This window comes from Perca flavescens, chromosome 7, assembly GCF_004354835.1.
Source record: "Perca flavescens isolate YP-PL-M2 chromosome 7, PFLA_1.0, whole genome shotgun sequence".
NCBI lineage: Eukaryota > Metazoa > Chordata > Actinopteri > Perciformes > Percidae > Perca > Perca flavescens.
The window spans coordinates 5,416,269-5,488,357 of NC_041337.1; the positions used below are offsets into that span (position 1 = coordinate 5,416,269).

Consider the following 72,089-nt stretch of genomic DNA (forward strand, 5'->3'; position numbering starts at 1 on the left):
ACAATATTTAAAAAATAATAAAAAACAAATAGAGAGAGAGAGAAAACAGGTAAGTAATTTAAATGCACTCTTTATTTATTTTGATTTGAAACAATATTATACACTAATAATACCAGTATTTTGTATAGGCCTTGTATTCTTGTATTCTACCATTTATGGTCAGTATATTTACATTTTTGTAAACTACAGCGTGATGGGACTGGCTTTACACGTCATTGCGTATTCCCGTGTGGGCCAATGAGAGCCGAGGAGAGCGTAAAGCGGTCTCGCGCCGGGTAAAAGGATTTGACAGTTGCTGGTCTCGAGCTCAGAGCTGAGCTGATTTCCTCAGTGGGAAAGAGACCATGGCGGCGGCTGCTACCTGCGGCCAGCACAGCGCTGCAATAACGGCCGCCGTTAGCGGCAAAAAGACGCATAGTAACAGGGAACACAGTCGGAGGAACCGGGAGAACTCTCGCCGGAGACAAGCCGCTCTTTTGTTTCTTAGTAACATCTCCCTGGACGGACGACCAGTCCAGAGTAGTTCAGCCGTGCATGTAGGAAGTCGCCAACACAAAGAGACCGACTTGGAGGGAGCCGACCCCGGCAATGCCAGCTACGGGACATTCTCCGGTTTGGCAGCGACCGCGAACACCGGGAATGTCAACCCCTCCCCAGCACCGAGGACAGGACTCCTCAACATACCGCCTATCCTCGTCCTGCCGTCGGACACAGAGTTCAACGATGTGGGGAGCGCGGAGGTGCTGCTCGAGTGCTGCAGAGGCTCGTTCCCTTCGCCGGGGAACAGTAACCTGCTCTCGTCGTCCCCATCCAGCACCAGCCTGCTACCGTCGCCGCTGGGACCGCGGAAGTCTTCCACACTGCTGTCAGTTCACAGCTGCAACTCCGTGTCCTCGTCAGAGCCGCGACAAAGGTGAGGGACACACGGCTGTGTTTGTGTTTTTGTGCATTCCTCTGTGGCCGCATTCCCCTTGAAACAGCGCACGGCTAGCTGAAAGTTTGAGGGAGGAGATTGTTGTCATCGGCTCACACAGAACTAGACTGTGGCTGGTCCTGGTCCGTCTCGCTAAGAGACGGTTCGACACTGGTTTTGACGCAGGGTTCAACATTGGCACCAATCGCCTGCCAAAAATGCTGGTAGATGTAGATTTGCTTCACTAACAAGCCCAAAACAAACAAACAACGGTAGCCTAATCTATTGAGTGGCTGGTAAAATTGAAACATTCATTAGCCATGGTGGACGAAAAGTTCATTTTGAACCCTGCTTTGATGCCTTTAAGTCCTTGGTTCCAGTGAAATTATGACACTTACAACCAAGGGCATAACTTTGGGTTTAACATTTGAGATATTTTGAGCAAAATTTAAATTTTGAGCACATCAAACACTTAATTTCCTGCATTGTGGTGAATTTTTTATATATATATATATATATATATATATATATATATATATATATATATATATATATATATTTTCTTTTTTTTTTTTTTTTTTTTTTTTTGGGGGTCCTCTGTAAGTGAATTTGCATCCATAACCCCGCAAAAGGCCAAAATAGCCAATTTGGCTCTCTTTCTCTTCATTCTTCTCCTCCTCAGCACCTGCTCATTAATGTTACAGCTGCCATTACGCAAACATTTTGAAATAAAAGCAAAAATGCTTACTTCCTCCATAACCTCCCCAACGTTAGTGCAACAGCGTGCTGCGTCTGATGTCATTGGTATTGTTCTTTTGTGCATGCGGGTCAGTTCGAAACCGCGAACAGTTCACACTGGAATCTGATATAGGCCACATTTTTAAAAGGTAATGTGAACAGCCAAACAAAAAAATCGCATCTGAGCAAAAAAAATCCAAATTAAGAGTTAAAGGTGCCCTGCCACACGTATTTCATTACTTTGTGGTGATGTCTGAAGTTCTACCATGGACTCTGTAACATTTTTTGTTTTTGTAAAATGCCTTGGTTACCTTGTTTCAAGCCATTCTAGGGTGGTATAGAAAGTCTGCAGGAAGACTCAGCTCGATTTCTGCCAGTTCTCATTAATATTCAACAAGCAAAGCTGTTTGAATCTGATTGGCTAACAGCTAGCCAGTGAGAGCTTGGACTACAAGACTGACCAGCTTTTGTAATTGGCCTGATTTCTTTTCAGTGGCTAGAGCTGACAAAGGAGGTAGCAGTTCATTTTCACATTCACAACATAACACAAACACATATGGACCTAACATATTTCAAAAAATGCAAGTAAAACGGTGTTGTATGGCAGGGCACCTTTTAAGACTAGCCAACGTAGCTAGTGAACGTAGCCAAACTGAACTCAGATCATTCACTGTAGGCTATGTAAATGTACTGAGTCATGTCCTGAGTCACAGCCCGCATGCTCAGGTGATGACTCGTGAGAAAATGTCTTATGAATTACATGACTAATGCCTGTTGACTTTGGGAGGTGGTAGTAGTGGTGGTGGTGGTGGTGGTGGTGTGGACTATTATATCTTTAGGCTATAGCTACAAGAAATTGTTGACGTCAACCTTTGTGAAATATGACTAATGTTGGCCTGTGCTCACTGTTGCTGTCATAATTGAAATGAGAGAGTAACTGTTAAACCACTGGGTAGGAACCTCCTTTACATAAAGACCAAACTGTGTCCATAACATTGGGTGCTGGAAACCTGTTGAGTGCTGGGTCAGATCCCTTTGGTCCTGTTTACTTACTCAGATCAGATGTTGTCTCGTTTAAATCATGATTTTTTGTTTTGTTTAAGTCAAACCAACATTTTCTTTCATTTTACAATAATAGTAAACTAGTCATTATTTTTTTGATCAATCCTTAATTCCTCAAAATAAGAAAAAAAAATTGCTTTTGTATTAACTAACAGTCTCCTTTAGGTGTTGATCAATCACTTTATTTGTCACATGAAATCGTACAATTACAATTTCAGTCAAATGTTATCCGTCAGCTCCTTCAATTTATGCATTAAGAAGAGGTATAGTAAAATAGTGTATTTCATTTATGCAAAATCCTTCTTAGTCTTTAATAAGACCTGATTTTAAATAGTATTGCATTTGAGAACTTAGGAATATTTTGTCCATTTGTCATAATATGCTTGTATGATAAAATGTTTATACTCTTACTTGGTTTACTTTAAATTAGTGTTTTCCTTTAGAGCTCTAAAACTCTGAGTCGTTTTTTTCAAGACGTAAATTTGCTTTTTGCACTACTCATACTATTCACATGAGTAGTTATAAGAAAGTTGGACTGAAAAGTATCTGCAGGTAGAGAGTTTGAATGCCGCGACCCTCCACTTCCCCCTTTTGCAAAAGCACAAACCCAGACATGCCTTTTTGAACTTGCATATTTTTTGTATATCTCTCAGAAACAGTGTAAGAAATACCAATCATAGGTTTATTCTCAGCCTTGTTAATAAATTTGAGCTTGGTTGTGTATAGTCTGATAGGAAAAGTAATAGCCTGCTGGAGTAGCTTGGTGGCTTTTTAGAGAGGAAGTGAACGGAGGACGGTTTAAAACCACTAACCGACAACATGAAGTCAAGATGTTTCTGTGGCACAGTAGTCTCTCATTGCCAGCACATCCTCCACAGCGCAGCGGAGGAAGGTCTGGCTAGTCCACGCAGCATTCCTGGACGGGAGAAAAAGGTGCTCTGGTTTATTGGCACTTCTTTAAACCAATCACAATCGCCTTGGCCGGCGCTAAGTAGGGCGGCACCATATGACCTAAAATTGATTAATTGTACATTTTACCTCTAATGATAAATTAATGATAATTGATTAATTTGATTATTTAGAACAATGGGATTTCATTGTTCTAAATAATCTTTTCTGAAGCCAAAATGTTCCTGGACGACGGACACTGCAGTTTTTTTGGGCACAAGTTGCTTAGTTCAGTTCAATATCACCATAAGACATGGTCTCAAAACACTGTACAACAGGGAATTCAGTAGAAGTTAGGATTAAAAATACATTAGAATCATTTGCGGATATATAGGTACATAAAAGTGAAATGAAAAGTGGTACAAGGGTAAAAACAAAAGAGGAAGTCCATAATGTTTGGAAAGAAGAAATGTTTTGAGTTTTGATTTAAAAGTGGTGATGGAGCTGGCTTCTCTGATGTACAACGGAAGGTTATTCCAGAGATGCGGTGCTCGATTAAAAAAAGGCACGGGGGCCTGCCGATATCTTTTTGACCCTAGGAATTTCTAAAAGATTGGTACCCAGGGAGCTGAGTGGTTGTGCGGGGGGTATAGGGGTTAATCAGTTCAGCTAGGTATGTATTTAGTGATTTTTTTTTTTTGTAGGTTAAAAGGAGGATTTTAAAATCTGCTCTCTGCTGTATGGGCAGCCAGTGGAGTGAGGTTAAGACAGGAGTTATGTGGTCATATCTCTTGGCCCTTGTCAGTACCCTGGCTGCTGCTGCATTTTGGATGAGCTGCAGGCTTCTAAGTGAACATGCAGGGAGGCTGGAACACATTGGGTATTGCAGTAGTCTAGCCTAGAAGACACAAAGGCTAGTTGCCTTGCACTCTGTGTTTGAGTTATCCTCCGTTATGCTTTCCATGCGGCCGACTGGTCCCGAAGTCACGTGACGACACATGCAGTAGAATGTTTTTAAGGAGAAAGTAGGCCTATCAACAGGAATACATTATCGAAATTATCGTCATGGGAATTATACGTTGATAACAGCTTCAGAATTTCGATGTCCATTCATTTTCGATTAATCGTCCAGGAGTAGCGCTAAGCGCCAGACTGTGCAACAGCGCCTCTGTAAAATAGCCTCGGGAAGGAACTTGTTTTGGTTGAACATGTGTATGTTCAAAAGTAGTTTTAGTCGTGCAACAGAAAAATCTGATTGGACAGATAATTTAGCTAGCTGTCTGGATTTACCCTGCAGAGATCTGAGGAGCAGTTAACCACAGTCCTCAGAAATCCACCGGAGGTTAGAGCGCCAACACCAAAAAAGAGGAAGGTAACGGACATCCGGCCAAAATAAGGCTCGACGGTGTTTTAAGCCCCCAACGTCTCCTTCCAGGTGGTGCTGCGACCGTTGACTTCAAGGCACCTAACCCTAACCTTGACTCTAACCATAACCATTGCCTAATCCTAGTGCCTTCCAGGCAGCCCTTCCTGGAAGGAGACGTTGGGGGCTTAAAACACCGATAAACCAAAATGAGGGACATCCTGTGGAATTTACCTGAACAATCCCGTAAATGAAAATTGATCGATATATAGACTAGTGGCCCAGTAACCCAGAATCATTGTCATTTGGGTGTTTACTGCAGTAACTCGGTATTAGTTTGGATTTTCTCCCCGGAGAAATTCCGACAGAGGCAGATATGTGCTGACTGAGAACAGGAGGATGCAACAGGAAAAGAGTAAGAGATCCATTTCATAAATATTAATCGTGTGAATAAATTTCAGTGACAGAGTGTTTGGACGAAGCGTACTCATCTGGCGGCGGGTTCACACTTACAGCACTTGTGCGAGTGCTGATGGACAGACGAGCTTAGTCACCACGTTGGCAGCGTGTCAAACCCTGAGAATGTCAGCCCCGCTGAGATAAACACTGCTTAACCTATTTACCGCCAACAACAGGCCGGGAAATTAGCGGCAGATAACAGCTCATCAGTCAGACTGCTGCACCGCCCGTCGGATACAGCTCCTGCTCTGGGACTTGATTTAGTTTTACTGTCTGTGTGATGCTGCATGTATACAGTATTTCATTGGGTATTTTCTTTTTATGCCAAGATAGTTGTTGTCAGTGTTACTAACAAGCAATGCGAGGTTTAAAAAAAATAAATACAAAATTGTTAATTTGCAAAGGACGGAAACTTACTATTATTGATTTGATCTAGTGATTTTCTTTAAACAAATTGATTGTCAAGTTTATAAAAGGTCAGAAAATACAGAAATACAGTTTTCAAATTGCTTGTTCTCCAATAGTCCAAAACCACATAATATCTAAGATATTCAATTTAAAGTGAAAAGAGAGAATCAGGATATTAGTACCTAGTAGTATATTAGTACCTAGTAGTAATAGGCGGCAGCCATAATTTATTTTAATAACATTATAGACAAGCAACTCGAACCAGTATATTAAGGCAATTTTTGGCTAAAACATGACTCAATTCACTCAATTCAATTCATTGATTATCGAAAGAAGTTGCAATTTAATTTTCTGTTGACTAATCAATTAACAGAAAAATTATTATTATTAAGGATTAGCCTATATCAGCAGATATTCTTTTTTTAAATAAACTAGGGCTGCAGCTATTGATTATTTAAGTAGTAGTAGTAGTATCCTACAGATTATTTTGATTAATCCAATAAGAAATATATTTTGTTTTATTAAAGAACAAATCTAAATGTACAAAAGAGAACATAAAACGGGTGTCCTAAAGAGAACAACTAACCCAATCAGCTAACCAGCTCTGTGTGACCGCACTCACCAGCCGGTGGGTCCCCGCGCTTTCTATCATCCAGTGGACTTTTGCAGGCAGGTGAGCGGTTTTCATTCGTTATCATACTTATGTTAACGTTATTGGGGTTGGGCATCGAGAACCAGTTCCAACTTGGAACCAGTTCAGAAAATAACTATTTCAATGGAATTGTTTGAAAATTTGGTTTTAGAATCCCATCATCGGTCCCAAATTGAACATGCGCAAGTTTTGGGATTAAAAACGTATACATTATTATTATTATTATTATTATTATTATTATTATGTGATCCATTTCAACTCCACCTCTCAAAGATTTGAGAATCATAAGAACCGGAATCAAAAGGATGAATCGAAAGCGGAATCCGAATAGTTCAAATCCAAACGATGCCCAACCCTGAACGTTGCCTTGTGTTGGCTCTGCTCCGTGGGCTGGGTAGTGGGTGCCTAACCCTTAGACTGGATGCTGGAGCACTGACGTTGCACTACTGTGCTAAGCTAGTTGGGTTTTCCAATGGAAACGCTGTACGGAGTTTCGGTTTTTATTTCAGCTCGAAATGATCCCAAACTTTGTTTCCTCTGGTCTGTCTCTTCTCTTCGCCCCTTGCTCCTCCTATTTCTGAAGTGCAATTTCTTGTCTCTTATGGCAGACATTTATGCACGTACCAATAGATTTGTAATTGGCTAATTAGGCCCTTAACATTGGCTGACCGATTGATTGGTTCGACTGGTAGTTCACAACCCGGAGGTTGATGTAAACTGTATTTCGATTACAAAGACATAAATATGTTAACTTCCATATGTCATATGGTATCAGGGCTAGATGTTTCTCATAATTACATTCAAACGGCGTCTCTGCTGCATTACTTATGTATTGATGTTGAAATACTGTTACATTTGGACAGTAGCACCATGTGCTGCTGCTGAACCTAGTTCCCTGTGTTAGTCATTAATCAGGATTGCTAAAGATCTAGCCAGCTGGTTAAAGAGTAGTCTGGATCAATGGAAGCGCATGTCCAGGTTAAAGCCTGACAGCCGGCACGTGACGTCAGGCGTTTGTCCCTCACTTTTCTGCTCTCTGTGTGTTTGTCGTTCTCAAACTCTTGTTCGCTTCGGGAAACGACAACTAACTTTGGATTGTGGATCAAGGAAGGCCTGCTTGGTTCTTTCAGGGAATGATTGTAAAGATTTACAAAGAATATGTTTAGGGCATTTCCTCTCTAACTGGGACGTTTTGGGACCGATTGGTGGGATTGTTGTGGACGAAGTGCACACGGTTTAACCATGTATCCAGCTAATTTAAATAGCTCAAGTTACTGTATTGTGTGAACAGTCAACTTCATTTAATATTGTATGTGGTGCAAACGTTCCACCAAAACCAATTCCTTCCTGAGACTATTTTTAGCAGAGCCACCATCGCTGTGTCCGGAGCTTAACACCGCCCAGGACGATTGTGATTGGTTTAAAGAAATGCAAACAACGCTTAAAGCGTTTTTTTTTTTTCTCCTATCCCAGGATGCATCTGTGGTGTAGCCAGACTTTCCTCCACCGCGCTGTGAAGATGGCAATGCGAGACTAGTTAAAGAGGGAAAGTGTTTAGAGATGTTGCTGCTAAAGATCCTGCTGTGGCCGGTGTTTTCCTCAAGTTTCCTGTTCGCTGGGACGGAAGCAGCTGAATTTAAAAGCGGCCTTTCTCCGCACCTGTAAACACTTCCTGGTGTGATGAATTTGGCTGTGGTCAGATACGATCATCAGTCACGCTCTGTTTAGTCTCTCGGTCTGTAACGAGGCTCAGAGTGTGTGAAGTTGTGCCAGCCAGCGGCTTCATTAGCCTAAACACACACACACACACACACACACACACACACACACACACACACACACACACACACACACACACACACACACACACACACACACACACAAACACAATCACAAACACTCACAAACACAAACACACACAATCACAAACACACACAAACACAAACAGTTTAGCTGTTTAACAGATGCTCTTACTGTACAGTGAGTAAGCACACCTGGCTTGTAGTGTACACACTTTGGCTGCAGGTTTTTAAAATAATGTATAGGATTATTATTATTATTATTATTGTATATTATTATTGTATATTATTCCAGCATTTATCTTATGAAATAACCGTAGAAAGGCCAGAAGTCTTTTTAAACCAAACATTCCACTAAATATTGCACATTCGATTAATCGCGGTCTTCAGGATTAACTAATCGCATTCTTTCAAATTGCGATGTTGATTTTGAAAACGATTCATCATTCAGCCCTAAAACGGAACAAAAAACCAGCTGCAGAAGTGTTTGAACTTGCGACCTTCGACAAGCTTTGGCACCTTCGCCTCAGTCAGTTGAGTGAATCCTCTTCTTTTATTGTGTTATTGTATTTCCCTTGCAAAACCAATGGTGCTTTCATATAGGCCTCTAGCTATAAACAATAAATGATAAATAAAAATGAGCTCGATCATTTTGAAATGGAAATTATCGTGGCCAGAACAATTTCCGTTTAATTCAATTAAATTTTATTTATTCTATATTAGTCAATTCATAATTTTTGATTGTGTTTGGTTTTTATTCCAGTGCATTTTTTGTTAACAGAGACTGAGAGTTCATTTTTTTTTTAATTGTTTTTGGTTGTTTTGTTCATTTATTGTGGATATTTAAAATGTCTTCCAGTTCCAGTGTTAAAATATTCTTTAGAAATAAAAGTTTATTGATCTTCGAAAAGCCTGCATTATTATGCCATTATCATTATATTAGATGAAAACGGTCTCCAAACGACAATATTAACGTTAATCGCAATAATTTCTGGGACAATTTATCGTCCAGCAATATTTGTTATCGTGACAGGCCTACTTTCATATGAAATAATTGTACAAGGTTCCCTCTAACCTGCCGCACTATTCAAAGTATCAATGTTTACATTATAAATTGACCGCAACGGTTACATTGATGTCATTTTATTTCCCATGAACACACAATACAGTGCAGCTCTACAGACTCTACGGTCCGTAAGTCTGAAGTGACCGTTCATTCCGATATCTTGAAGTCAGAGGTCAAGGGACCTATTTTAAAATAGCCATGCCAGTTTTTCCCTCGCCAAAATGTAGCCTAGCTTTGGAGCGTTATTTAACGCTCCTTCCCGACAAGCCAGGACATGGTCGGTACCAATGGATGCTCTAGGTCTTCTCGTTTAAGAAGCTCCATTCTGGATCTTATGAATCGATATTGGATAGGGCTGTGTATTGGCAAGAATCTGGTGGTACGATACCTATCATGATACATTGGTCACTTCAATATATTGGAATATATTTCGATACTGTGAATAAGGCGATATATTGAGAATTTTTTTTTAAGTATAATTTTAGAAAAAACAAATATTAAAAAAAAAGATATGATGTTCATAAAAGTCAAAGATTACTTTAGGTAAACAATTCAGTACACTGAAAATCCATCTGCCAGTTTGGGATTGTGGTTCCCAGGCTCTTAGTGAGCTAATGTTGATATGCTAAAGTAGGCCAAAGTTCAGCCATAGCTAGATTGTTAGCTTCTAGCAAAAAGTCAGACACTGTAAAGCCTGTTTTACACTGGACACAGCCCAGCTGGCGCGTGCAAATGTGACATCATGGGATCGCCGTGACTATTTATACCCGCGCTGGTGGTCGCGACTAGCCTGACATGGTCATACTCACATTCTAGTCAGAATGTGACTTCCCGACCTCGAATATTGTGGGTGGGGCTAAGTTTGGCTGGCATCCAGGCTAGGTCGCAACACTAGTTGCAGTCTTCTCCTGAACAGCAGTGGTGCTAATGAGCAAAGGCTACCGACGTTGCTCTTTCTACGGACTAGAAGAAGAAAAAGATAAACAAAGGCAGACATGGCAGCAGCATTGCCAAAAGATATTTCCTTTTTGAAAATCGTACAGTATTGCAAAATAAAATATCGCAATATTCAAACCCAGCCCTATTGCTGATATTGTGCAATGGGTTCATGTGTGAGAGAAGTGCTAGAAAAAGAACTCCCAGTTCAGGGGGCCCGCAGGATGTTTTTTTTTTCCGCTGTTGTACTGTGTCTGCTTTCAGAATTTGGAACAATGAGATTTCTCTACTAAAGTGGACATTAAACATTCATGAGTTTCATGAAAACTACAACAGCCTCCAACACTTCAGGGGACAAAGGCGGGGATAATACGTGTACACATCTGTACTGCATTTAAAGTGAGGACATGATGATGTAACCTCGACAGCCAGACAACTCCATGCCTACAACCCTTGCTCTAACTGTGGTCTAAACCTAAGTCTAACCATAACCCTTGAACTGCAATTTTGATGTGCATTTATAATAATCTGTGTGCACATAACCGATTATTATTTTTTTCCTTTAGTACTGATACTACAGTGTACATGTGTGGCATGATGGTAAGCAAGCACAGACTGTGTGCGTGCATGTGTGTGAACGTGATGGAGAGAACGTGATTAGAAGTTTACAAAACTGCAATAACATCTGTATTTTCGTGTGTGTGTGTGTGTGTGTGTGTGTGTGTGTGTGTGTGTGTGTGTGTGTGTGTGTGTGTGTGTGTGTGTGTGTGTGTGTGTGTGTGTGTGTGTGTGTGTGTGTGTGTGTGTGTGTGTGTGTGTGTGTGTGTGTGTGTGTGTGTGTGTGTGAGAATAGGAAAACATGATAAGTGTATGTTGTGCTCCATGTTTATCTCTACGTGAGTCCAGGCCTAAGTGTTTATCTGTGGGGACGTTTTTGTGTGATTACGTCAGAGTGTGTGTGTGTGTGTGTGTTTTCGTGTTTGTGTGCAAATGTGATGCACATTTTTACCCCTTTATCGAATTTTAGACACTTCTCTTTACCCAGGAGCATTTATTTTTGAACAGGTGCTTAAAATGTTCTGTAGCTCATGAATTGATTGATTTCCAAGTGTAGCCACTATACTTAAACAAATAAATAAAAAATACCCAGTCCAGTTTAGTTGGATATTGGAGGGGGTGTTATGCTAGTAGGGACTAATATAGCCTCCAGCTGCTAGCCTCAATCAGAGATGAGGAGTGGGCTACAGAAGGTCTTTCTAACTCCAACCACCCAGAACTTGTAGTCTTCAGAGTAATCAAAACTACACAGACCGGCCACTAAATTAATAAAAATGTAACCACGTAATGTTTCATTCACATGCTCTTGTCATAGCGGAGGAATGCACAGTGCTCTTGCCAGATGACTGACAACTTGTTCGGCTTAATATCTAACAAGTGTCGCTAGCTAACTAACTAGCGTTAGCCGCAGCGGGGGCTGCTCGGTCCCTCCACTCTTTTGCCGAGACGCAGCGTTGACAGCCCCGGAGATGGACAGTCTGTTTCGCTATCTCCCGGTTTTCTGCTGCCGCATCGGTGGGGAGTAAAACAGATGGCCGCTGATTCAGGCATCGCTGTGTGTTGTATGGTATCTACGGTTCACAGCGCTGGCGGATCATTTCTGGTTTAAAAACCACTCCATGCGGAGTGGGGAGGGGCAGTCGGAGCACACGCTTAACCTGATCTTACCCCGGTTAAGGTGTATACATACAGGGGTTATCTAGGTCTGTAAACCGGGTTATGAGAACTTTTAACCGGCCTTAACCAGAACATAATGCTTTTTAAGCTGCATGTAAACACAGTAACTGACACTCTGCTGACCTCGTCTGACGTAGACTGTCACAGACTCGAGATGTAATGAGGGTTGTTCCTGGTTTAAATTAGGATTTGGCTTTTCCCCTGATGACATCAGGCCCACAAGACTCTCTGAGCTAAGTTGCTTATTTGAAACAGTTGCTGGATGAGCTTCAGGCTCTCGGCATCATTGTTCATCTAAGGTTCTTCTATTGCCAGGAGGAAATGAAACCAAACGGCAGTTAAAGACTGATAAGCCTAAAACAGAAAGAAAAGAAAGAGGAAGCGTGGATCAGCATGACTGAGCTTCTCCGTAAATAACCAGTGTTACCAATTTAGCGACTTTGTCGCTAGATTTAGCGACTTTTCAGACCCCCTTAACGAGTTTTTTTTTTTTTTTCATAAAAGTGACTAGCGACAAATCTGGCGACTTTGTGTAGAAAAGAGTGTTCTCCAGCGAGCATGCAAAGGTATTGCTCTCTTATGGCCGCCAAAACGGTCTCCTCTCTCTTCTGTGCTGTGACTGAGGAGCAGCCCCTCCACTCGCTGCTCTCTCCTCATGAGCAGCAGCACTGAGCAGGCAGGTAGAAGGGGAGGGCGGGGACAGGGTGCGCGGGGGCCTGTGTAGGTAGGAGAGACAGCGGGACGCGACGGGAAATAGACGCCCCTGGCCCCGGCCCTGGCCCCGGCCCCGGCCCCCGGCCCCTGGGCAAGCCAGCCTTCTTTGAGAATTCTTTATTGATCATTTTCCCTCCCTTTTGTAGAATTTCTTTTGTTTTACTTCAAATATAGGCAAATAAGTATATTTAATATATGTGTGTGTGTTTTTAAAAAGACTGGTATGTATAGTGGGCTTTATGACCAAAAATGTATCACAGTATTTTTTAAGATTCTGGCAGTTTTACGGTATATCATGGTCCTTTTGCTCGACTGGGCCTTTATTTAGGTTTATAATGGCTTATTCTACTGTTAGTACATAGAACATGGACATTTTTTTTTCATGTCATCATGTTTATTAAAAGCTTTGATTACTAAATGGTTTGCTTGGCTCCACAACATTATACAATACGAAGGAGAATGCATGAAACAGTTACAGAATCTAAACTATTTTTATCGTGCAAAAGTAGTAAATACACTTAAATTAAATAAATACACATACCAACAACTTTAAAATTGCTTCCTTTTCAAAACATAATAGTTGGAAGTAGGGCTGCGGCTATCGATCATTTTTGTAATTGAGTATTCTACCGATTATTTCATTGATTAAAGGTGCAGTAGGTAAGCCTTATAAAACTAACTTTCTGTCATATTTGCTGAAACTGACCCTATGGTCCAGTACAACTACATGAAGCAGATCATTTAAAAACCTAGATATTATAGAAAAGAGAGATGATAAAGACTGTAGCGTTTGTGTTTACATTCGGGCGCCATCTTAGAAAACAGTCATGGGCAGTCGAACCACGAACGCCGTGCAACCAGTAACCAGTAACATTTTCTATAATCTAACCTAGGGGTTAATAACATATGTGTACCGAGTCGACCGTTCTCTGGGACCTGTTTTCATGCTAATCAAATGTGTCTCTAGCTTTAAACACGCTACCGCAAACTGTTGGTTAGCTGCTTTCGGGGCACTTGGTGAATCACTATTTCTACACCACTAACAAGGCTTAAAATAGCACCACACTTAAACAGTAGCATAATAAGGGTCCCTACATGCAAACCGAAGCATTGAGAACTTTGTACGTGTTTACGATGGTTTATTAAAAAGATAGATTATAAAGACCGTAGCGTTCGTATTTACATTCGGGCGCCATCTTAGAAAACAGTCAGGAGCAGTCCAACCAATGCTTCGGTTTACATGTAGGGACCCTCATTATGCTACTGTGGTGCTATTTTGAGCCTTGTTAGTAGTGTAGAAATAGTGATTTACCAAGTGCCCCGAATGCTAGCGTTAGCAGCTAACCAACGGTTTGCGGTAGCGTGTTTAAAGCTAGACACACATTTGATTAGCATGAAAACAGGTCCCAGAGAACGGTCGACTCGGTACACATATGTTATTAACCCCTAGGTTCATTTTGCGCCGGAACTGTCCTTTTTAAAGGGGGTCTTTGACCGCCAGATAAATGTGTTGCATCTCGCTCTCTCTCTCTGCCCCATTTCCTGTCATCTGTCTGTAATAAAACCATAACAAGTTATATTTACAGCTAGCTTATCTGTAAAGTATTTTGCTCTTTGAGCCTGCTCTGTTTCTCATGGTGTCCCTCTCTTATTTTCTCCCAGCAGTGTAAACAGCGCTTTAAGGTTTGGTTTTTCAAACTTGACTCAACCTTTCTTTCATTCTCTCTCTCTGTCTCTCTCTCTCTCTCTGTCTCCCTCTCTTTTGTTTCTATCACTCTACCTTTCTTGTTCACTTGACAGCTTTGGAGTCCTTTTTGGAGTTCATTTTCCTTCTCCCTAATCTTTCTCTTTTCTTTATCTCGCTACCTCACATATGGGTTGAAGCAACACAGTCTCACTCCCTACTCGTCAAATGTATGACGCGTGGTCAAGAACCCTGGCGTCAAGTTTCAACGAAAGAGGGGTACCCTTGACGTTATTTTTCGACGAGGGGGTCCGTCAGATAGACATTCATGTTATACCCTCACCGTCAAATACCAACGAAAGAAAAAACGAAATCTGTGACAGTTATTATTGGTATTTTTAGCCCAATAACCGCTGTTTTAATCAACATTATTCACGAGATATTATCATGGTTTATATGTATTTCTTTTAATGTTATTATTTCGGTCTATTTCGGCCAGGGAAGCTGGGTTGCTTTTTTGTTTTATTTATATTTTTTAAACTGTAACGCTACATCTATCAACATTTATTTAGCTGTTATCATGGTATGCATTTCTTTATAATAATAATATGAATAATAATTTTAATAATATTACTTCGGTCGTATTACCAGTGAAATATTACAGTATATGCTGTAATACAGAACATTACGATTTGACCCGAGCTGGATGCATTCAAAGCCGATAGGCTAAGCCCCGAATGCAATGCGGCCATTCATTTCAAAAAATCGGGCAGCGATCAGCTGGTCTTTAACGCCAGGATCGCTTCAATATACATATATACAGTCAGTGGTTGTGTCACCAGCAACAACACGATGCTCAGTTTTGTTCCAGTAAGTTATGAACCATAATAACGTTTAAACGAATCCGCGGAAAACTCCGGAAGTGACGTAGTACGTCCCGCTCAGCGGATAAGATGATAAAAATATATAATATTCGTAATATTGATGTTTTTTTGTAACGTTGCATTTGAGGAGTTACACAATAAAGACAGCAATAATAATAAAATACAGTTTCATGTATTTGTCTCATATATTGTGTGCTCGGCTTGACTGAAGCTCCTGAAAGTTTTTGTGCTAATATTCATCAGCGTTTCACCATTTCCAGGCGAAGACTACCTTGAAATGTCTGCAGTGTTTTGTCTACTGAAATAGCAATATCAGAGTGGTTGATCAGTCTCAACACTCACGTACAAGCAGATATCGTACATTTTGTCTGGATTCTGGCCCTACATGTTTTGTCAAACTCTGTCCCCTGTCTCATTCTTTCTCACACACACACACACACACACACACACACACACACACACACACACACACACACACACACACACACACACACACACACACACATCAACACACATCAACACACATCAACACACATCAACATTGACTGAAAGTAAGTTGGAGTTGTGAGCTGCTCCGTTCCCAAAAGGTTGTGCTGAACTTGTTGCCTGAAGCAGAAAATGTATCAAATTCGTCACATAACGCTGATTTGACACACCCTCTGTACACACACACACACACACACACACACACACACACACACACACACACACACACACACACACACACACACACACAAGATGGAATCTGACTGACATCATCTGTATTTCTTGGTTGTGTGCATGTCTAAACCTGCATGCCTCTCCAGAGTGAAAACAGAGCTGAAGCCCACTCCCTTCCACACCCTGAACACACACAAGATTCATCTCTTTCTTTGATTCTGTACAATTTTCCTTCAGACCATGTCCTCACGAATATGGCTAAATCATGAAACGTCCTTCACCTTCACCTGCGGTCCTGTCTGCACACAAACCTTTTCATCAGGGCCGGGCAATATATCGATATTATATTGATAGATATATATTGTGATATGAGACTAGATACCGTCCTAGATTTGGGATATCGGAATACATATAGTGATATGACACAAGTGTTGTCTTTCCTGGTTTTACAGGTGCATTACAGTGAAGTGATGTCATTTTCTGAATTTACCAGTAGCTGTTCTATTATTTGCCTTTACCCAACTTAGTAATTGTACCCCCATTATTGTTGATTATTTATCCAAAATCCCATTGTGTTAATATTTCCTGAAACACGAATAGTCAACCCTACAATATATTTGCAATATCGAGGTATCTGGTCCAAAATATTGTGACATTTGGTTTTCTTCGTATTGCCCAGCTCTAACTTCTCTGGTTGTTTTCTCTCTGTCCGCACTGAAAAGGCACTGTTGAACCTTCTGTTGGTTGGAAAATGGTTCGGAAGGAGTGCGACCGGCGGGGTAGTTGTTTTAGACAGGTAACGGCTGGGGGGTGGGGACTTTTCTTCAGGTAAAGGTCCAGTCTGATTCTCTGTGCCCTTGTTCTATTCTAGGCAGCCAGTCACACAATCCAGATGCTGTCATGACTCTGTGTTTTTGCTGTCAGACTTCCAGCTAACCAAGGCTTACCGTAAGCATGGCTGCTGCACTGAGACCCTCCATCTTTATTTACATTTTTTTTGTGAAACAAAAAGTTTGCCATTTGACATTAAGGCTTTATGGAGAAAGTTTCCTAATATATCGACATTGCGACGATATCGTAGACTGGTGAGACTTGGTGCTTTTTACTAAATATTTACACAACTTGATTTTAGATAAATAATCATTAGTAATGTGGATATAATGACTAAGTGGGTAAAGGCAAACATTAGAACGGTTAGAACAGTCTAAGTTCAAAAAATTATATCATTTCACTGTATTGCAGCCTTAAAAACATGGCAAAGACAACACGTAGATATGACGATATCCAAAATCTAGGACGATGTCTAGTCTGATACCACGATGTCGATATAATATCGATATATTGCCCAGCCCTTGTTGACATACTAAGTGTAAAGACCTCACTCTCTTACAACATGAGCATGATAGTTCATTGTGGATTATACTTTAGAAAACCATCAGAGAACTTTTGACCGATTTTTAATACGGTTTAAATGTACGGCCATCAGTGTAACCACCACAGTCTTCCTGTGACCCGTGTGGTCTGGTTAGAGAACGGATGCTCATCACTGTACCACACACACACACACACACACACACACACACACACACACACACACACACACACACACACACACACACACACACACACACACAGTCTTCACACATCCAGTTCTCTGAGAACATTTTAATGTCCCAACAGGCTGATGAAGGGACATTTCCTCGGATTGAAGATTCACATCATTATCATTATTTATAAGAAGGCATTTCGTTCTCCAAAGACAGTGCTTCATATTCATACAGCGTGTTTGCATGCACTAACAAATAACTTATAACCAGATATAATTAATTAATCTGGTCTGTCACATAAACACCTTACCCAGGTAATGTCACATTCGGATTATAATCAAAAGTGTGTGTTTGTGTTCTTACAAATCGGCACCTGCACATACCGTGTGGCCCTGCTTCTCACCCACTCTCATTTCTGACCCTTATATTGTGTTATTGTGTGTTTGTGTGTGTTTGTGTGTGTCTGTGTGTGTACACTCAAATAACTTCCATTATAACCAGATTTAATTAATTAATCTGGTCTGTCACATAAAACCTTAGCCAGGTAATGTCACATTAGGATTATTGTGTGTGTGTGTGTGTGTGTGTGTGTGTGTGTGTGTGTGTGTGTGTGTGTGTGTGTGTGTGTGTGTGTGTGTGTGTGTGTGTGTGTGTGTGTGTGTGTGTGTGTGTGTGTGTGTGTTTCATATAAACTCTATCCTCATCATTGGATTACAGCTCTGTAAGCTCTGCAATCATCCACCACTTCCCTAAAACCCTATATGTGGAGCCCTTTGAAGCTGAAGCAGAAGTTTTAATCAATCTTGTGTGTGTGTGTGTGTGTGTGTGTGTGTGTTTTTTTTGTTTTTGTTTTTTTAACACACTACACATTTTAATCCTCCTTTCTGTACAGCCAGAACTTGCGACTTTTGTGCTCACACTGTACGGATGAGTTGACCGGCCAGTGCCATCAACAATCTTGACAAAAAGAGAGAAATGCAGCACCACTTTCTGCAATTCTTCTATCAGCTGAACGTAAGCTGTTCTGCAGCGAATATCCCAGGAACCTCAGTAGCCACAACATCAAATATACTACTCCAGTTATATCAGAACAAGCTCCCTACAGTTCAGAACGGCTCTTGACTGCAGCCATGTGAAAAATTGGTCTGTGGAACTGCTGAAACGGCAAGGTAAGCCAACTCCAATTTCAGACATGTCAAAAGTCCAACTGAAAAACATGTTATTAACAAAGCGTTAAATCACGTCATGATGACGTGATTTATTTCACTATAAAACAAGTTATTGATTTTAATATCATTGCTGTGTGTGTGCAGAATGATACTTTAATGTCATTTAAAACATGTGTGGTTGAAGAAATGTGAAGTTGGGCTGTTTCAAAAACTGCCTTGCCTATGATAATGACAAGAGGAAGAAATATAGCCAGAGACAGAAAATGCAGCAAGTGACGAGAGGGGGAAAAAAAGGAACCAATGGTAAAAAAACCAGAGAGAACAGGCCAAAAAAAGGTCCAATAAATGCTTTTATACTATTTTAAGCATTCTGACAGTTCTGACAGTGTGTTTGCACTGGTTTATTTTAAGCTGAAACAACAGCAGCTATTACAAGTGTGACTCTGATGCTGTTCACGACTCAAACTGAATAAAAATGACTCTGCGTCCTAGAAAAATCCATCACTGCAGTCCCCCAAAACCATGCAGGCCTGCAACTGGTTCTTGGCCCTGACCTGCAGAGTCCCGCTCTCCTCTGTGATTTATTGGAGCTGCTGTCAGTGCTGGAAGGTCATGTCTGTCTGAATCACATCTCACTGCCAACAGTGCTGCAGGGATGAGTCCGAAAACCTGCAAATGAGTTTGCATTTTTGCACTTCCGGTTCCCTCGTCCTTGTATGTGCAAAAAACATACTTGGCAATAAAGCCCTTTCTGATTCTGATTGAAGGCAATGGGTTTTTTGAATAGATTAACGCATAGATTTTCACTTTTTATCCTGCGGCATAAATTACGCCTGTAAATACGGCAATAAAGACGCTAGTAAATATGCCAGTAAATATGCTACTTAACAAAATTCTAGAGAAATCTAGACTCACCCTAGCGGCAGCAAATGTAATTTGCAGCCAGGGGGTCTAGCAACTCTCTGTTGGCTCTGCCTGGTTGGAGCGCTATCCTTTTGCGTGCAGAGGGAATTTGAAAGACAACCGTTTATCCCGCCACTCGGATTGAGCCCTGTCAATGGTGAGTTCCCAGACCCAACATCTTGATGTGGGTCTGGCTTGTCAGTCTAAACAAGTGACTAAATTAGAATACAAACGTCATCATGGCGAACACGCAAAATCTGTTGGAAGTGTTTGGAAGCTAGCGGTGGTGACATAGTCATGCGACCGTGGTGTAGTTTGATTTTGGCTTAATGTTAGCTTTTTACTTCCGGCGATTGCATTTACGCTTAAAAAAAAATATGAAAGTGGTGTTCATTTGTGAAGATTATCTTGCTGAACAAAATATGTAGGTACCATACACTTTTGTTTGCCTCAGAGTTTATTTTACATAATAATCCAATGGCCAAAAGCCAATGGGAAAAATCCCATTTGTTTATACGTTTAGGCAGCACGGGCGATGTTAATTTTTGGTTCGGCCTACAGAAATACGTCCTCTCTGCAACATTCTATTGTGAAACTTGTAGAAGTTACTCTAATATTTTAATCAAGTACTATTAATTACTATTAATCAGAAGTGGAAGAAGTGTTCAGATCATTTACTTCAGTTGAAGTAGCAATGCCAAAGCGTAGAAAGTCCTGCATTCAAAATGTTAGGTAAGTACACAAGTATTAGCATCACAACATACACAAAGAACTAAAAGTACTCATTATGCAGTATGGCCCATTTCAGTATAATATATATCATATCATATATTATAACCATGGTTATTGTTTTCTATGACAAAAATTGAGATATTTAGTTGAGGTATTTAGTTTGAAAATGTTTTTTTTAATTATTTTAATTAACCGATGAATCAAATTCATTGTCGGTATTTTGTACTGATCAGATAATGATAAACTCAATAGTCAGTCACTAGATTTATCCACCAAAAACAAAAGTTTCAGCTGTATAACCTGCTGTTTTCTTTCATTAATGCTATTTAAATATTCATGTATAGTTCTTCCATAGTTCTTGCATTTGTTGTTAGATAGCAACAGAAATGATTTCAGAAAGTCTGAAGCTACTACCTGCTTAAACATTGTGAGCTTTTGTGGAGAAGGGGCATCATCCAAACCGAATGTCTCTGCAACGTAAAAAAGCTTGTTGGCCTTTTTTAGTTCATAGCACAGAGATGAAGATATTTACAGAATAATGTCACATATTTCAGAAAATCCTTCCAAGTCTAAAAGTAGGTTATCTCATCCTCCTCATCATCATACTGTGCAGCACGGCAGACTGGATTTTTCTGTTCCCACAAAAACAGAAACTTTCCACAACATCCCAGAGAGATGTTGCCGGCTGGTTCTCATGGAAATGTGCCGCTGGTCAGACTTTTTTTTTTTTCTTTTTTGTAATGAGGCTGCAGATCCACAGCTCAGATACTGGGACAGATTTAGAAAGACTGGGAGAGCACTGGCGCCAGCTATCACGCTTTTATCCAGATATTGTTGATGCTTATGACAACAGCGTTTTCCCAACAGAAGCATCCCAAGCTGAGAAAATAATTTAAAGAGAACAGCTATTTGTGGCAGTCTATCTAGTGGAATTCACTATCATAAACCTATCCTGGTCACTGTTGCTAATCTGACGTTTTGGTCTTAGTCGACTAAGATTTCTTTAGTCGATTAGTCATTTTTTATGCTTATTCATGCTTAATTACTTATTTCCAAGAAACTTCTGAGTACATTTATGGTAAACACAAGATTTAAAGTGGTGCTTTTGCAGGATTAATTGTGGAGAAACTCAGTTTTACAGATGGTTAATTAACTACATTTATATTGTGCTTTTCTAGTCTTAACCACCTCTCAAAGCGCACAGCTCTGTCAATTAAATGAACTAATCGATTAGTCGACAAAATCGTATAAGTGTTAGTCGACTAAGAATTTCTTTAGTCGAGGACAGCCCTAGTAGCTGCCAATCATGAGATGAGTTAACTACTGATTACTGCAGCACTAAAAGACACTGGTCATTATTCAGCTATGTAACCTCGGGAGTGGGGCTGGGTTATGGTACAAGCACCTAAAGTCTGCATTGGATGTCTTGTTGGATTTCTAGTGTTTACTTATTCTTGTATCATATAGTTCCTAATTTTATAGGGGTTTCCCGGTTTTGAAAATCGATTTGAAATGAGCTTTCAATTTCAGCTATCAAAAGCAGGATTCGTGATTCCTTCATTATGTGTTCATGTGCACCTCGTTAAACTAATGGAGCATTCAATTGCACTTTGTTGAACTTTGAGAAACTGAAAGTGCCCTTCTTCCATCGAGTGGCTCATTGCAGTCACTGCTGAAAAGAAAATGTTTAAATCGAAAATTGAATAGATTTGTGACCTCAAAATCTAAAGTTTAATTGAAACGTAGACTTGGAGAATTGTGACACCCCTATCGGATAAAATGATAATTTTGCCAACACGAGGCAATTTAATGTTGGCAAAGGTGTTGTGTGGCTGCTTTTGTTTAGACAACGTTCAGCATATGCGACGGAAGTCTATGTTTGTTTAATAAAAACCATAGACTGTAAATTAGTGGACAGAGCATGTGTGACGTCACCCGTTGGTTTGTGGAGATCTGCTACGAGTCGTGGAGTTTGCCGTTACGGGCGCAGCCATCCTGGTCGCGGATGTGACTATTTTAGACGAGAGGGAGTAGTGAGAGAGGAGCTGCTTACACTCTACGTTACGTTACACACTGTGTCCCTGTGAAACGTCATCTCGTGTTGCCAAAGTACTGTCCCAATACACAAGTTACCATTTCGCCAAGAACAGTTAAAATTCCCGGATGTATTCTTGACACGCCCATTTACCGAGGATACATCGGTTGGTAACTTGTATGAACTTCGCAGCAGCTGTATCCCAACATTCATTTCGGCATTCAATGATGGTTGGATTTCCAATACATAGACAGACCAACAACGGGACAATTTTAACAATTTTCTCCATCTTATTCATCACTAAATTCACTTCTGAGAACATTTTGTGCGAGAAAACGGTTTAGATTTTGAATATAGGCAGTCTTGCAAAAATCTTTGCCGAATTGACAATTTGCTCCAAAGTTTTCGGAGTGCATTGTCTTAAACTGTTAACGTTTTCTGTGCTTGTGAACTTGCGAGTTTATTCTTCCAAGAACAACCAGCAAGAACGTTCTCCCCACGAACACAAGTCCGTACTTTGCATTCTTGGTATTGAGAAACGCCCACTGTCACTGGCAATCACATCATAGCCACGCCCAAAAACACCCCCTGCTTTATCGCCAATTTTAAAATCAATGATACCATAATTCAAAAAATGTACATCATTTTGTGTTGCAGAAGACTTCAAACGATTGAGACCATAAACTCATTATGAAAATGTTTACTGAGGTAGTAAATCCAGTGAGAAGTGGGTCACTTTCTCATAGACGTGTCTCCCCCTGCTGGAATTCAGATAGAATGCAGGTTTAAGGCACTTCCGCATTTGCAGCACTTCGCCGAACCGGATGCTTTGTCCATTAATATTATACAGTCTATGGTAAAAACAGATGTCTGTAGAGAAACCTGCTCATATTTCTCAAAGCAAAAATTATGGTATCAAAACATTTTAAACAAAAACCAGCCCTACTTGTTACTACTTGCCTATGTTAGCATGGTTGCACAAACTGAGGGTCAGGTTGCATATAGAGGGTCAGGTTGTACCAGGCTAGGCACTGCAGCAGAGACCACTGTGTTGGCTGTGATAACGATTTAAACATTGGACCCTAAATGGCTCCCTGTGTGGACCTGGGTCGCCCTACTTGTTTTTATTATCTTAAACACCAGGCACTATCATCATAATGCTCACCACCACTATCATAAACTGCCACGGGCATTGCCCAATGGGCTCTTTCCATTCCCACACAATGGGAACATTCCACAACATTCCAGAATGCTGCCGAATGACGGTTCCCATTGGAAATATGAAGGCTGAGAAGATTCCATCATGTGACTCTGGTTACAGTAGATACTAAAGATAGAATCATTCAAAAATAGACTCTTTGGTTTTAAAATACTGCAGAGGTGACAGCTGAGACTGGGGAGGCTGACTGATCCACATCTTCACTGGAACAGTTCAAAATCTACATTCCAATACTGTGACACCGTTGACATCATCTTTGTGGTGTCGTGGGGTTCATTACCAGATCTGAATGTGGTGCTTTAATTTGACGCTGTGCTCCATTTCCATCAGAACATCTAGGCCCTAATTCAATCTTGCATATTTTCCCCAGCACTGACAATGACTCACAGAATCAAGATTCTTGTTACTCTGTGTTTCGGAAACGAGCACGAGTTTTTCAGTTGATTGATGAAACGATCAGTGCAATGGTGACTCGCCACATTATTCAAATTATAAATAAACCCTTGATGGCAGTGTCCGCGCAAAACGGTGGCTCCAGAAAGAAGCCCTCACTTTCCAGAGGGACACAAACCAGCTTGACTCAAACCAGCTGATGGCATGGCTGCGACTCAGCTGGTTGAGTCTCCAGAGGCTGATTTTAGGACGTAAGAGACATCACCGGTTTCAACAGCCAATAGAAATGTCAGCTTATAAAGTCAGCTACAATAAAATGATTAGGGCTGTCCTAGACTAAAGAAATTCTTAGTCGACTAACACTTATACAATTTTGTCAACTAATCGATTAGTTGATTTAATTGACAGAGCTGTGCGCTTTGAGAGGTGGTTAGGACTAGAAAAGCACAATATAAATGTAGTTAATTAACCATCTGTAAAACTGAGTTTCTCCACAATTAATCCTGCAAAAGCACCACTTTAAATCTTGTGTTTACCATAAATGTACTCAGAAGTTTCTTGGAAATAAGTAATTAAGCATGAATAAGCATAAAAAATGACTAATCGACTAAAGAAATCTTAGTCGACTAAGACCAAAACGACCGATTAGTCGACTAATCGACTAAGAGGTGGCAGCCCTAAAAATGATCCATAATCCATTTTATTTTCTATTACAAACTGTTAACGGGGGCTCAACGTGCGCCTGCAGGAACGTACGGTCGAGGCGAGCTAGAGAGTGACTGAAGAGAGGGAGCGCCTAGGACAAAGCCGTGAATGAGAGAAATAAAACGTGTTTTTGCCGATTCATCACTAGAAATGGAACTGTAGCGAGCATCTCACAATCACTTCCCTTATCCACATTAATATTGAACGATATATTTAGCTGCCAAAAAGCCTGTAAGTCGGAAGTTAAGACGTAACTTCGCTCTGAACTGGGCTTCACAGAGCATGACCTTAGTCAGCTTTTGATGCAAAACGGAACTCAGATTCAAGTGTTTGCACAAAGTCCTCACAGTCCAGCAGACTTCTGTATTCTGCACTAACAGCTCTCTGATCACGTCTTCCCGCTGGTTGTACCACACGCAGGCTTGTCACAGTGATGGTACCACTGGTGGCGTAGAGTGCATGAGCCTAAACTGCCACGTGCCGATGGGAATCGCTGCCAATCGAGTCATGACACCACTGTAGTCTCTGACGTATCATCATGTGAATTTCAGTGAAATGTTACACTAATTTAAAGAACTCTATGACTATATATGATAACTGTTTGGCTTTTTTAAAGAAATAAATACTGTACGTTTAGGGTGGAATTTCCTTGAGAAATACGGTCAGCGAGAATTGTGTGTATTGTCGTTTCGGGGTGGAATGTTAAAGGACCAGCAGACGGCAGAACTTCCTGTTAAGTCAATGTGACTGAATGAGGAGGCTCATCTAACTACCCAGATGTCACTACTGAGTCTCATGCACGCACACACACACACACACACACACATACAGCTCCCTCAAACATCGGCTTCACTACTTTCCATGTGTGGTGTGGAATCACCAGGTCAGCCATTAAAAACAGTAACAGATGCTGCGTGCGTGCGTGGAGTACAGTGATGAGCAGAAGGTTTGGGTTCCAATCTGCTTTTGGTGTGTGTGGATTTAAATTGTTCAGTTTAAAACTGTATGTGTCGTCATGTTGTCCTTCACACATCCCAGGGAATGGTGCACGGCTTCTTGCCTGCTGGTAACAAAGTAACGCCATTCTTGTTTCGATTATTGAAAGAAAAAACAGACAAAACATGAAGAAAAAAATGTGTTTGTGTGTGTGTGTGTGTGTGTGTGTGTGTGTGTGTGTGTGTGTGTGTGTGTCTCTCTCTCTGCTGGTGTTTTTATGTTATGTAACTGCTGTGATGTCACTGAGCTCAGCTTCTTAGCCTGCTTTCACTGCTGTTGTCTAAATCCACAAGGTCGACACAACCGGGCTCATAATCTGACCTTCGACACACACACACACACACACACACACACACACACACACACACACACACACACACACACACACACACACACACTTTATCAGTGGGTGTTTGGTACAGCTTGGAAACAAAGAAAATGTTTCTTTTTAATCACATGAAGAAATAAATTCCATAAAAATACTACTCTGTCATTTTTTTTTAACATTACCATATCATTTGTAACAGTCCCTCATTGAGAGGTTTGTGTGTGTGTGTTAATGTTAAAGAAGAGGTGTATGCTCTTTTTTTTATTTCTTTTTTTTTACTCAAATGTGTCTGATGCTGCAATCGATTAATCTTGCGATAATTTCCTGGATGAATGGATTAGTTGTTGTCAGAACATGGTGAAAAATGTGGATCAGTGTTTCCCAAAGCCCAATATGACGTCCTGAAATGTCTTTGTTTTGTCCACAATTCAAAGATATTCGGTTTACTGTCACAGGAGTGAAGAAACTAGAAAATATTCGCATTTAACAAGCTGCAAATGGAGAGATTTTCTCAAACCGAAGGAATCGATTGCCAAAATAGTAATTGGTCATTTAATAGTTGACAACTAATCGATTCATCAATACATTTTTGCAGTTTCAAATGTGTCCTCTGGAATCCTAATTTATGATATTCTGAACTGAGAGCGATGCTCTTCATTAATCCCTTTTCTCTACCTGTCTCTTTCTCTTTCTCTCTCTGTGTAGGACTCGTAACCTGTCCGGCTCTCCCAGACCTCGACACACCAAGAAGATCCACTTCATCAAAAACATGAAACAGTACGACACGAGAGGCAGCAGGTAGGACACGTTCATCTGTAGTTACAGGTTTACACACAACACACAACAGTGTTGATACAGTGGCACTCCTAAGTTTATGAACCCATACTAAAGTTGACTAAAAAGAAGAATAAAAAAAAATCATCTTTTGGAAACTGATCCTAAAAAAAAAAAAAAAAAAAAAGGAAAAAGAGGAAAAATCCAACATTTAAGGACATACATTTTCTTTGTGAATGAATAATGTATCGTTAATAAATAAATGTTCTTCCTTAAAATACAGGGGGCATAAGTCAGTACACCCCTATGTTAAATTCCCATAGAGGCAGGCAGATGTTTATTTTTAAAGGCCAGTTATTTCATGTATCCAGGATACTATGCATCCTGATAAAGTTCCCTTGGCCTTTGGAATTAAAATAGCCCCCCCACCTCATTAAATACCCTTCACCATACCCTGAGATTGGCATGGGGTACTTTCAATAAAGTAAAGACCTGCTTCATGTAGTTCTACTCAAACATAGGGTCAGTTTCAGCACATATGACAGAAAGTTAGTTTTGTAAGTAGGGTTGGGCGATGTCCCCTTAATTGGAAGTTGACGAGGTTTATAGTAGAACCATAGACATTATATAAAAATGGACCAACAGATCCCGTTGCTCTGGACGGAGACCAGTGAAGGATATTAGAAGTCACTTTTCCGGTGCTGGCTGAGCGTTACTGAGCAGCCTCCAACTGAGAGAGACAACGTAGATGTGACGTGAGCAACGTGTCTGAAAGTTGTAAGTCTTCTGGTAGCTGTGCCAAGAGAAATCTCAATCATTCCCAATCTTACAGAGACGGAGAGTGTAGGTATATGTAAGGAGATAACATGGGCACATGCTAATTATTGCTAACTCAAATGATAGTTAACATTAGTAATTAAACCTAAACAGCTAACGTAAGTCAAAACTGCCTGCAAGCTTCTCCTGTACTATACGGTAATTCCTCTACTATGCGACAGTAAGTCGCGTGGTTATGACACAAATTTTTACAAAAACGTCTGCTACGGAGACATAACGTGAGGTACAAGGTAAGTTATTCGCTGTCAATGTGATGTCAAAATGAATGGCAGTCAATGGGATGCTAACAGGAGGTGATCGCTTTGTAGCATCAAAATGGCGCCATATGAGGTTCAAGTTCTGAAGCGAAGCTTACCCTCTTGAGTAGAACATGGCGATGGACAGTGATATTGTCATCGCCGGGGGGGTTGGGGGTAAGCACTTTCTATTGTACTATATCTCTCGCTATGCTGCCCTGCTGGTAGGGGCAGTTTTTTACAACTTGACCTACTTTCACTTAACTACGGTGCAGTAAAGTCAATGAGATGTCCGTAATCTGCATGATGACGGTACAGCACTATTAACCTAATATACCATCATTACCGAGATTAATCTACATTCTCCGTTATGTTTGCACTGAATAACGCATTCAATAAACAGAAACTGAACTCTTGCAGCGCACGCGAACAGATTCGCAATATTAGCTCATACTTAAAATAGCACCCTTGTACATCGTCCCGTACCTACAGGACCTCAGAATTACTTATTGATGCACGCGCACAGTAGTGTCCACTAACTTTGTCCAATGAGGGGAGAAAGGAAAGTGTGATAGCGTTCCACGTTAACACGTTTTTTTTCTCTCTCTCTCTCGCTCAAGACCACTGTGTCCTACGTTACTAGCAGGTAGAGCGAGCTGCAACTGACAGGGAGGGAGAGAGAGTGTATCCCTGCAGCCAATCAAGTCTGCTCAAAGCGATTGTCTTTGTCACAAATAGGTTGCACGTAAGGGGCGACAAAGTAGCTTCCACTCAAGGCACCCTGCGCAGCACAGCGCAAAGCCCGACGCAAGTGTCTTGGCCACTTTAAGACCGACGCACTTGTCAATTTCCCGTCAGCGTGTGTCAGACAGGGTGGGGGGGGCTTGGCATCGCAATGATGCCAAGCCCCCCCCCCCACCCTGTCTCCATCGTGATGTCGGCCAGCCATCACGATGGACGATTGGTATCAGCTGTTTTCACTGTTGATTTGTTTACCTGTTTTTTTAAGGTTAATAAATGCAACATCTTTCCAATAGTCAATGAGTAATCGTGTTAAATAGTCTGGATTTCAATATTGACCAAAATAATCATGATTATGATGTTTTCCATTATCGGTTAGCCCTAATCCAACTGGAGAAAAAAAAAATAACAAAAATGTTTTAAATTAGGACCACAAACTGTATTCCCATGACCTGAAATATTATATCATCTTTTCATAGTCCTTTTTAATGTCTTTTTTTTTTTTTTTTTTTTTTCTTAAATGTCATAGGGGTCCTAACTCAGATGTTTGCATTATGGCTGCAGCGTGCAGAAGTGTGGAGCCTTTCCTCTAGCGGAGGAGGACAGCACAGTGTGGACAGCTCTTCCTCTGTAGTATTCTATTCTTGTCCTTCCTCGCAGGGTGTTCAAATCAGACCTGTGGGTCAGAGGAGCAAAAGCATACTCCGATCAGATAATAATAGACTGAGGGCTGATTATTTTAGAATAGATCCAGCTAAGAGCGGTTGTTTTGTCCAAGTCACCACGGAGAAGAGACCACAGATTCCTGCCTCACACTCTGGGGTCCTAATTTAATTCAATTTTATTCATAGCGTCGAATCAAAACAGGAGTTATCTCAGGACACTTTACAGATAGAGTATGTCTAGACCACAGTCAGCTGTTAAACAAACTGCTGGGCAGTTCAGTGCTTGTGTTTTTTACATTACATGTGATTTAGCTGACGCTTTTATCCAAAGCAACTTACAATTGCTCTATAGAAGTCAGAGGTCACACACCTCTGGAGCAACTATGGGTTAAGTGTCCCTTGCTCAGGGACACATTGGTTGATGTATCACAGTGGGAATCAAACCCAAGTCTCCCACACCAAAGGCGTGTGTCATATCCACTGCGCCATCACCACCCCCAATTTTAAACTTTCTCGGGGCAGCTATCGAGGCAGTGATGTTTGCGGCTTCCTGTGCGGGACTCCAAACACACTGACAGCTGTCACCAATCACCAGCTACATGATTGGCCACCGCAGCACGACGTGGGGTTGCGTCTCTCCAAAAGTTGAATTGGTCTCATCTGTTCGACGCGGGCTGCTGTTGTTTATTTTAGGACCCCCCCCGCGACACCCCCGCTTCAACAATAATTCCAAAAATAGACATTTGGGGTTGTGACCGTGCCATAAGCCTGTAAATAAAGGGAGTTAGAGTTGAACAAAAACAGCCTACGGTTAAAAAAAAAACACTGCTCCGGAGCATGTGTGATAATGAACTTCCAAGATAAATAAAAGTTAAAAACATAAAGTCACTGGTCACTGGATTCTCTCACCCTTACGTAAAACACGTAAGGGTGAGAGAATCCAGTGACCAGTGCATCAATGTAGAGTTTATTTAAAAAAAGCAAATGTATCAGAATATTTCTCAAACGTCTTAGGATGTTTGACTTGTTTCCCCTTGGTTTTCCTTGTGTGTAATCAGTTGTGTAGCTACAGCCCCTGGGCCATGGGTCAAGGTCCCAGCAGGATTAGTCTGGTGTTTTTCTTTAAGGTGATCACGGAGTAATGAGCCCCCCAAGGTCATGAAATATGTGGTAATAAATGGAGGTCTTGAGGGGACAGAATCCCCAGCGGAGTCACGTTTCCAGCAGGCCTGTTGTTATGCCTCTGCCGTTTCCACTGGAGTCCCTGGCCGCTTCCTGCTCTTCACTTTCCCATGCATGGGGAAAAAGCTGTGTGTGTGTGTGTGTGTGTGTGTGTGTGTGTGTGTGTGTGTGTGTGTGTGTGTGTGTGTGTGTGTGTGTGTGTGTGTGTGTGTGTGTGTGTGTGTGTGTGTGTGTGTGTGTGTGTGTGTGTGTGTGTGTGTGTGTGTGTGTGTGTGTGTGTGTGTGTGTGTGTGTGTGTGTGTGTGTGTGTGTGTGTGTGTGTGTGTGTGTGTGTGTCCCAACCCATAACTTGTCTCATGGGATAGATAGAGGAGCACCGGGGGCAGAAGAGGACAGTCAGTTTTTCGCAGTACACACAGTTCTAGAGACGTGTCCAAATTTGTATTCGCAGGAGAATTGTCCTACTGATTATTCATTTTCAGTGTGAGAACTAAACTTTAAACCCCAGCGCTACTGGGGTCAATTACAGCCACAAACGAGGTTGTCTCTATTTATTCTTGGATTGAAGTGTAACGAATCCCCCACTCCTCATGGAAAAAATGTCTCGATTTGATTCATGTCCTGCCTGAAAAAAAAGAATGCAGCGTTGGGATTAATTTATGGCTTTTTTTAATCGTTTTTATCGTATTATTTTTTGTTGTTCAGTAGAAAACTGCATTTTAAAATGTAACTGTCATTCTTTAAAGATGATTATTTTTGGGGCATGTAGGCCTTTATTATATAGGACAGCTGAAGATGTAAAAGGGGAGAGAGAGGGGGAATGACATGCAGCAAAGGGCCGCAGGTCGGAGTCGAACCTGCAGCCACTGCAACAAGGACTGAGCCTTTGTACATGGGGCGCACGCTCTACCAGGTGAGCTATCCAGGCTCCCCGTAACTGTAACTTTATTTATCGCAATATTCGACAACATTACTGCATATCGGATATTGTCCTCGCATCGTGCAGCCCTACATTCACTACTATCTTCTTTTTCTTAATAACTTTATCCCAGTGTGATGTAAACAAACAACAGTAAGCTGCATGTTTGAGTCTTTTCAAAGATCAGATTCTATCATTCACTCTGATGTCAGGGATTGGTGGGAACTGAGATAAGGGAAGTGACTACTAAAGCACATAAACAACCCAATCAGTCACAGTGTGTGTGTGTGCGTGTTTGCGTGCGACTGTGCGTGTGTGCGTGTAGTATATAAGAGAAAATGATTCATCACAAACGTGATCCACTTAAAGATGAGTGTGTTTATGTTTTGAAACACTGTGAATCATCTCCCAGTCTCTTTGGTGCCTGAGACAAATATACTGAGTGTTAACATTTTCCTCTGAGACACAGGCCGTGCAGGCTCTGCTGCGCAGGGCTTTATTATACTCCAGAGTAGCCGTCATAAAAAATAAAATACACTTATACTGTATATACATACTCTGTTCCATTGAAACCCATTACAGTATGACACGTCTTCGTCAAGCAGTCTCTGCTAAAGGTTCAGGTCCATATAAAAACTTTTTACACAACCTATAATGCAGGCAGTGATGCTTATTTATTCTTTATTTAAACGGTCGGCAATTGACTGACACCGAACATGTTTATTTAGTTATTTATTTCATTCACTCATTTTCTCGGTGTTCATTTCTACAATTGGTTAACAATGTAATACATTGTATATCTATAATATGAAATATTCTTGCTTAATGCTATCCACATTTCATTCCAACGCAAAAATTCACTGTATCTGCCGCCATATCTTAGTCTGGCTATCATCCGACCAAGCTCAATCTTTTAAGATTGGACATCAGTCTGGGGAGTCTGCTCTGTATTTTCTACTGCACAAGAGGCGCAATCTACCGGCATAGTTCAAATGACTCTGTACGCAATTGGATAGTCCTTCAACCAATCAGATCAACGATCCGGGTGACGTGGCAGCGACGGCGGCATCAACGGGTTGCTGCCATGGACTGGCTTGGTCGCTTCTCTATCGTCATTGTGTTAAACCCGCCAATAGCGCGCCAGGTGGATAAGCCAGTTTGTGATTGGTTCCCGCAAATTTGTAACGGAAGCCGGAGAGATAAACGTACAGGTTTCCAGCCCGAGCTGCAGGGAGAAATCTAATCGCCGGCAGATCGGGCTGGGTTTACCCGGTCTAGCCGATATCTGTAATCAGTGAATGTCTCCCATCCTATAATTGGTGTTGGTCTCGGTCTCAACAAGGGCCATAAAAGTCGGGCACTGCATTTAATTTCCTGATGAAGAGAGATATGAACCCTCAGGGGGAAAAACACAAACTTGACTTCAATTTTCTGTTCTAAAATGTGGTAGTTTTGTTTTTTTTCGTTGTGGTCTCGTAGCTTCATTTCAGAGCGCAGCCCTTCCTCCAGTTTTATTTCTACTCACTGAACATGTGCCAGATGTCTCGCATGTTTTAGTACAATATTATCATCAAACGCACACCTGTTCCCTGGAGATCTTTACAGATGGAGTCGGCTGTCGAAAAACAACCGTTGAGATTGGAACAGCAACTAAATTAAACCAAGATGAAATCAGTTTTATTGCTTGTTTTTCGCAAGAGGAATGCAATAAAAGGGTGAATGCTATACATGCAGTTCAGAAATAATAAAATAAAGAGCCAATATATTAAGTAACTGCAATAAAGTAGAACAAGGATAGAATACAAAAAAGAAACAGGCTGTGTCAGCAACTGATAGATAAACAGATTGTATGTTAATTAAGTGTGTTTATTGCACATGTAATAAAACTATAAATCAACATTTTAATATAATCTTGTATATATTAAGTCCAGTGGGGCAATATCGCCTAAAATCAATATCATCATTCATGTCACATTCACCCTAGGTAAGACTTAATTAAAGATATGTTATTAAATACACCTGTCCACAAGGAGCTCTTATTAATTCTTTATACTGAATACTGAATTTCTCAGTATTGTCTATCCAAGTTTGATATCATTTACTGCTTTGACTTCAGAAAGGACTGTAGAGTTTTTTTTTTTTTTTTTTTTTTTTTTTTGTACTCGATAAGTAGGCAGCAGCCTGTATGAAGTAAAGACTTCATCGACTATATCAGTATGACTAAATTAGGTCAGTTAGAGACTTAATGCCACTTTTCATTCATTGCACAGCCCTACGCTGGAGTTGGTTTTCTGTGGCTTTCGGCTAAACTGTGTGACAAGGACGGCGGCAGCTCACCAGTGATTTTGCTGCCCACCTCGACAGTATTAATCCCTGTTTTTCACCTGGAAATGGTCAACTGGACAGATGTTTTAGCACCATAACCGCTAATGCTGTGTGTTTGGTTGTCTTTCAGGATCGTGCTGATCTGTGCAAAGAGATCTCTGTGTGCTGCCTTCTCTGTTCTGCCCTACGGAGAAAGCTTCTACCTTAGGTAATCCACACACACACACACACACACACACACACACACACACACACACACACACACACACACACACACACGTACACGTTTGTGCAGGCTGGCCACAGAAAGAAGACAGAGTAGAGGATGTGATTTCCTCTACCCAGAGACATGGAAAAAGGAGAAAGGAGTTACTTATGGAGGAGAACGTGATTTTCCCATGTGGCTCAGAGCCTCCTGACTTGACCTAAGGGCTTTTTAGCGTGTCACACACACACACACACACACACACACACTGACATAATCACACAAAAACTTGCCCACAGATAAACACTTAGTGTTTATAAACTAATGTAAAGATAAACATGGAGCAAAACATACACTTATCATGTTTTCCTATTCTCTCTGACTCTAACACACACACACACACACTGCACATACTCTGATACTGTATCACACAGCTGAAAATACAGATGTTATTACAGTTTTGTAAACTTCTCCTAATCCCGTTCTCTCTATCATGTTCACATGCTCGCTGTGGTATAAGTACTAAAGGAAAAGATTATCGGTTATGTGCATACTGATTATTATAAACGCACATAAAAATGTATCGATCTTTCTCTGTTGTGTCACACACACACACACACACACACACACACACACTCACACACTCACTGAGGCAGCGTGAGTAACATTGCTCCTCTTGGTGTTTTTTTTCTCCCACAGAGGAAGTGAGTTCAGGCATCACATTTCCACTTTTATCTGGTAGCTGATGCTGTGGTTTGTAACTCTGAAAGTTGAGCAAAACATGTGGCTGCGGTGGGAAGTGACGTTTGACCTTTCAAACGTCACCACACGTCTCTCTCTGTCCCCTTAAAATGCTACAGGCAGGCAGGGAGACGTTGGGCGGATGATAAAAGAGAGTTCTGTCTCTAGTCATCTCGGATCGTTGTGGTTGCAGCTCGTGTCGTACGTCTCCTTTTTTGGCCAATAAATAAGAAAGAGACTGCTAAATACATTCTAACATACTATATAGTTAAATTATAAGTCTTCTTAAAAATAAAGTCGAAATCTAAAGCTCCAGTAGAGGCTGCAGAGTTCCCCACATCAAAAGATGGATATAGGTGCGGATACAGGAAACGTCATGGAGTTATTAAAAACATTTCGCTTTGTGGAAAAGTTTTGGTATGATGGTGGTGCCACAGGAAATTACAGGTCACTAAAATGAGTTGGATTCATCTACAAGTTTCATTTAAATCTTATATTGTTTTTTTCAGTCATATTAATCAATTACTCTGTTTAAAATAATAATGAAGATATCAGTTTTATCAGCTGTTCAACAATTACATCACACGATTCTGTAACAATGACTTGTGACTAGTTCAAACTGCTGCAGTGTTCTTAATCCGATTCATCATGTTGTGAATCTTTTCTCAGAGCTGTTGCTAATATAAATTCCTGCTGGTAAACCTGCTGTTGCCAGACCTTCCTCCACAGCACTGCAAAGGAAGGTCTGGCTAATCCAAACAACATTCTGGGATGGGAGAAAAACATCTGGTTTATTGGTATTTCTTTTAACCAATCCCATTCATCTTGGGCGGCTCTAAGCGCCGGATGGAGCCACGGTGCCTCTGCAAAATAGCCTCTTGTTCTGGTGGAACGTGTGTACGTTCAAAAGTAGTTTTTAGTCGTGAGACAGAAAACTCCGATTGGACAGATAGTCTAGCTAGCTGTCTGGATTTACCCTGCAGAGATCTGAGGAGCAGTTAACCATAGTCCTCAGAAATCCACCGGAGGTTAGAACGCCAACACAAAGAAAGAGGAAGGGGACAGACATCCGGCGGCACCTGAACAATCCCAGAAATGAAACATCGTTGATATGGACTACCTTAACCTTAAGTACTCTCCCTCCCTCCCTTCCTCTCTCTCCAGTGACCCTACATTAAACCACCCGAGGAGGAGGCATTCGTCTGGTAACATCTCCACCACCCTGGAGATGCTGCCGGGGCTGGAGGGCTTCCAACTGGACACCTACGGCAGGGTAGACACACACACACACACACACACACACACACACACACACACACACACACACACACACACACACATTCAGACACACAGGTAGTCGTTTTCAATGATCAGGGACAATTTCATGTGTTCAGATCCTATTAACTCATCTCTCTTTCTCTCTCGGTCTCTGTCTGTCTCTCTCTCTCTCTCTCTCTGTCTCTGTCTCTCTCTCTCTCTGTCTCTGTGTTTCAGTCGGTGTCGTACGCCCAGTTCCTGTACCCCACTAACGCCTTGGTGAGGCACAAGCCGTCGTCGGCCAGCGACCTGGCGCTGCAGATCCCCGTGTCCAGGAGCGCTCACAGCATGGCGGGCAGGAGCCGCCCACCCAGCAGACTGAACAGCACCGTGGGACTGGACCTGGGTAATACACACACAGAGACACACACACATTTTTCATAGCATTGGTGAGCCTTATCGCCATAACCTCAAACTTTGGATTATAGTATTTCAGCAAGTCAAATCAAGGGTTGATAGTGTCCCTGCATTTAGACTAAGCGAGGGAGAACAGTGACACAGGAAGTGAAGACAGAGGGGTGTGTATGTGGCTGCAGTGAGAGGAAGAGAGGAGGAAGAGGTAAAGAGGGATGAGATTAGAGAGGGATGGGAACAACAGAGACAGTTGTTGCAGCTGTGTCGACTTTTTATATTTAAACATGTATGTGTATGTATGTACGCACTCATGTGTCTGCAATCTATGAACACACACACACACACACACACACACACACAGTGGCACACACACAGTGACAGAGCCCTGTATTAGCTTCTAAACCTCTCTCTCTGTAATCTTGAACCTTTCATTAACGCACACAGCTGTGTGTGTGTGTGTCTGTGTGTGTGTCTTGATAGCAGGTTTATATTTTTAGTCTTCTTGTTGACATTGCGTGCCTCTTTAGTCTCACACATCGCATGTTAGCTGGCTAACTAGTCACAAAAAAACCGTAATCATGTGGTTTTTTTTGAGAATTGTGAAACTGTGTGACGTAGTCAACTCCACCACATTTTGGCACCTTTTAAAGTGCCCTCCTTCCAGTCTTAATGCTAAACTAAGCTAAACACATGACTGAGATCCTTGCAAAAAGGGGTATTTCTGAGTGTTCATTTAAGAGATTACTCTGTCATAAGGAGCAATGATATATTCAAACCAATCAAATCAATCAATAAATAGACTTATGAGACTTATTACTCCTCACCAGACCCAAACGAAATCTGCAAATTCTCCTACAGTTTTCAGCAGTGATCCAGAATGAAAGTACTCAGAATTTAGCGGACTTGGGGTGGAGATGTGTTAACATTCTGAAGCTACATTTACATCGCTACGTTTTGGTTTTTATGCGTGAGTTTTGAGCCAAAGCAATCTCCGTGCACACAAGTGTTTTATAGCTCCAGTAGAAGAACTAATCTAACACGCCCAAAACCTCATAGCTCATCAACATTCGGGTATACTGGGCAGCATGTATACTCAGCATGTAACGTTTGTAGCTTAGTCGCTGAGAACGAGACGGCATGAGCCAATCAGCCGGCGAAACGTTGGGACTGCGAGACAACCCCGCAGATTCCAAACCAAAACGCGTCAGAAGTGTTTTCAAATGTCCCCGGTTTAGGGGCTCGGAAACACCAAAACGTAGCAATGTAAATGTAGCCTGAGTTTTATTTACATTTTTTTCAATTCTTTCAAAATCTGTTAAAAATTCTTAAAAATCTGCACCTGCAGATACCGTGTGGCCCTGGTTCTCACCCACTCACTTTAGGTTTTATTCTTTTACAAACAGGGTCATTTCTGACCCTTATATTGTGTTTATAGTTCTGACTGTGCGTGTGCGTGTGTGCGTTTTGTCCAGGTCTGGAAGATGTGACAGACTACGATCCTAACCTCCTCAGTGACCCCCAGTGGCCTTGTGGGAAACACAAGCGGGTGCTGATCTTCGCCTCCTACATGGTGAGAAGACACATCTCTACTTCATCCTAATTATATTGTTGCGTGCCAAAAATTACAATGTTGATTAAGAGCAAAATTACGCCATGATTAAAATTTTCAAGGAGCAGAATGAAAGAAAGACAGACAGAGACTAAACAAAGAACAGATGGCAGAAGTGTAGAAGAGAAAGCGGGATTGAGGATTATAGACCTCTGAGAAGAGAATAATCACTACTGGGAAAGAAGACACACACACACACACACACACACACACACACACAGCTCTTACATCATCAACATAATGATCCTATAGGCAGCAGCTTAGTTCTATTCCTCCACTGTGAATTAAAAACTATGGAGACCCACACACGCTTTAGCTTTACTGTTTAATCCATCAGAGGAGATTACTGCTGAGTCGGGCTGCTTTGTCACTGATCGTCACTGTGTGTGTGTGAGTGCATGCGTGTCATTATTGCATTACACAGTGTGATCTCACCACCTACTCTAGCATCACCTTTCCTTAACCCCTACACACTATAAACAACACCACTGAATAGGCACTTAAACTCGTGTTTACCACTTGTACACAGAGGCCTTTCAAGTGTTTTTCTGGGTTTTAAAGATGTCCATGTACATGATTCTACACTGAACTAGCATCAACTAAAGCCTGGTTCACAATACAGGAGTCTAATCAATAATCTATGACCTAAAGCTCAATTCGCTTTTTGTGAGCACAGCTCACCTCAAAATGAAAGATATGCATTTTCCCTATTACCTGTGGTGCTATTTATCAGTCTGGATAGTTGTGGTGGGAGTTGCCCAGTGTTGGAGATACCGGCCTGTACTGTGGAGATGTACGGCCTCTCTTGTTCTATAATGGAACTACATGGCACTCGGATTGTGGTGCTCAAAGTGCCAAAAAATACATTTGAAAAACTCAACGGCAATGTCTCTTTCCAGAAGTCATGAGCCGGTTATTTAAGATAATCCACAGTACTTGTTTGTGAGCGATTTCATGTTGGAACTATTTTCTTTCTACCGAACAGTACGTCTGCCAACCATAACACCGCGCAGGGAAATGTATTCATGGACGAGAGGCTCGTGGTCCAACATTTCTAGCTTGTGGAGATTATTTTAAAGCTAACCGATACTGCTAGCTCACCTGAGTTCACTGTTCCTCCAGGTTAGGAACTGTATAGTATCAATAAAGTGTCAAAATGTTATAAAATACTAGGGGTGTGACGAGATCTCGTTGTACGAGATCTTGCGAGATTAAAACGTGACGAGATTTCTCGTTGAGGTGAAAAGTTGTCTCGTGAGGCGATGTGATGTCAGCGTGATGGAGCGTGGAATTACTATTGAAGATCCACTTTTAAATCATTTGTGTGGCAACATTTTGGTTTTCCTGCGGAAATAATAAACGGCGAAAGAGTGACAGACAAGACGAACACAATATGTAAACATTGTAAGAAAAAAATGCCGTATACCGCGGCTAACACGAGCACTATGCAACAACACTTACAGCACCACCACAGCTCTCTACTAACTACCTGCACATTCAGTAGTTAGTAGTGGCAGGGGGAGTAGTGGCAGGGGGATCTTCAATAATAATTCCACGCTCCATCACGCTGACATCACATCGCCTCACGAGACAACTTTTCACCTCGACGAGAAATCTCGTCTCGTTCTCGTGAACCCAATCTCATGATGTGTCTCGTCTCGTGGAGTAAGCGTCTCGTCACACCCCTATAAAATACCAATATTACCAGATTATCTAGATCAGGGGTGGCCAACCAGTTCAGCATAAAGAGCCACAAAAAAACACGCACCATAGCAAAAAGCCACACAACACCTACAGGTCCACATTACAACAGCAACAGGGTTTTTTTCTTACTTAGATTGACTCAGTGGGAAACCTGACAGTCTTTGTTGTACTCAGTTGTGGCCACTCGAAGCGACTCTTTCACTCATTTGTCACTAGAGGGGCTTTCAAACAATCTGATTCAGCAGTGAAAGGGTTAATGAAGTAGGTATAATCTTTCCTCAGGTTGCAGGATCTGTCCATAAAAAACTCTGCTGCATTATTTTTTGTTTTAAAATAATTGTATTGGCAGATGCATTCAAATGCTTTTTTCTTTTTAACTTATCTGAAATGTTTCAAAAAGTAAATAAAAATCCACCAATAATACAGGCCCCAGCCACACAGTAAGAGCCTCAAAGGAGCAGGCAAAGAGCCGCATACGGCTCAAGAGCCACAGGTTCGCCACCCCTGATCTAGATTATCTATTACACAGATACCTAACATGCACACTGTAAAAAAATATCTGTGTATTAACAGTAGTATGTCTGTATATTTTAACAGAAACTGTCCATACAACGTGATTCACAGTTGTATTTTCATGTTTTACATTTCGAATTACATAATTTTTTCTTTGACAACTACGTTTGACACTTTTTTTTCACATTTTGGGTGTTTTTTTTTCCAACGTTTTTGTCACTCTTTTCAACCTTTGTGACACTTTTTATGACGTTTTTGACACTTTTTACTAGAGCCCGACCGATATATCGGCGGGCCGATATTATCAGCAGATATTAGGCATTTTCCAAACTATCGGTATCGGCATTTATAATGGCTGATAAATTAATGTTTATAAAATAAAAACGGACGAAACTCCCTTCAACCATGTTCTGAGTGATGGCGTTACATAGTTTGTCCACCAGAGGGCGCTCTACAATGTCCCTGTTGGCAACACTTTGATTATTTTTTTTTGTTATTGTGTTTTTGTTCAAAGGACTTTAAGTTTCATATCATTGTATTTAATATATTTTGATGTTCCTCTGTTCTGTTGTGACAATAAAACAAACATTTATTTTTAAACTGCATTATCATATTATTTTAGGGAGGACTCATGAATAACTACAAGTAACTAATGTTAGGGAAATCTCTTTGTTTTGTTACGGGTTTCTGGATTTATTTTTAAAAATATATATCGGCCGATATATTGGAATATCGGATTTTTAAATCGCCAAATATTTGTATCGATATCCTTTTTCGGTCGGGCTCTACTTTTGGTCGAGCAGCTGTGTATGAGAGAATTTCGTACAGGCCTAACAGAACATTTTCTGTATTTAAACTGTAGGTACACCCAAAATTGCTGTTTTATAATAACGGGGCAAAGTCCGGGTAATAAGCTGCCAAAACCTTTTTCTATTTTTTAAAGGTTATTTTATTTATAGTGTTCTAGACGTGACTGTGCTGTTGGCAGGGTGCGCTCCGAGTGAGGCAGTAGAGAAATGTAAATACGCCGTAGTGTTTACTTCATCACGAAGTTCATTCACATTCAGGGACCGTAGTTTGACTTTTAAATGTCTCTGCTTACTTTCACTTCCATGACTACACATCTTTCCACTTCATGAGTTCTTTTCTTACTCCTCTCCTTTTCTATTGTTCTGTTTAATCCATTTTATTTCTCTTTTACTACCTCTTCCCCCATTTTTATTTTTATTTTTTTATCTTTTATGATCCAGACGACCGTAATAGAATACGTCAAGCCATCTGATCTGAAGAAAGACATGAACGAGACGTTTAAGGAGAAGTATCCCCACATTAAACTCACCCTCAGCAAGATACGCAGGTAATGTTTTTTTTTTTTTTTTTTTTTACAGTAAGACCGTTTGCACTTTGCTCAAACTACTGTGAAGGATTGTATCACATTCAGCACGGTGTTTGTCTCTGTGTGTCCCTTTGTCTAACAGTCTGAAGAGAGAGATGAGAGTAGTCGGGGAGGATTGCGGCATGCAGCCCGTCACCATCGCCATGGCGTTTGTCTACTTTGAGAAGTTGGTGCTGCAGGGTCGACTGAATAAACAGAACAGGTACTTTAACCTCTGTTCCTCATACAACACAACAGCTGCTGGGTTGTTAAATGAGCATTAAAACGCTGGATTTCCCAGAATGCTGCTGGTTGAGTCCACAGTGTGTGGTGTAGGAGTGGCTCCCTTTTGGGTTTATCTTTAGCTAATGTGATGAAGGTGATACAAAAAAAGTCTATCTGTCACTATTATCGTTATGATTTATCCAAGACCAGATATAGATTATTGTTCCATCTGTGTTTGTAGCACAAAGTACTAATAAGCCTGTAGCAACAATGTTATCACTGAGCTGCCTTCAAATACTGAATTTATTCCTTCGTATTGTTATTGTTTGGTATTACATTCATTTATACAGTTCTGTCAACCCGCTTGGCCCTTCAGGAAAAAGTAAAAGCAATAGGGAAAAGAATAATGAAAAATAAAGGGATACAAATACATCACATTATTATTACATTTTTTTTTTAATTGTACTCCTATGGCTCCATACTTTGGAAGTTGTTTAAGCAGAACTAGCTAGCTTTTAGATGCTATCATTTAGCTGCACATACACAACTGTAATAATCTAAATCTAAACGAGGTGCTTTTGTTCTGAACGGAGATGTGGAGATATACTTTATCTGTTAATAACGTTGAACGATATGGATTCTAAATAGTTCTTGAGGTACAGACCCGTGAATGGGACCTGTTCCCGGTCCATCAGGGATCATCATGTCGTGTGAGCTCCTATCACTGTTGTTGTTTTACAGGAAGTTGGTGTCAGCTGCCTGCATCCTACTGGCTGCGAAGATCAGCAGTGACCTGAAGAAACAGGAAGTCAAACACTTCATTGATGTAAGTAACTTTAACACACAGGCACGCACACACGCACGCATACATGCGCACACACACACACACACACAGACGCATGCACGCACCCACACACACACACACACACACCCACAGTAGGATCCTGGTGGTTGTAGTGCGTTCCATTTGTACTCTGAACTCTGATTTTCCGAGGTCAAAGTCGGAAACACGCCCCCTGACCTTAGATTTCCGAGCTCAGAACTGGGACAACCACCGACTACCCCGAGCTAAATATCCAGCATGGCTGCTTTGTGCATCAACAGTTGTGAAAGCTGTAGTAACTAACAGTTATAAGCACTTAAAAAAAAAATTTAAAAAAAAAACTAAGGATGTCCCGATCAAGTTTCTTTGGCCCTCATCCCAATCTGAGTCCCCTTTTTAATATTCAGTATCTGCTGGAACCAAGTCCTATCTGATTCTTATATTCACTGTACCTGAATGTTGAATAAATAACGAGTGTAGTTACTAAATCATATTTTTCACATGCTACTTGATCTGAAAACATGATGTAACATGATGTGTTTGTAGTGAAGTGTTGCACCTCCGAAGCACAGCTTGACTCTAGCATCAACAGTACAAAATCCATCAATTTATAGGCCAATAAAAAAGAAAATATGGCTGCAACCAACGTTCATTTTCATTGTCGATTAATCTGTCCATTATTTATAAAATGTCAGAAAATGGTGATAAACGTGGATCAGTGTTTCCCAAAGCCTCAATCGTCTTGTTTTGTCCACAACTCCTGTCACTTGGAGAAACCAGAAACATTTTCACATTTAACAAGCTTTTTTTTCCCCTTAAATGACTCAAAGCGATTAATCGATTATCAAAAATAGTTGCCAATAAATTCAGTAGTTGACAACTCTGCTAATTATGGCTGCCTGTCATGCTTTGGTTTGTGCTGTGTGTCTGTAGAAGCTGGAGGAGCGCTTCAGGATCAGCAGGAGGGAGCTGATATCGTTTGAGTTCACCATCCTGGTCGCCCTGGAGATGGCGCTCTACCTCCCCGAGAGCAAAGTCATGCCACATTACAGGAAGCTGGTGCAGCAGCAGCAGTCCTAGCACCGACCCCCCCCCCTCCCCTCCCCTCCCCTCCTCTCCCCTCCCCTCCTCCCTGCAGACTCTCAGCACCTTTCAGCATCACACTGTGGCGGTTGGTACGGGTCCTCTGGGTGCCTGGCTCAGTGGCACTGATGCACCGAGGAATCCTCCTCCTCTCTGCTCACAGTGCAGACACGTAGCCCATCCACACTGTGACGGTAGTGCCTGGCTCAACGGCACGGCAGCGCGGAGAGCAACGTCGGCCTCTCTGCTCACCCCAAACGCCAAAGTGACAACACACTGTGACGCATGGTGCCTGGCTCAGCGGCACCACGGCAATAACCAAAGGCCAAGTCTATCGCCGCACTTACGTAAAGTTTCCCTCACTAGCTCGTTTGCCGAGATTTTAGAAACGGAGACTCTGCTGAGCTCGGCTCTCTGAGAGGACTGCTGCTTGAAACTTTCAGTTCAGTTTGAGTTTACGCAGAGCGTTTTTGCAAAGCTCCGTTTACCAGTTTTGAGTCGTCCTTTCTAAAATCTCTGCAGTTGAGAATGTGAGTAACTATTGGCTGAAAATAAAGACCCGTCAGGTTTCCCGTCAGGTTTAACCACTGCACCGGTACCCTGTTTCAGATTCGCAGACAAAGAGTGACCTACAGTATGTACATGCAGGATTGTTGATTCAACAATGACAAAAATTAAGATTAGAGTGTACTTAGAAATCAAAGACTGAACAGTAAATCATGTTCTCGGAGTACAGATCTTGTACAGAACTGTCTTACAAGGCTTTTAGAAACTAAAATCCAAACTTCCAGAGTCGGACTGACCAATAGAAATAAAAGACTGGAAAAGCACTAAAAGGAGGCATACATTAGGCAGGATTAAACCTAATGCTTCAAAAAGCAGAAGTTAATACCCTTGCTTCTCATTTTTTTGTTTTAAAAAAGGAGAAATTTAAAATGAAATCTAACCAAAAGTTTTCAATGAACTTTTCAAACTCCCACTGAATTGCTGCCAAAGGGTTTCCAAAATGGATTCTTTAATCTGATGAGACTCTCTGCAGACCTGTGTGCACCAGGTCTCCTTATTTTCATTGTGTCAAGTTTGGATTGTACTGTCTGCACTGTGGGCCACTGAGACTGTGATGGTGAAGAAATTAGACGTAAAGGCTAAAAAAAACTCTTTATCTTCATTTAAATGTACTGACAGTCCCTAAATACAAAGCTCTATGCATTTGACAATCATTTTAGTGCATTTAAAAGCATCTTAAATCAATAGTACTGAGGTTTTTTCAGCAACTGTAGCAAATACATTGACAACATCCGCGTGTTTTTGTAGAAACCCGCATTGTGAAATTAAATTTAAGTTGATACATTCAGGCTGTGGGAGGGTATTGATCCATCACTGTGGTGACCACAGTTTCCTGTACTTCCTTCCAGATGTCCCCTAGCTGGACTGGTTTCACAGTCACAGGTCAGACTCTTGTTTGGACTCTGACTCACATTAATAGGCATCGTTCCTATATAGAGCATGCACGCGTTTTCGGCATGGCCCGAGATGTGTGTGTCACGCTGGCAGTGTGCAATCTCTAACCTGTTAACATGGGAGCCGAAATAAAAACGGACACGCCACGCAGCTGACACGCTCAGGCCACGCAGGCAGTGTGCAGGAGCCCTTACACTCCCACCCAGTCTCTTCTTCACTGCTCTTATCGTACTTTTAATTTATCGAGGAGGAGGTTCCCCGGTTCACATAAGCTCTACTTTACTGTAAAACACATTTAGATGTTGAAGTGCCTTCGCTAAGGGCACCTGGAAAGTAGGAGTTCCTATTATGCCTGTTCTTGGATCCAGGGACTCAAACAGACAACTTTATTTTGACCTCTTGTCTTGCTCTCCTGGTTCCTCCCTCTTCCTACTGGCTTGGTGTGAAGGATCAGCAGACTGCTGCTCCCTCTGGTGGCCACGGAGAAGCAGTGTGTCCCTGTAGAGAAAATGCTATGATGGAACCAAGTAGTACTGATAAAACCATCCCTGTTATCATTGTCTCTACTGCAGTGATAGCTGCTTGGCTGAATCTCACCTCTTTTGCTTCCCTTCCTTGGGTCTTATAGTCTGTCCCACCGAGGAAGCATGGGAAAATCCTGCGAGGAGAGAGGAAACGAGGAAAGGTGTTTTAGAGGAATGAGACGTCCTTTTCTTCTGAAGTGTCCCGAGAATTTCTCAGCTGTGTGGGCGGAGTTAGCAATGGCTTTTAGCTGTACAGCTTCCAGGAAGGCTGCTCTTGTGTATCCTCGTTCATAGCTCCTCAGAGATCTTCTCCTCCATCCTCAATAATAGCTCCTCAGAGATCTTCTCCTCCATCCTCGATAATAGCTCCTCAGAGATCTTCTCCATCCTCAATAATAGCTCCTCAGAGATCTTCTCCTCCATCCTCAATAATAGCTCCTCAGAGATCCAGGAATAAGAGCTTTGAGACAGTCCTCACGAAAGAGGGCCAGAACGACTTCTGGTTCAGCCGAGGAGCGAGGAGACATCAAATCAGGGAAGTGAGATTCAGCCATTGTCTCTACTGCAGCTCCTTCTGTCTTCATATCACTGTGGCATCCTGGGAAATAAGTTTCCCCATCCTGTTTGCTTCTTTGAGGTCACATAAACACTGTCTCCAATTGCAAAAGTGGCAGCCTAATTTTGCCCAAGGTTAAAGGGACAGAACCGGGGTTTCCTTCTGAGGGTCTTTAATGTCCCAAAGAGCTGGGAATCATTTTGATACGATGTTAAATCTTGAACGCAACCTGGCTGATGACTTTAGGGAAGTTCCTTGTAGGAGAACTGAAACAATTAAGTTGATTAGTCAATAGATGGAAAATGAATCGGCACGTATTCTGATAATTTGCTTAAATTCACTGATTCCAGCTGCTCAAATGTGAACATTTGATGCTTTTCTTTGTACTGCTGGTCAGACAAAACAAGCAGTTTGAATATGCTAACTTGGGCTGTGAGAAATTTTGATTTCTATTATTTTTGCAGACCAAAAATCAATGTGCCGAGAAAAGAAATGACTGCTTCATTATAATTCATAATTGAATTCAGGATTTAAAAAAAACAAACAATTGCAGCTGTAAAAACAGACAGAAAAGCCCTGACATGGACACACCAGCTCCCACACGGTACAACAGGCGTAACCACGGAGATTATTCTGGGATGTTTGGGACTTCAGACGTCCTCATTCTGTCTGCACTGTGGAGCAACATCAACTACCAAAAAGACCTTTCTGTTCATGAAAAACTGCTTTTCACTCAAATATTATTTAAGACCTTTCTGTTCGTGAAAAACTACATTTCACTCAAATATTATTTATTCTGTTTTTACTGTATCATAAAGGGACACATATTTAACCAAACGGAGGCCTCAGACAGGATGTTTGTGCCTGTTTTTCCTCCATGTTGCAGCAGAAAAACTGCTGTCAGGACCAGGTGGAACATTTGATCTCCTTTACCCAAAAAACAAAGTGGGTATTTTCTTTTAAAAGTGGTTACCATTGGTTACATGAGACAACGGCACAACCATGTAGGGCCTCTTGTTTTTGCACTTTGCCTTTTTGCTTCACAGTCTTTATTTTATCACTAAGTAACTATGGTTAGAATATTTTTCTACGGTAAATGTGTGAAGTATGTTATTGTATAAAAAATGGCCGTGTCAATTAAATGTATTTATTGTTAATAATCCTCCAGATGAAGAATCGTGTTTTGAACTGTCAGAGCTTGCGTTGCATCTTCACACCACATCACTGAGTTGAAAACAATGATTTGCATTTCAAACATTATTCTTCATCTTGAGGTTTCACATCAACGTTCTTCCACTGATGTTATTTTCTCTGGCGTGTTAAAGGGACTCTGTTGTATTTTTGAGTCTGGGTTCATCTGAACTGTAGTGTTGGAGCAGGAGAGCAGATGGTGTTCTGTGGAGTATGGTTATTTCAAACTAGATGTATTCTGAGCCTCTGACTGGGCCAATCATCTGCATCCAAGTAGATACACAGCACTCAGTGGGAAAGATGGAGAGACCATTAAGTTAGCCTGCTGAACTACCTAACTGATCTGTTATCATTTAAAGAGCCCCTATCATACTCCTTTTTGGCATCATATTTGTACTCTTGGGGTCCACTAGAATAGGTTTACATGATTTGTTGTTCAAAAAACATGTTTCTCATACTGCCCGTTGCTGCAGCTGCTCTACCTGAAACACTCTGTCTGAGCTCTTGGCCCCGCCTTCCTGAAAAGCCCAGTCTGCTCTGATTGGTCCGCTGGCCCACTCTGTTGTGGGATTGGTCAACCAAATTCAAACAAGCCACTGGGCGGGCTGTGCTTGCTCAGACAGCACCTATGAGCAACACCTATGAAAAACTGGGCTGGCTTTCTCAATCAGTGACATCACTAACTGAGGAATTTCAAACAGGAATGTGGGCGAGGTGTTTTCAGGCAGAGAAGAAGGGCGGTCTGTGGGAGAGGAAGCTCCATTTGGAGTGAAATGGGTTTCTTTTATTTATACATCTATTACATACACTAAACTCACTGAAATGTTGAAAAAAAAAAAAGCATAACAGGGGCCCTTTAAAGCAAATATGCTGAATGTTTGCTGGTTTTAGCGTCTCAAATGTGAGGATTTGAATATCTTAAACAGATGGTTAAATACAACAAGCAATTTGAATACAGGGGAATAAAAACGGGCATTTTTACCGTTAACGGTTCACTGATAAAATGATGAATCAAGGTCAAGGACCTTGACTGCAGATTGCCAGATAATAGAGATGCTACCTAGCTAGCTGCAGCCCACATGTAGACACTGTACACTGTGATGTATTACAGGCAAGTTTCAGAAGTCTGCTAGTTGGTTTTTGTAAATCTGTACCGCTAAACAAACCAGCGGCTATCCTGATAGATGGGAAAAGATGCGCCAAAAAACTTGTTTCTTTTAACGATGGGGTTTGGGTCTCAGTTTTCTCTCCTGCTCTAATTAAGGTAGTGAAGAAGAACCCAGCGCTGCACAGTTTGCACTGAGACACTCCAGAGCAGAGGTGTATATTTAAATTGTTATCTTTGTTGAAAAAGTACATTTTTGGCAAGAAAAAAGCAGAAATTGATGAGATATGAAAGATGGTAAAAGAAGCCCTCTTACTAAATAATTATATGTTGCAATAAGACTGTTTGAGTGTAAAAACAGCACACGATGGTCCAAAGTTTTCTTCTCTACATTAGAGATTTGTGATATTTATTCTATGCAGCTTTTATTCTATCATCCTCCTCCTCGGTGTCTTTACCTGAAATGTGCCACAGCATTGATTTCCACCTCCGTTATTTAAAACTCACGTGCTGTGTTTGGTTTGTTTTTTATCGAGTAATTATCATTTTATTCTTCTTCTCAAAGGGAATTATTAACCAAGTGTTTGTCTTCCGTTTTTACATTTTAAGTTATAGTTCATTCTAAGTTATGTTAATTTGATTTTTATATGTTTTTATTTCTTTTGTCCAGTGTGCGGCGCAGCAGGCTTCCCATGAAGTTGATGTGTGTAAATATGATTTCTGTAGTTTTGGGTTCAGCTGCTGTTGCCACACACAGCGATAAAGATGATAACAATAGCGGGTATAAGAGTAGTATATATATTTTGTAATGTGAAATCTATCGGCCTGTTTGGAGTGACTTGTACTGACTACGCTGTAGGGCTGGGTAATATGGAGAAAATCAAATTTCACGATATTTTTGACCAAATCCATCAGGGGTGTCAAACATACGGCCCTCCAAAAGCTCCAATCAGGCCCACTGGATGACCTGGCAATGTGTGAGAATTGCAGAGAAGTAATTTATTCCAATTCCCAAATTTACCACTTAAATCTTTTATGTTGAGTTTTTTCTCAGAATATTACCCTTCTCTCCTGAGTCCGTAACTTTTTTTTCTTCCTACAATGGCCACTTGCGTTTGCCAACATCACGCTGACAAGAAACACAGATAAATGACAGATAAAGTTTCTGATCTTTCTGGAGTGGTTTACTGGTCTGGACCACTTGAGATCCGATTAGGGGAATGTGGCCCATGAGTTTAAATGACACCCCTGAAATACATGGATATCAGTATTGTAGGGTGGACTATTGTTGCTTTCACAAAATATTAACATAATGGCATTTTAGATAAATAATCCTCAGTAATGTGGATGCAATGACTAAGTGTTAAAGGCAAATACTAGAACAGCTAGGACAGTCCTACAGTAATACATCCCTTTACTGTAATGCAGCCTGTAAAATCATAAGACTACACTTGTGTCATATCACAATATTACAATAATTGGTTAGACTTTACTTCAAGGTATCTACATAAGAGTGACATGACACTGTCATGAACGTATCATAAACATTATAAACAAGTCATAAGTGTTTATGACATAACGCTTCTTTTAGCAAGTGTCATTCGATTTTTGTCATGACAAGTTATGGTTAGGGTTAGGTTTCATGTGTCATGACTATACAGTGTCATGTGTTCATGACAATATTATGTCACTCTTATGTAGATGCCTTGAAGTAAAATGTTACCCAATAATCTAAGAATATATCTAGCCTCCTATATGGATGTGGATACAATATCCATCTATTGCCCCGCCCGACTACACTGCCAACAGCTGCTGTTTAGTGTCGCCAGTCACGAAGCAGGACAGTTTGGTATCAACACACAACTGGAGGAGATTAAAAGATGGGAATATTTATATTATATATTTTGTAAAAGATAAAGACCATATACTGTTTAAACTGCCAATGTTCAAGTCATGTCAAGTTTATTTTCAATAAAAGATTGAAATGACTGTTTACTGTGGTTTTCTTCAAACAGATGTCTGAGTCTTTACTACGAGATAGCAGCTAGGAAACTGTTGACTATTACACTAAATGACACATAATTATGACATTTCTGTACATTTTATGACATACTATACGATTCCTTTCATGACTTTTTAATGACCTGCTACTCTATGAATATTTAGACCATTGTTGACATACTATACTATGACTTTTTGATCAGAAAGGTTTTTATTGCCCAGTAGGTTCGCACATACAGTACAAAGAATGTGGTGTATAACAATAAACAGTGCAAAGGTCCAGATACATAATAGAAAATATAGAAATTTACAATAAAAATTATGAAACATAAAAATGGGTAATAATATACACAGGTTTTACGTACTATGCTATGACATTTTTCTGACATACTATACAGTAAAACTCTGTATGACATGCTGTATTATGAAGTGTTTTTAGAATTTAATGTAAATGTTAAATCTAAATTTAAATGTTAAATCTAAATGTTAAATTTAAATCTAAATGCTAAATCTAAATGTTAAATCTAAATCTAAATGTTAAATGTAAATGCTAAATATAAATCTAAATGTAAAATCTAAATCTAAATGTTAAATCTAAATTTAAATGTTAAATCTAATTGTTAAATCTAAATGCTAAATCTAATTGTTAAATCTAAATGTTAAATCTAAATGTTGAATCTAAATCTAAATCTTAACATTTAAATGTAAAGGTTAAATCTAAATGTTGAATCTAAATGCTAAATCTAAATGTTAAATCTAAATGTTAAATTTAAATCTAAATATTAAATTTAAATGTAAATGCTAAATCTAATTGTTGAATCTAAATGTAAACATTTAAAATTTGGACTTAACTATTTCAAATATCTCTAAGTTGACAAATATTGTTGTAAATGTGCAAAAAAGTGACCCTCAAAAATTGATACCAGTTTTTTAAACATTGTTTGAAGCTAAATGTGACAGAATGTTAGTTATTTTCAGCGTGAGCCGCTTTACAAAATTTGTAAAAAAATGGCACCCCATATTTTATGACATACTATGTAAGGGATACTGTAGAGCGAGCGGGTCATTAATATTGCAAATTGATTTTTGTTTTAATTCACAAAAATGACCCGCTCGCCCTACGTTATCTCGGTTTCTTACCAAAGAAATCAATAATGTGATAGAAAATATGAATTTAATAATAACTGTGTATATTTTAAAAATGGTAATCAGAACTGCAACTATGGAAACAGTCTGTTATTCAGAATGCCGTAATTGACCAATCAGAATCAAGTATTCAACAAAGCTGTGTAATGACTATCATATATCTGTGAAATACTATACAATTGTTTATGACATACTATGGCATTTTATAACAAACAAAACTCTTATCTTTTATGACATACTATATTATGAAATTCATGTTTCTGAAATTTTTAATGACATACTATGCATTTTAAGTTCAGTTTCCAGTCCAATCAGCCTGCTGCCAATTCAGATCTGGAGCCGAGGATATCATGGAACGTGTTTCTTTGTCATGGCTGTTATGTCTTCATCTTTTGTGCTATATGTGTAATTGTTTTACTTTGTGTGTGACTTTCTTTCTTTTTTCCAGAGCAGCTGCTTGGGAAAGCAAAGTGAATTTCAGTATAGACTGAAAATAAAGTTGTATTGTTTCTGACATCGTACTACTCTGCCAACATCTGCTTGGAGATGAGTGGATGAAAATATTTATAAAAAAGTATTTTGTAAAAGATGAAGACCCTATACTGTTTAAACTGCCAATGTTTTATTAATGCCGAGTTCATTTTCTTAAAACAAAAAACAAAACAAAAAATACTGTATATATATATATAAATTATTGGTTCTGTTCTGATTTATTCACCAGAGTTATTTTCCTTCACTTTAAACCAAGAACACTTTTTACACTTAGAGGAGCAAAACAAATCCACCTCCCAGTTAGTTTCCTCGAGTCCTCTTCAGTCTGCAAGGAAACGAAGAAAACTTCAGCTGTTACGTTTTTTTTATGTTAACTCACCTTTTGCGTCACAGCATCATTTCAGGGTGTTCTGCTTCATGTAAACCGTTCAATTCAATTCAATTTTATTTATAGTATCAAATCATAACTTAAGTTATCTCGAGACACTTTACAGATAGAGTAGGTCTAGACCACACTCTATAATTTACAAAGCCCCAACAATTCCAACAATTACAGTAATTCCCTCAAGAGCAAGCAGTGCGACAGTGGCGAGGAAAAACTCCCTCTTGGGAAGAAACCTCGGACAGACCCAGGCTCTTGGTAGGCGGTGTCTGACGGGCCGGTTGGGGGTGTGATGAACAGTGGCGATAATAGTCACATTAATAATGGAACAGTGACTGGATGTAGCGGGAAGCTGGTTCCATAGGAGAGGAGCCTGATAACTGAAGGCTCTGGCTCCCATTCTACTTTTAGAGACTCTAGGTACCACCAGTAACTCTGCATTCTGGGAGAGCTGTGCTCTAGTGGGACAATAGGGTATTAGGAGCTCTTCTAGATATGATCGTGCTAGACCATTTAGCGCTTTGTAGGTCAAGAGAAGGATTTTAAACTCAATCCTGGATTCAACAGGAAGCCAGTGCAGAGAAGCTAATACAGGAGAAATATGATCTCTTTTCTTAGTTCTTGTGAGAACATCTCCAAATCTACTTTTATATTGAACTAAATATATCTGTATTTGTCTCTGTTCACACCTTCAGTGTGAGGACTTCCTAAAAACAACAGAAGTTTGTGGCATAAGAAGTTATCTCAAACTGACCTGGTTCCTTAACCCTTAACGCCGACTGTCGCTAATTTGCATCAAACCCATTCCATTCCGACTGCAGGCAAGATAGCGTGTGTATTCCCCCCAATGGCGGTTTGTTTACATGCGATACATACCTAGGAACCTTTTGCATGCACTGGTTTCTCGTAGGACCGGTCGGAGTGGGAGATATATCCGTTTCACGTAAGCAAAATTAACCCTAACCCTACCCCTAACCCTACCCCTAAACCTAACCCTACCCTTAACCCTATAGAAACTACTGTCAATGTTAGGGAGTAGGAGAGTGTTTTCTTTCTTGCCGTTGTCAAGATCCATGTATTTGTCATTTACAGTTTAGAAGTTCTAACAACTTTGTGACATAAGTGAAATCTACTGTGTTTTATTAATTTTACCATTTTGTAAAGAATTTTACCATGTTGTTGCTAATTTGCATCATACCTAAATTTATATCTATTCCATATGCTATAGACAAATTAACAATCTCAACTTAATTTGGCATCAACTTGGAGCCAGAAACACACATAATATTTTGTTTAAATAATTGTGAATAAATTCAGGCGTCAAGGGGTTAAGAAGGCAGCATGCTACTCCGAAACGTAAAGTTAGCTTAAAACCACATTGAAAGAATGTGACTACAATCTACTCTGTATTCTGCCACTGCAAACATGTTTCCTCTGCTGTACAATGAAGTTGTTACCCAGTCAAGTTAAAGTCTGAAGATACTGTTTCCTGAACACAAAGCTGTGCTGCTTCATGCAAACTCTTCACAGGGTTTAATCTTCAAATTGACTTAGGACTTCCTCCTAAAAACAGAAGTTTATGGCTTTAAATATAGTGGACACGCATACTGGCCTGGTTCCTGTTTCTTAAGGCAGCACGCTACTCAAAAATATAAAATAAGTGTGAAACCACATTTTTGTTGTTATGTCGACAATTTTCTCTGTAATCTGCCACTGCAAAAATGTTTCGTCTTCTGTACAATTAAGTTGTTACCCAGTCAAATTAAAGTCTAAAGACACCGTTTCCTGAACCCAAAGCTAAAATCCCACCACAGTTTTGACTTACTGTCTTCTGAGAACTGGCTTTGGTGGAAAGTGTAAACTGTAGACACTTCTACAGGAGGAGATGTGCTCTGTCTGTCCTCTCTGATCTCCTCATACACTCTGTTGGCCTGCAGGAAGAGAACAGGGCTTTGTATTAATATCAGCTGGTTGATACTGACACTAATGATGCTGAGATGTCCAGATGAACCCAAACTCACCTCTGTGACATTACAGTACTCAGTTTCCAGAGGAGGTTCTGAAAAACATGCATTTCAGAGGATTAGTCACAGCTTAAACATACGTTGTAAAGTGTGCTGATAATACGATGACCAAGACGACCAGGACGAGACGCACATACAACAACAGCCCTGTGGTTGTTTCAGCAGTTACGACAACACAGTCTCACGACCTACTCGTCAAATGTATGATGCGTGGCCAAGGACCCCTGGCGTTAAGTTTCAATGAAATAGGGGTACCCGTTGCGTTACTAAAGAAAAAACACGCCCCCTTAACTCGAAATCGGTGACAGTTTTATTATTGGTATTTTTAGCCCAATAAACACTGTTTTAATCAACATTATTCATGATATATTATCATGGTTTATATGGAATACTTTTAATGTTATTATTTAGGTCTATTTGGGCCAGGGAAGCTGGGTGGCTTTTTTGTTTATTTATATTTTTAAACTATAACGCTAGATCTATCAACATTTATTTATATGTTATCATGGTATTCATTTCTTTATTTTAATAATATTAATATTATTTCTATTTTTTCCTGCTTATTACTTATTATGAAATATTACAGTATGGTGTAATACAGAACATTACGATATGTTCCGAGCTGGACTCTTTTCAAAACTGATATCCCCCGATGCAATGCGGGCATTCATTTAAAAAAATCAGACAGCGATCAGCGGGTCTTTAATGACAGTATCGCTTCAATATATATATATATATATATATATATATATATATCATCATTTTTATATATATAATTTTTTGTCACCAGCAACAACACGTTGCTCAGCTTTGTTCTAGTAAATTATGCACCATAATAACGTTTAAACGAATCCGCGGAATACTCCGGAAGTGACGTAGTACGTTGCGCTCGGCGGGTAAGAAGATAAAAAAATACATAATATTCGTAATATTGATGTTTTTGTCTAACGTTGTATTCGAGGATTTAAACAATAAAGATAACATTAATAATAAAATACAGTTTCATGTATTTGTCTCATGTTCTGTGTGCTTAGTCGGGCGGCGGGCGGCGGCAATCTGAAATGGAATAAAGCCCATTCATGGCCGACAGCAGAAACACAAGTCCCCCCCACCCATCCCAGAAGAACTACAAGTTTACTGGCTTTGTAACAGCTTGTGTGGCGTCTCTGTTGGGAGCTGTAGTTTTAAAGTATATTGGTATCTTTCTCATAACTAGAAGTTGGCAGTGTATCATTTTGGATACACCCTAGGGTTTTTTGGATAGGGAACACACTGGTGTCATCAGATTTTAAAGATCAAATCGTTAAATAGGTGAAAATAGCTTATTACCATATTTGACAGTGCTTACAGTGGGTACACTTTGAAAACCATATCTACATGATAGCTGAGGTCCAGAGCTTTCTATAACAGCTGGTCTTATGTGTGTAGCACCTACTGTTAATAAATGACAAGCCTTCCAACCTAACATAATTCCATGAAATGGAACACGGCCCCTTAACTCAAAATGTGTGGCAGTTCCACGGATTCGCCAAAAATTCCGTGACGGGCCCACGGATGCGATGCCTATGTAAGTTAATGACAGGCATCATCCGTGGACTAGAACAGAAAAACACAAAATGAGCAAATAACTGACTTTTTTTGAAATATTAATTTATGGTAGGCCTAACATATGAATTATTATATTCAGAAGATGATCCTCATATCAATCACCGTGGTTACAGCTTGTAGCCATATAGCCTTCAAAATTAAGAAGGGACTAGTTTTAGGAAGCATTTCAGGAAATTAAAAGGATAAGCAGATTGTTGCCAAGGTTTTTGTTCACAGAGATGTATATAGCTTTGTTTGGGTATGTGTTTTGGCATTTTTTTCACAAACTGAGGAGTTGGTTGTGACATGGGTCAGAGGATATCAGGGGTCATAAATGATGAACCAATCAATCGGCTCTGCTCCTATAGGCACCTTGGTGTTTATATGGACAACACCTTTGGCTGTAAGGCCCGTGTTCAAAGTGTGTGTTATCATTTAGAGCAGACACGGTGAATCAGAGGGTTTATGTTATACAATATAAAAGCATCTCATTTAAAGTTTGGTTGTCAGGTGACTGTCATGAAGGTTGTGTAGAGAAATAGAAACCAGTCTCTCCAGGCAAGCACAGAGAAGATGGTCTGCTCCTTCAATGACCGACACCTAGCCAACGACCTGAACGAGTTCTACTGTCGATTTGAAAGACCAAAGAACAGTCCTGACATCATCCCCCACGACACCTCCCTACAGCTACAGCCACTGTGCATCACCTCCACCTCCCTCACCTCAGCAGGGTCCTGGGCCCCCCCACCAACGCCCACCTTAAAGGTGTCCACCTCCACCCCCCTACCCACCTCAGTGACGACTCTCTCCATCCACGAGAGGGATGTCAACAGACTCTTTAGGAGACATAATCCCAGGAAAGCTGCTGGACTGGATGCTGTCTCCCCATCAAGCTTGAAGTACTGCGCTGATCAGCTGTCTCCAGTGTTCACAGACATTTTTAACACCTCACTGGAGACATGTCACGTGCCAGCCTGTTTCATGTCCTCAACCACTATCCCTGTCCCCAAGAAGCCAAGGACCACAGGACTTAATGACTTCAGACCCGTCGCCCTGACCTCTGTGGTTATGAAGTCCTTTGAGCGCCTTGTGCTTTCACACCTCAAAGCCATCACCGAACCCCTTCTGGACCCCCTGCAGTTGGCCTACAGAGCCAACAGGTCTGTAGACGATGCAGTCAACCTGGCCCTTCACTACATCCTCCGGCACCTGGATTCTGCAGGAACCTACCCCAGGATCCTGTTTTTGGTCTTCAGCTCTACCTTCAACATCATCATCCCGGCTCTGCTCCAGGAGAAGCTCTCCCAGCTTGGTGTGCCTGACTCCACCGGCAGGTGGATCACTGACTTCCTGTCTGACAGGAAGCAGCTTGTCAAGCTGGGGAAACACGTCTCCAATTCACAGACCATCAGCACCGGATCCCCTCAGGGCTGTGTTCTTTCGCCTCTGCTCTTCTCCCTGTACACCAACAGCTGCACCTCCAGTCACAAGTCCGTCAAGCTTCTGAAGTTCGCGTATAACACCTCCCTCATCGGACTCATCTCTGATGGAGACGAGTCCGTTTACAGGTTGGAGGCTGACCACCTGGTGAAGTGGTGCAACCAAAACAATCTAGATCTCAACACTCTAAAGACAGTGGAGATGGTTGTGGACTTCAGGAAGAACCCAGCCCCACCTGCCCCCATCACCCTCTGTGGCTCCACAATTGACACTGTGGAGTCTTTCCGCTTCCTGGGAACTACCATCTCCCAAGACCTCAAGTGGGAGCTGAACATCAGCTCCCTCGTCAAGAAAGCACAACAGAGGATGTACTTCCTGCGGCAGCTGAAGAAATTCAACCTGCCAAAGACAATGATGGTGCACTTCTACACAGCCATCATTGAGTCCATCCTCACATCCTCCATCACCATCTGGTACGCTGCTGCCACTGCCAAGGAAGAGGGCAGACTGCAGCGTGTCATTCGGTCTGCAGAGAAGGTGATTGGCTGCAATCTGCCGCCGCTCCAGGACCTATACGCCACCAGGACTCTGAAGCGTGCTGGAAAGATTGTGGCTGATCCCTCCCAACCCAGACACAAACTCTTTGAGCCACTCCCCTCTGGCAGGAGGCTGAGGTCCATCATGACCAAAACCTCACGTCACATGAACAGCTTTTCAACTCAAAGAAAAGTATTATTATGATAGCTCAAAGTAGAGATGACTCCAAATTGACATTCCCTGATTTCTTTTTGTCAGGTAATAGACTTAAGGTTACTAATGAATGTAAATATTTGGGACACTATGTGACTGCAGATTTGTCTGATGACAGAGACATTTACAGACAGTGTGGCATGCTTTATGGACAGGCTAACATGTTGATCCGCAGGTTTGGAATGTGCTCAATACCTGTTAAAATCAGACTTTTCAAGGTATACTGCACTACCATGTATACTGCACACCTGTGGAGACGCTACAAAAAGAGTAGTATGCAAAAGCTAACGGTACCTTATAATGATGCCTTGCGGATGCTACTGAGGGTCCCACGATGGAGTAGTGCAAGCCAAATATATGTAAACGTGGGTTTTGCCAAATTGCCCTGCTGTATTACGTAATCTTATTTACAGGTGTATGTACTGGCTTTCGAGCTCGGCGAATAGTATCATCACTGCACTGACAAATCCTGGACTTAGCTCTGTGCGATACTCCTCTGGTATTTGGACTCACTGGCTTATGAGCCTATCCAGGAGATAATGTATGTTTTTTTATGTGTGTTTCTTTCTTCTTTGTACTATGGACCATTTTTTACGCGTCTGAAATGAAGCAAATAATAATAATATCTTTATTTTTTATTTTATTTTATTTAATACATACTGTGTACATATACTTATATTGTTTATACTTATACTTATATTGTTTAATATTCCATTTAGAGAATGTGTGATGTGCACCAACAACACCAAAACAAATTCCTTGTATGTGTTAAAAAACTTACTTGGCAATAAAACCCTTTCTGATTCTGATTCTTTATTCTCCATGCCAAGTAGCTCTTATCCTCTGCAGGCACCCCAATGTAAACTAAATATTTTTAAATTATAGGCCTAATTTGGACCTACCTCAATTAAAACTTTAAGGGGGTGATAGAATGATTATATAGTGTATTTCACACTATTCCTTATGGTCTCCTAATGGGGTATGTAACATTGGTTGGGCTGAAAATGGCCTGGTTGATATTTTATTGGCCGTTATGCATCCATGTGTTTTGGCCCTATTTGTAACAAGAGCTTTTCTTCCAAATATGGTATGCGCATGAATATTTAGATGAGCTGCGCGCTGATTGGTTGAGCAAATCCCCATACACACACATTAGAGACGCGCGCTGATTGGTTGAGCAAATCCCCATTCACACACATTAAAGACGCGCGCTGATTGGTTGAGCGAATCTCCATACACACACATTAGAGACGCGACAGACTATTCCATACTATATTCCAGACACTGCAATGTTTCGTTACCAAATTCACTTCTGAGACTTTTTTATGCGAGAAATCAACTATATAAAGCTCAAATATGGGCCGTTTTACAAAAATTGATGGCTAATTGCAAATTTGGTACGACGTGTCAGACTTTAGGAGCTCCACACAGTCTGACGAGAAAGCGGCAGCCTGCTGGGCTCCATACCCAGGGCAAAGTCACCCTTTGTGGATTACTGCATTACCGGGGCTTGGCCGGCTGCTGGCATAACTATAATATATTTACAGTTTGAATTTTGTCACAGCACTTATACCACAGCTACCCCAAGGTCTTACAAAGCTAACGTTGTGTCCGTTTTCAATGTAAGTCATTTTCATGAACATCAGGCGTTTTGTTAGGAGGAGCAGCTAGCTAGCTATCTATATGTCCCATTCAATACAATGGGAAAAGATCGCTGCTAGCTAGCTACACTTTCAGCATAACTATAGTAACTATATTTACAGTTAGAATTTTTTCACGGCACTTATATCACAGCTATCCCAAAGTCTTACAAAGCTAACAATGGTGTCAGATTTCAATTTAATGGATTTTTGTGAACACTAGCTAGGGGTTTCGTTAGCTGCGACTGTCCCTTCAATCCTATGTGTACAGATTGCGGCTAGTTAGCTTCATTTTCGGCGTAATTAGAGTATATTTACAGTTTGAATTACGTCACGGCACTTATATAACCTCTACCCCAAGGTCTTATAAAGCTAACAATGGTGTCCGATTTCAATTTTATAAATTTTTGTGAATTTCAGAGGAATTCTAAGAGGAGGCTAGCTAGCTCTCATTGATAGAGCTACATCCAGCCGCAGTCTCTATCAATGAGACTCGTGGACAAGAGGCGTTTATTTCACCGATAGTTTGTTTAAATAACTCAACACATTATAATTACGTACATTATAAGATTAACTGGAACCTGTGGTAAGAGATTGATGGCGTAACAAGCTCGCTGACTGCGCTCTCACTCACACAAGTCTGACGTGCTTAAATCCAATGCGTTATTTCCTAGTACCGATACAATCGATTGATTACCTTTTAAAACGATGTTAGATCGATATGTCTTCCGGAAGGTTAACTTGCTGAGCACAGATCGATGTAGTTGGATCATAGGAATATAAATTGATACATCGATGTAGTACATGAATCATTACACCCCTACAAGATAGAGAGAACATTTATTTATTTATTTACTGATGATGCTGTGCTGGTCCTCCTAGACTCTATTTCAAAACAGCTTGCACTCCCTAAAGGGCATGCTAGAGTCCTATTCGTAGACTTTAGTGCAGCTTTTAATTCTATGAAGCTACACATTCTCCAGCAAAGACTAGCCAATATTAACATAGATAAGGGTCTGATTCTCTGGATCAGAGACTTTCTCTCCTGTCGCCATTTTGTCAGGAGTGCATACCATCAGTACAGGCTGCCCACAAGGCAGCGTTCTTTCCCCTTTGCTTTTCTCTCTATTCACAAATGAGGTTTCTGTAAATAATAGCACCTTTAAATTGATAAACTACGCTGATGACATGGCCTTAGTTGGCCTCTTACAAAAACTGATCCCCTTGGTGAGGCCTCCTATCTAGCACACATAAAGGCTCATGAAGCATGGTGCAATGATAGCGAGCTAGAGATCAATGTGGCAAAGACCAACAAGTTACTCTTTTGCAAAAAACAAGACATAACAACAGAGCCTGTTTTACTAAATGGCCTAGCTTTGGGAACTTTTAAGTACCTAGGTACCGTTCTTGACAACCATCTGAGTTTTTCAGATAACAGACTATATTTTTAAGAAATACAACGACTCATTCTCCTTAGAAGACTGAGCTGTCTGGGTGTCAGTGCTCGGATTACTGAGCTAGTATACAACAAACATTGAAAGTGTTTTAACCTTTTACCTCTCCTCTGCTTGGTTTGGCCATTTAAGCTGCAAACTTAACAACAAGCTTAACAGGATAGTGTCAATGGCTAGCAAAATAGTGGGAAAACCCCCCAAAACATCTGACCCAAATATACACTGACAGAATTTTCCAGCCAGTTTGAGCTCCTGAAGTCTGGCAGGCGCTTCAGAGTGCCTCTGGCAAAAAGTGTATTTAAAATATCCTTTATTCCAAATGCCATCAGTATCCTCAACCAAACCAAGTGACAACATCAAACTGAGCTGCTATTTATTCTTTTTTATCCTGATATTTTTTCTTTTCATATCTTTTATACTCAACTTACTATGTTTGAGATGTTGTCTGTATGTTTATCTGTCTTGTGTGTCTGGTGAGCCCAAAGAGAAATTTCCACCCTGGTATACAATAAAGATTTATTCTATTCTAAGGCCAGGCTGATGTAGCCTCGTGAGACCGTCCTGATCTCGCGAGCTCCAGTTTTCCACTCGCAGATCAGTCTGGCATCTTGAGGCAGAGAAAATTTGGAGCCGTTAGCCAAACGACCGGGCCAATAAGTGTTGGTTTTGAGGCGGGTTAGGTGGTGATAGACAGATGGTTTATCCAATCAGCTAACCAGTACTTTCAGACAGCGGTAGCCCTAATTCTGTTAGCCGCTCGCTAATGCTTTTTTTCTCTTGGATCCTTCTTTTGGAATATGGTCCGGGAACCTGAAATGGTGCCTTTTATTCCTAAATTCTCATTACACAAACAGCAAATCTCCTTTACCGACATGTTGCTTGCATGCTGAGCTAACGAGCTATGCTTTGCCTGCAGCAGCAGGGGCGGGCTTGTGGTTGTATTTTCATACGCTTTGTGGATCTGATTGGTTGATTTGGCCCGTCTATCACCAACATAGGTGATAAACAGATGGTTCATCCAATCAGCTAACCAGTATTTCCGCCCCTTCCCAAAGTTCTCCAACGGAAAGTTCCCAGATGGATATGCCGAGCAAATGCGAAGCAATCCATCTGGCGGAGTAAGGTTGAGGCTGATGTTGGAAGTCCCTCTAGTGGACAGAATGTGTAACAACAAACACATGCTTATAGTGGCATTGACAATGCATAAACCTGAGTAGTGTAGTACATATTTAACTTGCTGCATTTGAGAATTAAATATTTGAATATTATAAAAATATTTAAAAACATTACAAATTCGAAAGGTATGATAGAGGAAGATTGACAGCACTAATCAGCACCAAGAGAGTTGTCGCCACGGTAACATGCCAAACTATTTAGCATCTCTTCATCCCAAAATAAGAGAGTAGCTACAGTTTTACTGTTTTTTTTATGTTTGCCTTAAATGTATTGTTTTTATAAACTGAGGGTAATGAACTTTTTTCCTCAGTCAACAGGAGATTCCAAAGAAAATACTGAGAAGGGCTTTTTAGGAATATAAGATTCAGCCTCCCTCCCACCAAAATAATTTGTTTACAGTCCCTAAAATAGCAGAACAAAACTTATAAGAAATCGTACTGTCCTATAAGATATGAAAAAGAACAGTTAAAAATGTTATTTAGACTAAATGTAAACCTATCCAACATTTTATTTTATATATATTAGTACATATTTATTTAAGTGCATTTTACTTTTTTCTTCTCCTTCGCCACTTCTCATATGAGAATGACGTTGCTGATTTTCTCTCTTATGAAATGAGGTTTTGCATGTTTAGCTCAACATCCATCCTCAGCTCTAAAATAACCCTCAAATATCAAACAATCATAACAAACAGGATCAAAAGCTGTTTTATTAAGACAAAATGTGAATCTATGTAGTTTGTTTATTATCATTTTACACGTGTGTGTGTGCGCGCGTGTGTGTTTGTGTCGGTGTGTGTGTGTGCGTGGGCTTGTTTAACTATATTCGTGGGGTCCAAAAGCCGGGAGTCCAGTATACTTGTGGGGTCCCGACAGCTTTGTGGGGCCAAAATGCTGGACCCCCCAAGTTTAAAGGGCTGTTTGAGGTTAAGACTTGGTTTTAAGATTAGGGTTAGAATTAGGTTATGGTTAGGGTGAGGGTTAAGGTTAGACATTTAGTTGTGATGGATAAGGTTAGGGTAAGGGGATAGGGAATGCATTATGTCAATGACGGGTCCCGACAAAGATAGTGCCACAAACCTGTGTGTGTTTGTGTGGGTGTGTGTTAGGGTGTTTGAGGTTTTGGTGTGCATGTTTACTGCTGCACTTCTTCTTTTGGAGCTGGTTCAAATAAAATCATTTAAAATCATTATTTTCTCTCTACCGTTCTAAAAAGGTGAACACTATTATATAACTACTAAACAGTCTAAACAATATAAATCTACTCTAAAACTTCAAGTACAGGAGATCGAGAGTTGACTGCAGATTGTCAGGCTAATTTGAGTAGATAACTTTTAAAGAACTCCATTTTAAAGAGACTCATACCAACTCTGAACATCCTGTTTGACCAGAAACCAACATGTTGTTAGACTGAGACAAGAGGTGATGAAACACAGTCCATCAATAAGAAACTGGTTCCCTTCTGCTGCAAAGTTGAACTGACGCACTGTAGATGAAGAAATTATAAATAAAAAATGACATAATTAAGAGAGAGTAGAAGCTGAGTTTACTCACTGAGGAAGAAGAAGCAGATCAGAGACTGACAGACGTTCATGTTGGAGGATCTGATGGTTTAACGCTGCCTCTCTTTCTTCTTCACTGGTAAACCAGGAACTGTTCACTTCTCTAGATGATGGAGTCCCTCCTCCAAACACATCACACCCCCCTCTACTCTCCTTTTCTTGAATCTGCGAGTTTATGTCTGATTTTACATTAAAACTAGACTTGGTTGTATCTTTAAGTGGAAAGTCAAATTTTTGTAAAATCAATGTATGACTATAAAATTTCTACCTTGTTAACACATTTTTGAGTCTGATATTGAGTCTTTTATGTTTCATTCTTTCATGTTAACCAGCTTCAAATGATCAACTTTTTTCAAAAATCAGTTTAGGCATTGTGTTTTAATTAAAAAATACTATGTGGCAGCTGATTTTGTCCAGTTTTTTATTTTCCTGTAGAAAACTATATCACTATAATGTATTTTAGTTCAACCTTTTGAATTGCAAAGATTATTATAATAAATCACGCTGATGCACCAATAATGGTTACTGCCAGAAAACTACCAATGTTCAATTCATACAAAGTTCATAAATATGTAAATTACCATTGACTATTTGGTATCAGAAGATCAGGAACCTAAAATTGTACAGGCCATTGTTCTCATGGTGACTGGATTCAGCACCTAAACACATCCACTATATTTTACAAAATACAAAATAAATACAGTATATAATATCATATGTAACTGCTATAAGAACATATACATTTCTGCAAAAGCAATAAACACATAGAGCTAAAAAAGACATTTCATCTTCAAAAGAAAAAAACATATAATGTGAGCTGTAACTGACCAGACTAGTTTCCCCCAAAAACGATAAAAACTGATTACTTTGCATGAATGTGACTCATTCAAAGCACTTTGTGTCCCCTGTTGGCCCCTGAGAGAGTAAATGTGGCGCTGACAGCGTTGAAGCTACAGCTGATGTAAAGTAACAGTAGAGTACAGAGGAGGTGATGAGTCTTGGGCGTGGCTGCCGGCCGAGCTGGCTTCTACCCGAGGAACAGAGTAGACCACGTTATCTGGGTCACCACAGGGGGCGCTGTGCAGCGAGGCAGCTGTACCGTTGGGAAGATCCAGCTCAGAGTAGGTGAGGTCACTCCGGTCGTCTTCAGTCTGCAAGAAAACACAAAGCTCAAACTTCATCACCTGACTTTACTCGCCTGTTTCTTCACAAGAGCATCATTTCAGCGTGAGCTGCTTCATGTAAACTGTTCACAGGGTTTTATCTCTGAATCTATTGTTTAACATGAATATCTGTATCAGTGCCACACCTTTTCCTCCCTCTTTCTGTTCACACTTCCTCTTCCTCAATGGCTTTAGATACAGTACAGTATGATCACAAACTGGCCTGTTCCTGTTCCTAAATAGGTTGCTTTTCTCTCTTGATGAACAAAATAGACAGATGGAAGTCCTCCTCTAACTACGTTGATTTATCTTATCTTATCTTATTAGTGCAGACCAGGACAGCACCACTGTCGTGGCTACACCTGCAGCAGCGCACCACACACTTCAGATATGTTCCTGCGGATGGAGGAAAGTTACGTCATATCATGGGTTGAGGATTCATCAGGGGAAGAGAAAGTGTGAGGGAAACCAGACACAGGGGCCTCGCATTGACTACCTTCTGTCAAAAGGGTCAAATCAGTCGAATGAAGCACAGCAACCAGACCTAAACCACAGTTTGCAGTGCGTCAGTACCACTGTCATGGAGGAAGTACCTTCGAGCACAGAGACGGTAACATCAGAGAATCCCACCCAACTTTCCAGACCCACGATCGAGAGAAGGCTGGTCGGGCACAGAACACGTGTGAAATGGCCAGCTGCTGCCGACAAGGAACAGTGGGAGGCAATCAACAATGAATTGTCCTTGACCCTAGAGCAACTAAATGGCACAGTGGAAAAGAAGTTGGAGTGAATGGGGGACATTATCCACCAGTATGGAGAAGACCGCTTTGGTATACAAGAACGGAAAGGCCAGAAAAAGTCTCCAACAGCGCCAACCTCCAGGAGGCAACAAGAGATCAAGTGCCTCATCCAACAGAGGAGGCAACTTCGGAAGCAGTGGAAGAAAGCCTTGGAGGGGGAAAAGGAAGGCATTGAGGTGCTTCAGGCTGACATCAAAAAACGATTGGCATCCCTCTGCAGAGCAGAAAATCTACGGAAACGCAGAAGGAAAAAAGAAAGATCTAGAACGCAGTTCTACAAAGAGCCCTTCAAGTTTCTCAAAAGCCTCTTCATTAGAGAGAAAAGTGGATCTTTGAAGGTAGCTAGGAAAGACCTGGAAGATCACCTGAAAGTGACACACTCTGATCCAAGACGGCATGAGCGGATGACCATTCCACCAGACATCCCACCAATCCACTCTCCAGGACATCAGATGGAGACTGGTCCTCTGACCTGGAGAGAAGTGGAAAAAGCAGTACAACGGGCAAGGGCGGCATCAGCCCCAGGACCTAATGGGGTCCCATATAAGGTGTACAAGAATGCGCCTGATGTACGGAATTTCTTTGGAGGCTCATGAAAACAGTGTGGCAGAGGAAGATGGTGCCCAAAGTGTGGCGTAGGGCTGGTGGGGTTCTGATCCCAAAGGAGAAGAAGGCAGAGAACATCAGTCAGTTTCGGCCAATATCCTTGTTAAATGTAGAGGGTCAAATTTTCTTCAGCGTCATTGCTAAAAGGATGTCTGTATACCTTCAAAGAAATGAGTACATTGATACATCTGTACAGAAAGCAGGAATCTCAGGTTTTTCTGGATGCTTGGAACACTCTAGTATGATCTGGCACCAGATCCAGACTGCAAAGGCGAGAAAAAAGGACCTTCATGTTGTCTTTTTGGACCTTGCTAATGCCTTTGGGTCAGTGCCCCATGAACTCCTGTGGACCGCCTTCACCTTCTTTCACATTCCGGACACGATTATAACCCTAGTTAAATCCTATTTCCAAGATCTACAGTTCTGCTTTACCACAGCTGATTTTACCACGTCTTGGCAATCCTTGGAGGTTGGCATCATGGCAGGATGTACCATCTCACCCCTGGCCTTTACCATGGCAATGGAGGTCATCATCCGGGCGTAAAAATGGGTAGTGGGTGGGCAGCAGCTTAACTTGGGTACACGTCTTCCTCCCCTCAGAGCCTTTATGGATGACATCACTACTCTGACCACCACTGCTCCATGTACCAGGAAACTGCTCGGAAAGCTGGAGGAGAACATCAGGTGGGCTCGCATGAAAATAAAGCCATCAAAGTCACGTAGCATCTCCCTTGTCAAGGGAGTGCTCTCTGACTGCAGATTCTTCATTAGAGAGGAGCCCATCCCAACAGTGTCTGAACAGCCGGTTAAGAGCCTCGGAAGGTGGTATGATGCCAGCCTGAAGGACAAAGATCAGATACAGCGGCTGCGGAAGGAAATCAGAAGTGGGCTCCACGCCATTGACAACACTCAGCTGCCTGGAAGATTGAAGGCCTGGTGCTTACAATTTGGCCTTCTTCCCCGAGTGCTGTGGCCCCTTACCATTTTTGAGGTCCCACTCTCAACAGTGGAGAAGTTGGAAAGAGGAATCACAGGCTATATCAAAAAATGGCTTGGAGTGCCTCGATGCCTAACCACCATAGGCCTATACGGAGATTGCGCCCTCAAACTGCCCCTTACCAGTCTCACAGAGGAATTCAAGTGTGCTAAAGTAAGACTCCAGATGACACTGAATGAATCTTGCGATGCAATGGTGAGTAATAACGCACCATCCTTGGTGGCAGGCCGCAAATGGAGACCAGCCAGTGTGGTGGAGGAGGCAGCAGCCTCTCTCAGACTTGCGGACATAGTGGGGCATGTCCAGCGGGGAAGGGGAGGCCTCGGGTTAACAACTAGGCTGCCAGCCTGGAACACAGCTGCGGCACCAGAACGGAGGAAATTGGTGGTGGAGGAAATACATTGTCAGGAGGAGGCACCAAGGTGGGCCAAGGCAGTCTCACTTGGTAAACAGGGACGGTGGACACGTTGGGAGAGTGTGGAGAGAAGGAGGATTAGCTGGAAGGAGTTGTGGAGCATGGAAGCGAAGCGAATAAGCTTCATCATTAGAGCTACATATGATGTTCTTCCAACACCTAGCAATCTCCATCAGTGGCTGGGTGAAGATCCAGGATGCGCCCTCTGCTCCAGCCCAGGTTCTCTCCATCACATACTGACTGGGTGTAGTGTCAGCCTCACCCAGGGACGTTATACTTGGCGTCATAACCAAGTCCTTAAGATCCTCGCAGCCACCCTGGAAAACAAGCGGACTAATTCCAACTCCCTACCACCATCAGCACCCAAGTTGCCGCAGATCAACTTTGTCCGTATGGGGGCAAAGGTAGCCAGGCGCAGCCCCTCTTCTATGGATCATGGGCAGCTTTGAGGGGCTTGTGATTGGAAGATGCTGGTTGATGTTGGTAGGCGGCTTGTTTTTCCTCCAGAGATAGCAATCACCACACTTAGGCCTGACATAGTTCTCTGGTCCCTCCCTCTGAAGAACGTCTTTATCATTGAACTCACTGTACCCTGGGAGGACTCAGTAGATGAGGCATATGAGCGAAAACAACTATACAACAACAATATCGCGGATGGAAAACTGAAGTCCGTCCAGTGGAGGTGGGGTGCAGGGGGTTCGTGGCAGTGTCTACCACCAGAATGCTTAGAGACCTGGGAATTAGGGATTGGGGGGATACGCTGCGGGGGCTTGATCATCCCCGTAGGGCCTTCCTCAGCCGAGGATGTCTAGTTATAATGGCCGAAACATCCAATGAGGCCTGAGGTGTACTACTGATGATGTGTCCCTCGGATCACCCATCAAGGGGGATGCTCACCTGAAAGCTTTATTGTCAAATACACTGCCAAGGTCAAGGACATTCTCTTAGTACGCGCTTGCACTTAAAGGATGTATTACATCTCGTCCTGTGTTTCCTGAAAAAATAAATAAAATAAATAACATATGAAAACATTAACTCATATAAAACCCTATTTTTGTCCACAATCTTCTCTCTATTCTGACACTGCAACAAAAAAGTCCTTTTCTGTACAATAACATTTTCATTTGTCTCAGGCCACGTCTCAAAGCCTGCATCATAACATAAAAAGGCAAATGAACATTATTACATGACTCATGATCACCAAAGATAGGTAGGTGCTAGGGATAGAGAAACCACTGGGTAAATAAAAACTAGTACCTATCAGCTGCAGCCTGAAGGGGTTTACTAAAACCTAAAACCCTACCACACTTTTGACTTACTTTCTTCTGAGAAGTGGGAGCAGTGGCTAATCTGTACTCCGCTGTGGTTTCCACTCCATCTGGTTTGGTGTATTTGGCGTAAGTGTAAACTGTAGACACTTCTACAGGAGAAGATGTACTCTGTCTGTCCTCTCTGATCTCCTCATACACTCGGTTGGCCTGCAGGAAGAGAACAGGACTTTGTATTAATATCAGTTGGTTTCTCAAACACTAATGATGCTGAGATGTCCAGATGAACCCAGACTCACATCTGTGACAATAGAGTACTCAGTTTCCAGAGGAGGTTCTGAAAAACATGCAGTTCAGAGGATTAGAATAAAGAGATGACAGATTTAGTACATTTGAGTCCCTCCCTTTAAACTGTTGACCCTCCCCTTGGTGTTAAAGAGATTTAAATGTGTTTGATGTTTTTTGTGGTCTGGACGGTGTGGACGGTCCCGTGAACCTCTGGTCGTTCATACTGATTGAGGTTAAAGTGTCTCCAAGAATGGACCTCCTCTCTTCTGTCTCACTCTGTTGTTGTAGATTAGTCTACTCTTTGGAAACGTCTCCTGAACTGGAAAATAAGAACTTCAGGGGACTGTAGCCAATCATTGCAATGCAGTCTAGGAGACCCCGTCCACGTTGTTACAAAAGACCCTCAGTGCACAGTCGCCCAGGCCTCAGTTGCGCAATATGAACATGAACAGCCCTACAAGCTGCTTTTTTCAAATTTTTTTGTCTCTTTAGTGTGTTAATGGTTGTGATATGACTTCTTCACTGATATAGCGGGTGAAATGTGTGTGTGTGTGTCTGTGTGTGAGTGTGTGTGTGTGTGTGCATGTGCGGGTGTGTGTGTGTGTATGTGTGTTTCCTGTAGTCTCACCTTTGGGTTTCCTGGCCCTCATCCTGCAGAAAATCAGCAAAGCTACTGATAACATGATGAAGAAGAGGACCAGAGTCAGACCCACATACAGCAGAGCACTTGGGGCTGTTTGAGCAGAAGAACACGTTGGTTTTACACTTCCTGGTTCATTATTAAATATATCTGGCAGCATAAACTGGACTCCAAGGAACATGAGGGACCTGAGAGATTATTCATGCTGTGTACTAATAGTAACATCAACTTAATATTTTTAAATCAATACTTTATAACCATTTTATACCATTTAAACCAACAACGAATATAAGTTATATACATACAAGCATACACATCCATGTATTTGCAATAACAGTATATTCACATACAAACAACAAAGTAAATGTACCTGGAGCTGCAGGTGCAGCTGGTGTGGAGCTTAATCTCTGTGATGTCATCAGTGTGGAGGCTGATGAAGGTGTGGAGCTTAAACTCTGTGATGTCATCAGTGTGGAGGCTGATGGGACTGATGGTGAAGAAGGTCTGAGAGGAGAGGTTGGAGCTGTGAAACATTAAAAACACAATCAAAAGATCCAAAGAAGTGGTGATGATCAGATGCTCCCTGCAGAGAACTCTGTGCTAACATCCATGTGTTTTAATCCCACAGCTAAATGCAGAAGGTCATCAATGGGTTTGGTGTAACAAGATTCCAATCAGCTGCAGTGTGGGACCGTCTGAGTTTATCACATATTTTACACATCAACTGTTAAAGGAGCATTTATCAGAGTTCACAATGATGAGAATATGCAGCGCTAAATACAACTGTTAGACTAAACATGTTGAGTTATTTGAAACATCAGCAGCTGTCAGTGAACAGTTAATAACATGACTCTCAGTAGAAACTCACCATCTGTAACTTGGATCTCAATATCCTGGTATGAAATTGGGAGTGGGAAAACTCTGACCAAACTACATCTGTACCGTCCTGAGTCAGATGTATTCAGCTTTGTGATGCTCACATACAGAACTGTAGAAAATATTGAAATCTGTTTATATTCATTGCTGTATCTGTCTCTCTGAGCTGTGTCCTCTTCTGTTTCAATGAGAATGTCTCCATCTTTACATTCGTCCTTACAGAAGATCCTCCTATATCCAGAGAAAATGAAGGAGCACCCAACTGTGATGTTTCCTCCTTCAGTTCCTGTAGCCTTGATGATTTCTGCATTGATGAGACCAATGTTTCCATCCTGCAGTGCTTTTAAAAAGATAAACAATCAATAGTTACTATCTGTACTTCCTGTAAGATGTTGCAGTCTGATTTGTGTCACATTTCCATAAATCATACATAGATCCCCACAGTCATACTGGGAGCTGCCCAGTTCAACCAGTCTGTGACTGAGGGGTAACAGTTTAAGAAAACAGAGATCTGGATTCTTTCAGATTTCAAGCATTAAAATAATCTCAAAGTCTGACTCTGATTTAATGTTCCCCAGAGAATAAAAACAACTCAAAAAGCAATGAAGTGATTCAGTCAACAATAATGAAACACATGGAAACATTATAATAGAATAAAATGTACACATGCAATGTCAAAATAAAAAAAGGAATTAAAAACAAGATGTATTTAGAAAATTCTGTTAGACTGTTGAGCTGTGCCTTCCAGGTTTCTCTGTGTTTCTCCTCTGTAAGATGGCATTCATTCATTTAAAATGAAGTAGTTTATTAGGTTGTTTCCTTTTTTGTGATCAATTTCTTTTTAAACCAAAGTGTTGGGATGGGTTATAAGTTTGTTGAGCCTCACAGAAAATCAGTGAGTGGCATGTCATCTCATTATTAAAAGAAAAGA

At 41.1% G+C, this 72,089-nt stretch overlaps 1 protein-coding gene across 1 annotated transcript; it reads left to right on the forward strand.

The window, feature by feature from the left end:
- Window positions 1-293: 293 nt before the first annotated feature.
- Window positions 294-43,640, forward strand: cables2b (Cdk5 and Abl enzyme substrate 2b). Its single transcript, XM_028583225.1, has 10 exons — window positions 294-913; window positions 26,693-26,785; window positions 33,797-33,874; window positions 35,777-35,885; window positions 36,107-36,275; window positions 37,756-37,853; window positions 41,360-41,466; window positions 41,588-41,707; window positions 42,451-42,535; window positions 43,466-43,640. Exons 1-10 carry the CDS (start codon window positions 345-347, stop codon window positions 43,610-43,612), a joined length of 1,575 nt encoding a protein of 524 aa, XP_028439026.1. The 5' UTR covers window positions 294-344; the 3' UTR covers window positions 43,613-43,640.
- The last annotated feature ends 28,449 nt before the right edge of the window (window positions 43,641-72,089 follow it).

Coding starts and splice junctions, on each gene's coding strand:
- cables2b (XM_028583225.1), top strand. CDS start 345: ATGGCGGCGGCTGCTACCTGCGGCCAGCACAGCGCTGCAATAACGGCC. Junction 36,276..37,755: donor CACCGTGGGACTGGACCTGG/GTAATACACACA, acceptor CGTTTTGTCCAG/GTCTGGAAGATGTGACAGAC. Junction 41,708..42,450: donor CGACTGAATAAACAGAACAG/GTACTTTAACCT, acceptor GTTGTTTTACAG/GAAGTTGGTGTCAGCTGCCT.